The 72,089-nt window shown below is 45.8% G+C and overlaps 1 protein-coding gene across 1 annotated transcript; it reads left to right on the forward strand.

The window, feature by feature from the left end:
• Positions 1 to 20,650: 20,650 nt before the first annotated feature.
• LOC143788843 (protein kinase C delta type-like) lies at positions 20,651 to 26,593 on the forward strand. The gene is made up of 7 exons (XM_077278754.1): positions 20,651 to 21,331; positions 21,626 to 21,903; positions 22,946 to 23,037; positions 23,727 to 23,865; positions 24,524 to 24,715; positions 25,256 to 25,384; positions 26,001 to 26,593. Exons 1-7 carry the CDS (start codon positions 20,707 to 20,709, stop codon positions 26,178 to 26,180), a joined length of 1,635 nt encoding a protein of 544 aa, XP_077134869.1. The 5' UTR covers positions 20,651 to 20,706; the 3' UTR covers positions 26,181 to 26,593.
• Positions 26,594 to 72,089: the final 45,496 nt, after the last annotated feature.

The following is a 72,089-nucleotide window of genomic DNA, read 5'->3' on the forward strand; positions in this document are numbered from 1 at the left end:
ATGTCGCCACTCATCAAATGCCCACTTCATAGCCAACAACTCCCGATTACCAACATCATAATTTCGCTCGGCAGGCGAAAACTTTCTTGAAAAGAAAGCACACGGCTTCATCACAGAGCCCTCAGAGCTTCTCTGCGACAAAACAACCCCTGCTCCAATCTCGGAAGCATCAACCTCGACCTGGAAGGGGAGAGAGACATCTGGCTGACATAAGACTGGAGCTGAAGAAAACCGGTGCTTAAGCTCCTGAAAGGCCTCCACGGCCGCAGGAGACCAATTAGTCACATCAGAGCCCTTCTTGGTCAAATCCGTCAAAGGTTTAACCACACTAGAAAAATTAGCGATGAAACGACGGTAAAAATTAGCAAAACCCAAGAACTTCTGAAGACTCTTAACAGACGTGGGCTGAGTCCAGTCATGAATAGCCTGGACCTTGACTGGGTCCATCTCCACAGTAGAAGGAGAAAAAATAAAACCCAAAAAGGAGACCTTCTGTACTCCGAAGAGGCATTTTGAGCCCTTCACAAATAAAGCATTAGCACGCAGGACCTGAAACACCATCCTGACCTGCTTCACATGGGACTCCCAATCATCAGAAAAAACCAAAATGTCATCCAGATAAACAATCATAAATTTATCCAGATATTCTCGGAAAATGTCATGCATGAAGGACTGAAACACAGAAGGAGCATTAGAGAGTCCAAAAGTCATCACCAAGTACTCAAAATGGCCTTCGGGCGTATTAAATGCTGTTTTCCATTCATCTCCCTGCTTAATGCGCACAAGATTATACGCACCACGGAGATCTATCTTGGTGAACCAACTGGCACCCTTAATCCGAGCAAACAAATCAGACAATAGTGGCAAAGGATACTGAAATTTGACTGTGATTTTATTCAGAAGGCGATAATCTATACACGGTCTCAAAGAACCATCCTTCTTGGTCACAAAAAAGAATCCTGCACCAAGAGGGGAAGAGGATGGGCGAATATGTCCCTTCTCCAAAGACTCCTTTATATAACTCCGCATCGCGGCATGCTCTGGTATAGACAAATTAAAAAGTCGTCCCTTAGGGAATTTACTACCAGGAATTAAATTTATAGCACAGTCACAATCCCTATGAGGGGGCAGGACACTGGACCTGGGCTCATCAAATACATCCTGGTAGTCAGACAAAAACTCAGGGACCACAGAAGGAGTGGAAGAAGCAATAGACACCAATGGAGTATTGCCATGAATTCCCTGACAACCCCAACTAGACACAGACATAGCTTTCCAATCTAAAACTGGATTATGAGCCTGCAGCCATGGCAGACCCAAAACGACAACATCATGTAAATTATGCAGAACAAGAAAGCGAATCACCTCCTGATGAACGGGAGTCATGCACATGGTCATTTGCGTCCAATACTGAGGTTTATTCTCAGCCAATGGCGTAGCATCAATTCCCCTCAGAGGAATAGGAAATTCCAAAGGCTCCAGGACAAAAACCACAGCGCCTGGCAAATGACAAATCCATCAGATTCAGGGCAGCACCCGAATCCACAAAGGCCATAACCGAGTAGGACGACAAAGAACAAATCAAAGTAACAGACAAAATAAATTTAGGCTGTATAGTACCAATGGTGACAGGTTTAGCAACCTTTTTTAAGCGTTTAGAGCATGCTGAGATAACATGAGCAGAATCACCATGGTAAAAGCACAACCCATTTTGACGTCTATGACTTTGTAGCTCAATTCTGGTCAGAGTTCGATCACATTGCATAGACTCAGGTCCCTGTTCAGAAAATACCGCCAAAGGATGAGCAGATTTGCGCTCCCGCAAACGCCGATCAACCTAAATGGCTAAAGCCATAGAATCACTCAGACTTGTAGGGGTGGGGAACCCCACCATAACATCCTTAATGGCTTCAGAAAGACCTTCTCTGAAATTTGCAGCCAGGGCACACTCATTCCATTGAGTAAGCACTGACCATTTCAGAAATTTTTGACAATACACCTCTGCTTCATCCTGCCCTTGAGAGAGGTCCAGCAACGCTTTTTCTGCCTGATTCTCAAGATTAGGCTCCTCATAAAGCAATCCAAGAGCCAGAAAAAACGCATCCACATTAAGCAATGCAGGATCTCCTGGTGCCAGAGAGAAAGCCCAATCCTGCGGGTCGCCACGCAACAAGGAGATAACAATTTTTACTTGCTGAGCGGAATCACCAGAGGAACGAGGTCTCAGAGATAGAAATAACTTACAATTATTCTTAAAATTCTGAAACCTAGATCTATCTCCAGAAAACAACTCAGGAATGGGTATCTTTGGTTCTGACATAGGGCTATGAATAACAAAATCCTGAATACTTTGCACCCGTGCAGCAAGATGATCCACACTAGAAGTCAGAGTCTGAACATCCATGTGTGCAGCTGAGCTCAAAACCACTCAGAGTTCAAGGGGATGAAGGAAGCTAGACAGACTGCAGCACAAAAAAAAAAAAAAAAAAATGTACTCAGGTCTTCTTTTAATCCCACTTCTGCGATGCATAAAACACTTTTTGGCCTGCTATACTGTTATGATCCTTAGTGGTTGAGGATCACAAATTACTCCAGCAAGGTGTCTAAACATAGGACAAGCTCTAGGGAGGTGGAAAACTGGACTGACCGCAAAAGTGAACCTATCCAACCACACTAGAGGCAGCCGGTGAACGTGTCTAAAATCCTAGACGTCTCGAGCAAGCTTGAGGAACTAACTACCCCTAGAGAGAAAGAAAGACCTCTCTTGCCTCCAGAGAAATAATCCCCAAAGATATAGAAGCCCCCAACAGATAATAACGGTGAGGTAAGAGGAAGGCACATACACAGGGGTGAAAGCAGATTCAGCAAAAGAGGCCCACTAATTCTAGATAGCAGAAAATAGAAAAGGGGTCTATGCGGTCAGTAAAAAACCCTTACAAAATATCCACACTGAGATTTCAAGAACCCCCACACCAACTAACGATGTGAGGGGAGAAACTCAGTCCCCTAGAGCAACCAGCAAGTAAGAAATCACATTTTAACAAGCTGGACAAAAACATGATGAACGCTGATAATCAGAAACTGAACAAACAAAAACTTAGCTTGTCTTGGAGAGACTGGGAGCAAGGTAGTCACCAGGAATCTGAAGAGCACTGAATACATTGATAGCAGGCAAGGAACTGAGTATCCAGGTGAGCTAAATAGGAAACCAACCAAGGATAATGAACCAGCTGATGAAGCCAACTTGCAGAAAGACAACACTACACAGTACCGCTTGTGACCACTAGAGGGAGCCCAAAAATAGAGTTCACAACAGTGGTGACCACGGCCCTGTGGGGGGAGTCAGCCCATTTAGGGAGGTAAAAAAATGGCCTATGGTGGACATTCAGCAGCTGCAAATGGAGGAATTGGAGCAGTCAGTAAGAGGAGGCCAAAAGAAAGACATTTTTCAGGCAAGCTACGTGTCAGCAGGGGAAAGTGGGGCAAAATAATTAGAAATCCATGACTGGTTCATTTTAATGAAGGTTAGATCATCAACATTTTGGGCAGCCAGACGAGTCCTTTTTTCGGTCAGTATTGAACCAGCAGCACTGAAGACTCTTTCTGATAGCACACTAGCAGCTGGGCAAGCGAGCTCCTGTGTTGTGGATTCTGTTTTTGGGCTCCCTCTGGTGGTTACAACTGGTACTGGGTGACTTTGGTGGGTTGCGGTCTCTGGTTTCCACCTGTCCATCAGTGGCTGGGTGTTTCCTATTTAACCTGGCTTTCCTGTCATTCCCTTGCCGGCTATCAATGTATCAGTGTGTCTCTGTTACCTTTGCTACCTGCTCCTAGGCCTTCAAGACAAGCTAAGTCTGGATTTCCCTGTTTCATGTTTGCTTTCATGTTTTTAGTCCAGCTTGCAGATATGTAATTCTCTGCTGCTGGTTGCTCTAGTGGGCTGAAATTACCACTCATGTACCATGAGTTGGCACATGAGTTCAAGTAATTTCAGGATGGTATTTTGAAGGGTTTTTCAGCTGACCGCGCAGTTCACCTTTTGTATCCTCTGCTATCTAGCTTAAGCGGGCCTCATTTTGCTGAATCTGTTTTCATAACTACGTTTGTGCCTTCCTCTCATTTCACCATCATTATATGTGGGAGGCTGCTATCTCTGTGGGAATATTTCTCTGGAGGCAAGTGAGGTCTGTTATTCTTCTGATAGGGGAAGCTAGATCTCCGGCTGGCGCGAGACGTCTGGGGGCCCCCCAGGAACGTCCCCCGGCTACTGTTAGTTGAGTGTTGAGGTTCAGGATCGCGGTCAGCTCAGGTTCCATCACCCTAGAGCTCGTCCTGTTTTTGCCCGTGTTATGTTGACAAATTCCCTGCCATTGGGAATCATGACAGTATAGCCGGCCCACAAAGTGTTAATTGTTTGGGCTGAAGCAGGAGAAAAAGAAGTGTTGAAGGGAAATTTTTTTTTTTTTTTTTTTTTCCCTCAGAGTTTTGCTGCCTAGCCCTTAATTGATGTCTAGCTGCTTCTTACCTCCTCTTAACCCTTGAATGGCTCTGACCTTAGCTGTTAACATGGATGTCCAGAGTTTGGCTTCCAGCCTGAATAATCTTGCTGTAAAAGTTCAAAATATACAGGATTTTGTTGTTCACACTCCTATGTCTGAACCTAGAATTCCTATTCCAGAGTTTTTTTCTGGAGATAGATCTACCTTCCTGAATTTCAGGAACAATTGCAAATTGTTTCTTTCTTTGAAATCTCGCTCCTCTGGAGACCCTGCTCAGCAGGTCAAGATTGTAATATCTTTCCTGCGGGGCGACCCTCAGAATTGGGCATTTGCATTGGCACCAGGGGATCCTGCATTGCTCAGTGTGGATGCGTTTTTTCTGGCACTGGGATTGCTCTATGAGGAACCTAACCTGGAGATTCAGGCTGAAAAGGCTTTATTGGCCCTCTCTCAGGGGCATGATGAAGCGGAAGTATATTGTCAAAAATTTCGGAAATGGTCGGTGCTTACTCAGTGGAATGAGTGCGCCCTGGCTGCAAACTTCAGAGATGGTCTTTCTGAGGCCATTAAGGATATTATGGTGGGGTTCCCTGCGCCTACAGGTCTGAATGAGTCTATGACTATGGCCATTCAGATTGATCGGCGTTTACGGGAGCGCAAACCTGTGCACCAGTTGGCGGTGTCTTCTGAACAGGCACCTGAGACTATGCAATGTGATAGAATTCAGTCCAGAAGTGAACGGCAAAATTATAGGCGGAAAAATGGATTGTGTTTTTATTGTGGTGATTCAGCTCATGTTATATCAGCATGCTCTAAACGCACAAAAAAGGTTGATAAATCTTTTGCCGTTAGTACTCTGCAGTCTAAGTTCATTTTGTCTGTAACTCTGATTTGTTCACTGTCATCCATTTCCGTCGATGCCTATGTGGATTCGGGCGCTGCCCTGAGTCTTATGGATTGGTCTTTTGCCAAACGCTGCGGTTTTAGTCTGGAGCCTCTGGAAGTTCCTATTCCTTTGAAGGGAATTGACTCTACACCATTGGCTATGAATAAACCGCAGTACTGGACACAAGTGACCATGCGCATGACTCCCGTTCATCAGGAGGTGATTCGCTTCCTTGTACTGTATAATTTACATGATGTACTAGTGCTTGGTCTGCCATGGTTACAAACTCATAATCCAGTCCTGGATTGGAAAACAATGTCTGTGTTAAGCTGGGGATGTCAGGGGGTTCATGATGATGCACCTCTGATTTCAATTGCTTCATCTACTCCTTCTGAGGTCCCTGCGTTTTTGTCTGACTATCGGGATGTTTTTGAGGAGCCTAAGCTCAATTCGCTCCCTCCTCATAGGGATTGTGACTGTGCTATAGAATTAATTCCTGGCAGTAAGTTCCCTAAGGGTCGTTTATTTAATCTGTCAGTGCCAGAGCATACTGCTATGCAGAATTATATTAAGGAGTCCTTGGAAAAGGGACATATTCGTCCATCTTCGTCCCCTCTGGGAGCAGGTTTTTTTTTCGTGGCTAAAAAAGATGGTTCCCTGAGGCCTTGTATAGATTATCGCCTTCTGAATAAGATTACAGTCAAATATCAGTATCCATTGCCATTATTGACTGAGTTGTTTGCTCGCATTAAGGGGGCTAGGTGGTTCACTAAGATAGATCTTCGCGGTGCGTATAATCTTGTGCGGATAAAGCAGGGTGATGAGTGGAAAACCGCATTTAATACGCCTGAGGGCCATTTTGAGTATTTGGCAATGCCTTTTGGACTTTCTAATGCTCCTTCAGTCTTTCAGTCCTTTATGCACAATATTTTCCGTGAATATCTGGATAAGTTTATGATTGTGTATTTGGATGATATTTTGGTGTTTTCTGATGACTGGGAGTCTCATGTTCTACAGGTCAGGAAGGTGTTTCAAGTCCTGCGGGCCAATTCTCTGTTTGTGAAGGGCTCAAAATGTCTCTTCGGAGTCCAGAAGATTTCTTTTTTGGGGTACATTTTTTCTCCTTCTACTATTGAGATGGATCCCGTCAAGGTTCAGGCGATTTGTGACTGGACACAACCTACATCTGTTAAGAGTCTTCAGAAGTTCTTGGGTTTTGCTAATTTTTATCGTCGGTTCATTTCTAATTTTTCCAGTGTTGTTAAACCTTTGACTGATTTGACTAAAAAGGGTGCTGATGTTGCTAATTGGTCTCCTGCGGCTGTGGAGGCCTTTCAGGAACTTAAGCGCCGGTTTTCTTCTGCTCCTGTGTTATGTAAACCAGATGTTTCACTTCCTTTTCAAGTTGAGGTTGATGCTTCCGAGATTGGAGCGGGGGCGGTTTTGTCACAGAGAAGTTCCGATGGCTCGGTGATGAAGCCATGTGCGTTCTTTTCTAGAAAATTCTCGCCCGCCGAGCGCAATTATGATGTGGGTAATTGGGAGCTTTTGGCCATGAAGTGGGCATTTGAGGAGTGGCGTCATTGGCTTGAGGGTGCTAGACATCGTGTGGTGGTCTTGACTGATCACAAAAATCTGATTTACCTTGAGTCTGCCAGGCGTTTGAATCCTAGACAGGCTCGTTGGTCGTTGTTTTTTTCTCGTTTCAATTTTGTGGTTTCATACTTGCCAGGTTCAAAGAATGTGAAGGCAGATGCTCTTTCCAGGAGTTTTGTGCCTGACTCTCCTGGAGACTCTGGGCCTACTGGCATCCTTAGGGATGGGGTAATATTGTCCGCCGTCTCCCCAGACTTGCGACGTGCATTGCAGGAGTTTCAGGCGGATAAACCTGATCGGTGTCCACCAGAAAGACTGTTTGTTCCGGATGATTGGACCAGTAGAGTCATCTCCGAGGTCCATTCTTCTGTGTTGGCTGGTCATCCTGGAATATTTGGTACTAGAGACTTGGTGGCCAGGTCTTTTTGGTGGCCTTCCTTGTCAAGGGATGTGCGCACCTTTGTGCAGTCTTGTGAAGTGTGTGCTCGGGCTAAGCCTTGCTGTTCTCGGGCCAGTGGGTTGTTGTTATCCTTGCCTATTCAGAAGAGGCCTTGGACGCACATTTCCATGGATTTTATTTCAGATCTCCCTGTCTCACAGAAAATGTCCGTTATCTGGGTTGTGTGTGACCGCTTTTCTAAGATGGTTCATTTGGTACCCTTGCCTAAGTTGCCTTCCTCCTCTGAGTTGGTCCCTTTGTTTTTTCAGAACGTGGTTCGTTTGCATGGGATTCCGGAGAATATCGTTTCGGTCAGGGGATCCCAGTTTGTGTCTAGATTTTGGCGGACGTTTTGTGCTAAGATGGGCATTAATTTGTCTTTCTCGTCTGCATTCCATCCTCAGACGAATGGCCAGACGGAGCGAACTAATCAGACCTTGGAAACTTATTTAAGGTGTTTTGTTTCTGCTGATCAAGATGACTGGGTTGCCTTTTTGCCACTGGCCGAATTTGCCCTTAATAATCGGGCTAGTTCTGCTACTTTGGTTTCTCCTTTCTTTTGTAATTCGGGGTTTCATCCTCGTTTTTCCTCTGGTCAGGTGGAGCCTTCGGATTGTCCTGGAGTGGACGTGGTGGTGGATAGGTTACATCAGATTTGGAATCAGGTGGTGGACAATTTGAAGTTGTCTCAGGAGAAGGCTCAGCAGTTTGCTAATCGTCGTCGCCGCGTGGGTCCCCGACTTCGTATTGGGGACTTGGTGTGGTTGTCTTCTCGTTTTGTCCCTATGAAGGTCTCTTCTCCCAAGTTTAAGCCTCGGTTCATCGGTCCTTATAAGATCTTGGAGATTCTTAACCCTGTATCTTTTCGTTTGGATCTCCCAACATCGTTTGCTATTCATAATGTGTTCCATCGGTCGTTATTGCGGAGGTATGAGGTGCCCGTTGTTCCTTCGGTTGAGCCTCCTGCTCCGGTGCTGGTGGAGGGAGAATTGGAGTATGTTGTTGAGAAGATCTTGGATTCTCGTGTTTCCAGACGTAAACTCCAGTATTTGGTTAAGTGGAAGGGTTATGGTCAGGAGGATAATTCCTGGGTGGTCGCCTCTGATGTTCATGCGACTGATTTGGTCCGCGCCTTCCATAGAGCTCATCCTGATCGCCCTGGGGGTTCTCGTGAGGGTTCGGTGACCCCTCCTCAAGGGGGGGTACTGTTGTGGATTCTGTTTTTGGGCTCCCTCTGGTGGTTACAACTGGTACTGGGTGACTTTGGTGGGTTGCGGTCTCTGGTTTCCACCTGTCCATCAGTGGCTGGGTGTTTCCTATTTAACCTGGCTTTCCTGTCATTCCCTTGCCGGCTATCAATGTATCAGTGTGTCTCTGTTACCTTTGCTACCTGCTCCTAGGCCTTCAAGACAAGCTAAGTCTGGATTTCCCTGTTTCATGTTTGCTTTCATGTTTTTAGTCCAGCTTGCAGATATGTAATTCTCTGCTGCTGGTTGCTCTAGTGGGCTGAAATTACCACTCATGTACCATGAGTTGGCACATGAGTTCAAGTAATTTCAGGATGGTATTTTGAAGGGTTTTTCAGCTGACCGCGCAGTTCACCTTTTGTATCCTCTGCTATCTAGCTTAAGCGGGCCTCATTTTGCTGAATCTGTTTTCATAACTACGTTTGTGCCTTCCTCTCATTTCACCGTCATTATATGTGGGAGGCTGCTATCTCTGTGGGAATATTTCTCTGGAGGCAAGTGAGGTCTGTTATTCTTCTGATAGGGGAAGCTAGATCTCCGGCTGGCGCGAGATGTCTAGGTGCCCCCCAGGAACGTCCCCCGGCTACTGTTAGTTGAGTGTTGAGGTTCAGGATCGCGGTCAGCTCAGGTTCCGTCACCCTAGAGCTCGTCCTGTTTTTGCCCGTGTTATGTTGACAAATTCCCTGCCATTGGGAATCATGACACTCCTGTAATGCATATTCTGCCAATTCAGGCCAGGTGTCTATTTTAGATGCCCAGTAATCAAAGGGGAATGACGTGTGAGGGAGAACATCGATAAGGGAGGAAAAATAGTTTGTAACCATACTGGACAAATGTTGTCTCCTGTCACTTTGAATTGATGCAGCAGTGCCTGTCGTGTCTGCGGTCATTGCGAAATCATTCCACAACCTGGTCATAAAACCCCTCTGTCCAGCACCACTTCTGATTTGTGCACCTCTAACACCTCTGCCATGTTGCCCCCTGCAGCTCGTGTGAGAACCATCACCGCCGCTGTGTGCTGGGAATGCCTGAACCAAACGGTCTACAAGAGTTGCTTGTTTGGTAGCCAATATTTGCTCAAGGTTCTCATGTGGCATGACATTTTGTAATTTCCCTTTGTAGCATGGATCCAGGAGGCAGGCCAACCAGTAATCGTCATCGGTCATCATTTTTATAATGCGGGGTCCCTTTTTAGGATACGCAAGGCATAATCAGCCATGTGGGCCAATATTCCAGGTGTCAATTCACTGCTTGTGCTGGGTTGAGGAGCACATTCTTGCAAATCAACATCACTTGACTCCCGCAAAAACCCTGTACCTGACCTTGCAACGCCACCCGTTTCTATTGCCCCCTGAGAACCATCCTCCTCCCATAAATATTCATCCCCATCATCCTCCTCCTCCTCCTCTTCGTCCGCCACCTCGTCCAGGAGAGTTCCCTGAGCAGACAATGGCTGACTGTCATCAAGGCTTCCCTCATCATCGGCTGGAGACGCCTGCTCCTTAATGTGCGTCAAACTTTGCATCAGCAGACGCATTAGTGGGATGCTCATGCTTATGATGGCATCGTCTGCACTTACCAGCCGTGTGCATTCCTCAAAACACTGAAGGACTTGACAGAGGTCTTATACCTTCGACAACTGCACACCTGAGAACTCCATGTCTGCCATCCAACTGCCTGCCCGTGTATGTGTATCCTCCCACAAATACGTTACAGCACACCTCTGTTCGCACAGCCTCTGAAGCATGTGCAGTGTGGAGTTCCACCTTGTTGCAACGTCGATTATTAGGCGGTGCTGGGGAAGCTTCAGCGATCGCTGATGGTTCTGCATACTGCTGGAGTGTACGGGTGACCGGCGGATGTGCGAGCAAAGTCTTCGCACCTTCAAGAACAGGGCTGGTAACCCCGGATAATTTTTCAGGAAGCACTGCACCACCAGGTTCAAGGTGTCAGCCAGGCAAGGTATGTGTTTCAGTTCTGAAAGGGCTATGGCAGCCATAAAATTCCTTCCGTTATCACTAACTACCTTGCCTGCCTCAAGATGTACACTGCCCAGCCATGACTGAGTTTCTTGCTGCAAGTACTCTGCCAGTACTTCCGCGGTGTGTCTGTTGTCGCCCAAACACTTCATTCCCAACACAGCCTGCTGACGCTTACCACTAGCTGTTCCACAATGGGACACCTCGTATGCAACACTGGCAGCTACAGATAGAGTGGTAAGGCGAGTGCGCTCTGTGGATGAGCTTTCGCTTCTGGAGGAGGAGGAGGAGGGGTGTCGAACGCCTACTGCCAACTGTTTCCAAGACCGTGGGCTAGGCAGAACTGTCCCACTATGGCTGTCCCCTGTGGACCTTGCATCCACCACGTTAACCCAGTGCTACGTGATGGACACATAACGTCCCTGGCCATGCCTACTGGTCCATGCATCTGTTGTGAGGTGCACCTTTCTACTGACTGATTGCCTGAGTGCATGGACAATGAGGTCTTTGACATGCTGGTGGAGGGCTGGGATGGCTTTTCTCGCAAAGAAGTGTCGACTGGGTAGGTCATAGCGTGGTACTGCATAGGCCATCAGGGCTTTGAAAGCTTTGCTTTCAACCAACCGGTAGGGCATCATCTCTAACGAGATTAGTCTAGCAATGTGGGCATTCAAACCCTGTGTATGCGGATGAGAGGATGAGTACTTCCTTTTCCTAACGAGAGTCTCTTGTAGGGTGAGCTGGACTGGAGAGCTGCATATGGTGAAACTAGCGGGGGTGGTGGTGGACATGGCAGATTGAGAGAGGGTTGGTGATGGTATTCTTGATGTTGGCCTACATACAGTGTTTCCTACCAAGAACCTGGTGATTCCCTGACTGCTTTGGCCTTGCGACTATACCTCCACATTTGCTGCAGGTGGTGTCCTAAACGGTGGGCTTACAGTGAGGGAAGCAATGTAGCGTTGCTGACTACCTTCATTCTGAGCGGGTGCACCAACATTACGGGACGTTTGGTAGTTAGTCCAGGCTTGCAAGTGCATGCTGGTTAAATGTCTACTCATGCACGTTGTATTTAAATTTGTACATTCTTCCCTCTGCTGAAGGTCTTTGAGCATTTCTTACAGATAACTTTGCACTGATCATTCGAATCTTGGTTAAAAAATTGCCACACTGCACTCTTCCTACTATCGAATAACTTTTCAGGCATTGCACGCTGTGCTACTTTCACTGGATGGCCACGCTGTCCTAAAACTGTTTTTGTTTTTGATACACGGTTTTGGCCTGATACGGGCCTGCCAGATGAAAGCTGTTGCGATGTTGATGCCTGCTGCGGATCATCCTCCTCTGCTTCAGAGCTACTGCCAGCGGCACCCTGTTCCCCCAATGGCTGCCAATCTGGGTCAACAACTGGGTCATCTATCACCTCCTCTTCAATATCCTGTGCACCTTCCTCTGTGTCATCGTGTAAGGTGCTATAGCGTTCGGGACGGGGCACCATAGTCTCATCAGGGTCAGATTGTGGCTCAGTACACTGCGAGGGCAATGTAGTGATCTGAGTCAATGGAACAGCATAATAATCTAGCTGTGGCTGTGCATCTGTGCACTCCATGTCCAATTCTTCTTGTAATGGGCTGTTAACTATTTCCCTTTCTAACCCTGACACGGTATTTGTAAAGAGCTCCATGGAGTAAACTGTAGTGTCGCCTGCCGCATCCTTCACTTTTGCTTTGGGTGAAGGACACAAGGAAGCGACTTGTTCCTGACCGGGACCATCCACTGACGACTCGCTGCTTTTATATTTCGAACTTTCTGAAGAGGAGGCGAAAGAGCTAGAGGCTGAGTCAGCAATGAAAGCCAAAACTTGTTCCTGCTGCTCCGGCTTTAAAATCGGTTTTCCTACTCCCAGATAAGGGAGCCTTCGAGGCCTTGTGTAGCCAGACGATGACGCTGTCTGAACAACTCGAGCCTTAGGTGCTATTTTGCTTTTCCCACTACTACCAGATGCTCCACCACCACCATCATTACCAGTTGGCAGTAACCACCCACGGCCTCTTCCACCAGACTTCCTCATTTTTGGGAAAATGTAACCAAACTAACAACCGTTATATGGTACTGTAAAACAAGGTAGAAGGTGTATATAAACTTGTTGGCAATTTAAATCTCCCTTTTTTGTGCGGGAAACTGCTGCAAAAATCAGGCCCACTGTACTACATTACACAATGTAAGTGCCAGAAAGTGGCTGGCAGATATACGACAAACAGAACTGACGCTGATCCACTTGGGGGAAATTTAAATCTCCCTTTATTATGTGGGAGACTGCTGCAAGAACCAGGCCCACTGTATTACATTACACAATGAAAGTGGCAGAACTTGGCTGGCAGATATACAACAAACAGAACTGACGCAGATCCACTAAGGGGTAATTTAAATCTCCTTTTATTATGTGGGAGACTGCTGCAAAAACCAGGCCCACTGTATTACACTACACAATGTAAGTGGCAGAACATGGCTGGAAGATATAAATATAAAAAAGGGGCTGTACTACAATAACAATCTGTCAGGACTCTGAACATTTTTTACCTTTTGTGCATTACTGCCCTTTTCCAAGATGGCGTCTTTGGTCTCATGTGCACTGTGTCTTCCTGCTATAAAACTCCACCCCAGCCTTCAGTCTGTGGTAGAGTATTCTGCCTTGCATCCAGCTCCTGACCTCTGATTACTCACTGGCTATACACCTGCTCCTGTGAACCTGTGTGGTGATCCTGCTACTCTGCTCTGAGTTCCTGCTGCATACACCAGTTCCAGTAATCCTACTTCATCTGCTGCTCGTGTTTACTTCATCTGCATTTTCTGGACATGTAAGCTGCTTCTGCTCTGCAATAACCTGAGACTATTAACCAGGCCTCCCTGGTTGAGCTAAGATATGATTTGAACTGCCTTATAAGCATATCTATCTGTGTTTGGACTAAGACAAGGATTTATTTGTGTCAAGTTTCCTCAAGAATAATTGTGCTTCATAGACTTTCTGCTTGATTGCATTTCCCTCTGAAGTCTTCTATAGACTGCTAAGCTGCGTTTATTATTTGCATCAAGTGTTGTGGACTTGAGTTTCTCTCTGCACCTGTTTGAATCACCGTGTGATAATATAGACTTTACCACTTATAAAACTGTGTCCTGTAGTTGTCTTGTTCCACACAAAGAGTCTCCTGAGTTTCCCCTATAATTATTACAGGATACTCTAGCCATAAAAAAAAGGAGACTGTTGGAACAATGACTGCAGAAAGCAGATTAGAGCTGGTGTTTTCCATAATTAGATCACTGCAGAAAGATGTGGAAGGTCTGCAAAAGAAGTTTGGAAGCTTTGAACACAATCAACAAGTGTTTGGACAAACTTTGCAGGACTTAAGCAACCGCATGGCAGCCCAGGAAAACAAACTTGCTGGCATAGAGTCCCAGTATGGACGGGCTTTTCAGGACATAAGCACGCAACTAGCTGCACAAGTGACTTTACCCTCTGGGCAACCGCCACCAGCTAGCCCACCTAAGTTGCCCCCATTCAGATTTAATGGTGATCGCGACAAATTTCGTGGCTTTGTGAATCAATACTGAATCCAAAAAAGTTCCCAATTGCCGTAAAAAGCAAAAAAATGCAGAAATAGGCATCAGGACCTGAAATTACGTCACGGCTTGCTGTGATTGGTCGCGTCGCGGTCACATGGGCGGCACGCAACCAATCACAAGCCGTGACGTAATTTTAAAAATGCGCGCGTCTCCTGCCTCCCGTGACGTCACGGCTTGTGATTGGTCGCGTCGCCCATGTGACCGCGACGCGACCAATCACAAGCCGGAACGTAATTTTAAATTCCTGAATGCCTAGAATTAGGCATTGAGGACCTGAAAATTACGTCACGGCTTGCTGTGATTGGTCGCGTCGCGGCCACATGGGCGGCACGCGACCAATCACAAGCCGTGACGTCACGGAAGGAAGTAAAAAGGCGCATTTTAAGCAAAGAACGCTGCCGGTTCCCTCGGTGAGGTCCAGGCTGCGTCGGAGAGGTGAGTATAGCAATATTTTTTATTTTAATTCTTAATTTTACACATTAATGTTGTTTCGATACCGATACCACAAAAGTATCGGATCTCGGTATCGGAATTCCGATACCCGCAAGTATCGGCCGATACCCGATACTTGCGGTATCGGAATGCTCAACACTAATTGTCACTCATTAAAGTGGAGTAAAAGTGTGACACGATTGTTGCTATCAGCGATCTAGGAGTTAACATGAACATGCTGTTAACAGGAACATGTTGTTCTCCTTCCATTCAGCACTTTTTCCATCCATTTCAACATGTTTACTGCCCCCCAGAACTCCTTGTAGGTTGTACTGAAAAAATGCTACGATTTCCAACTGACTTCCATTATACTTGTTACTTGAAACTGCAGCGCCCCAGGGTCCTGGTCGTTGCAGTAATGTCATTCTCCTCTAGGGGAGGGTGATGTTACGTTTGGAGGCAAAGAAGGACAACTGCATACAGGTATCACAAACATGCAACACATTTCACACTCCAGGCCACCAGGGGGAGCTCTGCTCCAATTTATTAGGTCACTCCCCACACTTAGGTAAAACTGGTGACCTGTAGGGAAAGTTAGTTAGTTGCTGGCTGAGCTTCGCTCAGGTAGTTGGTCCCTGACAGGGGTGGGATCCTGTCAGAGATCGAGGAAGAAGGACACGGAGCTGTGCATGCCCTGAGAGCTGCAGCTTCCAGACACTGAAGGAGAACTGTATTGCACAGAGGGTGAAAGAAGTCATAGCAAAGGAGTGGATACCAGAAGGAGACCAGCCCTACACAGGCTGCTTCCTTCTGAGGATCCCGGTAGCCGGAACACCGAGGGAGCAACGACCCTTTATGCCTTGCTCCAGAGACCGGCAGGACAGCTAATTTCACGCTATCTGCCCGCCCTATACCCAGGAGGCAAGGTGGCACCCCTGAGAGGCTGGGGCATGAAAGAGTCCCTGTAAAAGCCTCAAGCCACCGGTCATACAGGTTTGTCCTATCCTATCCGAGGGACAGAGAGAGAGAGACATAACATCTATAACATCTGTGAGGACCTTATGAAAAGCTTAGCAGTAAGGGACTACAACACTGCAGCGCTAGAGGAAGGCTACTGATTTCCACCTGGACAAGGGAACTCTGGACTTGCCTCCAAACCGGCTGGACTCTGCCTGCCCTGTGATCTGGTGCCCTGGACTGTGGATGCTGAAGTCTTCAGTAAAGGTAAAGAGACTGCAACCTTGTGTCCTCGTTCTTCTCTGCGCCTCTCACCATCCACCATCTACACACCGGGAAGCCCTGGGGACATACTTCACCTGTGGGAAGGTATACCATCTAGCTGCCATAACATCACCCCAGCGGACCCCTCAAAGCAGCATCGGTCACCCTGACCGAATACCACAGGTGGCATCACGAACATATCCCTTTAAAAACCTTTCCATTTTAAACGGACGTCCCAGGGCTACGGACCGGGTCAGCCACCATGACATCCCCCTGTGAATCGAAGGACCCGATACCGAGTACCCCGCCGCCCTGACAGGGCGATACAAAACGAGCACCCGAGCAATAGGAATTGCTTAATTCGAGTAACGAGCATCAGAGCAGTTTAATGCTTGCTCATCTCTAGTTTTTACTCTGCAGATTATCACTATGAGGCAGGTAAATATTGCTTTGGCTTGTTTGATTTTTTTTCTGATTTAATCTTTTGAGCAGTGTACAGTACAATGGAATATACCTTATATTTCTGAATCTGTATCTCTGTGTTTTTAGATGAAAATATAAAATAAATAATAATATTCATTGAATTAATCATTCTATTTATAATGCAAAAATATAATTTAGGGTAGAATTAAAGTTCTTTTTATAAAACTGAAGTGTTACAAATTAACTATTAGGAAAGCAAATCACACCTCTGCCTATGTGTACATTCACCCCACAGTATTTTCTGCCTGGATGCTGTGCAAGGAAAAAACTGACCTTACAAGAACCAATGTAATTCAATAGGGCTGTGCATTAACATCAGTCTATTTGGTATTTCGGATTAAATTTGCCTCTTTGATGGCATACATTTGGCACACGGATGACAATACGGATGAAAAATCATCCGTTTTGCTGGATACCAGTCCTTTTCAAATCATTCCTCGGTCCCCACCTCCCGAATCTTATGGCTTTTAGTTATTACTAGGCAAAGTAACATTACATCCATAGAGAGATAAAGTCATGAACTACGTTATCCTATGTCTACTGCAGGGTATAATATACATAGTTATTAAGGCTGAATGAAGACTTTAAGTCCATCTAGTTCAACCCATAGCCTAACCTAACATGCCCTAACATGTTCATCCAGAGGAAGGCAAAAAAAAAACATGTGGCAAAGAGTAAGCTCCACATTGGGGAAAAAAATTCCTTCCCGACTCCACATACGGCAATCAGACTAGTTCCCTGGATCAACGCCCTATCAAGGAATCTAGTGTATATACCCTGTTACATTATACTTTTCAAGAAAGGCATCCAGTCCCCTCTAAAAATTAAGTAATGAATCACTCATTACAACATCATACAGCAGAGAGTTCCATAGTGCTGCTCTGCTCTTACAGTAAAGAATCCGCGTCTGTTATTATGCTTAAACCTTCTTTCCTCCAGACGTAGAGGATGCCCCCTTGTCCGTCTCAGGTCTATGATTAAAAAGATCATCAGAAAGGTCTTTGTACTGTCCCCTCATATATTTATACACTAAAATAAGATCACCCCTTAGTCTTCGTTTTTCCAAACTAAACAGCCCCAAGTGTAATAACCTATCTTGGTATTGCAGACCCCCCAGTCCGCTAATAACCTTGGTCGCTCTTCTCTGCACCCGCTCTAGTTCAGCTATGTCTTTCTTATACACCGGAGACCAGAACTGTGCACAGTATTCTAAGTGTGGTCGCACTAGTGACTTGTATAGAGGTAAAATTATGTTCTCCTCATGAGCATCCATGCCTCTTTTAATGCATCCCATTATTTTATTTGCCTTTGTAGCAGCTGCCTGACACTGGCCACTGAATATGAGTTTGTCATCCACCCATACACCCAGGTCTTTTTCATTGACGGTTTTGCCCAGAGTTTTAGAATTAAGCACATAGTTATACATCTTATTACTTCTACCCAAGTGCATGACCTTACATTTATCCCCATTAAAGTTCATTTGCCATTTATCAGCCCAAGCTTCTAGTTTACAATAATCATCCTGCAATATAAAATTGTCCTCCCCTGTATTGATTACCCTGCAGAGTTTAGTGTCATCTGCAAATATTGAAATTCTACTCTGAATGCCCCCTACAAGGTCATTAATAAATATGTTAAAAAGAAGAGGGCCCAATACTGACCCCTGTGGTACCCCACTGCTAACCGCGACCCAGTCCGAGTGTGCTCCATTAATAACCACCCTTTGTTTCCTAACCCTGAGCCAGCTCTCAACCCACTTTCACATATTTTCCCCTATCCCCATTATTCTCATTTTATGTATCAACCTTTTGTGTGGCACTGCATCAAAAGCTTTTGAAAAGTCCATATACACTACATCTACTGGGTTCCCTTGGTCCAGTCCGGAACTTACCTCTTCATAGAAGCTGATCAAATTAGTCTGACATGAACGGTCCCTAGTAAACCCGTGCTGATACTGGGTCATGAGGTTATTCCTCTTCAGATACTCCAGTATAGCATCTCTTAGAATGCCCTCCAGGATTTTACCCACAGTAGAGGTTAAGCTTACTGGCCTATAATTACCGAGTTCAGTTTTTGTCCCCTTTTTGAATATTGGCACCACATTTGCTACACGCCAGTCCTGTGGTACAGACCCTGTTATTATGGACTCTTTAAAGATTAAAATTAATGGTCTATCAATGACTGTACTTAATTCCTGCAGTACTCGGGGGTGTATCCCATCCGGGCCCGGAGATTTGTCAATTTTAGTGATTTTTAGACGCCGCCGTACTTCCTGCTGGGTTAGGCAGGTGACACTTAATGGGGAATTTTTGTTATCACTGATCATATTGTCTGCCATGGGATTTTCTTTTGTAAATACTGATTAAAAAAAGGCATTAGCATATTGGCTTTTTCCTCATCCTCATCCACCATTTCACCCAGACTATTTTTAAGGGGGCCAACATTATCATTTTTTAGTTTCTTACTATTTATGTAGTTATAAAATATTTTGGGATTATTTTTACTCTCTCTGGCAATGAGTCTCTCTGTCTCAAATTTTGCTGCCTTGATTAGCTTTTTACAGAATTTATTTAATTTTTTGTATTTATTTAATGCCTCATCACTACCTACTTCCTTTAATTCTCTAAATGCTTTCTTTTTGTCACTTATTGCGCCCCTTACAGCTCTATTTAGCCATATTGGTTTCCTCCTATTTCTAGTATGTTTATTCACATACGGTATATACTGGGCACAGGTCCTATCCAGGATGCTAATAAACATCTCCCATTTTCTTTGTGTATTTTTATGTCTCTGGATATCGTCCCAGTTAATTGCACCAAGATCCTCTCTCATCCATTGGAAATTTGCCCTCCTGAAGTTTAGTGTCATTGTAACCCCTCTACTACACATCTTATTAAAGGATACATGAAAACTTATTATTTTGTGATCACTATTACCCAAGTGACCCCCAACCCTTATATTTGATATGCGGTCTGGCCTGTTGGTTAATATTAGGTCTAGCAGTGCCCCCCTTCTTGTTGGGTCCTGAACCAGGTGTGAAAGGTAATTGTCTCTCATAGTTGTCAAAAACCGATTACCTTTGCTGGAACTGCAGGTTTCTGTTCCCCAATCTATTTTAGGGTAGTTGAAGTCCCCCATAATAATGACTAATATCACTGTGGACAAAATGCCACCGGGTATAAAAGACAAGACACTGGACAATGTGGAGATTTTATATACTTGTGTGCACAGTATGTAGATGAAATGTCACTGTGGCCTCTACACAACACAGGGCTGTGGGATGGAGGTGTGGGGGGCACAATGTGAAATATAAGCATTTTTTGTTATTTTCATTGACGTGCATCACTGCAGATTTGCACCTATCAGCCATAACATGGAAAGCACCTACTTAATATTTTGAGTATTTTGGAGACCTGAGTGATGTTTGATGTGTAGCACGGCACATTCTCCTACTGAAAGGGACCTCTGCCAGTAAGGAACATGGATGCCATAAAGGGGTATACTTTATTTTTAGATGAGTCCTGGGACATAATACCAAATTGGTAAATCCACGTTAGTTTGATGAATAGGAGGGTGAAGGGGAAGACAGAGAAATATTCACCTCGTGGGTAATTTGGGTCTGAATCCACCAGGATTGACTTGTCTTCACCTGTGTTATAGTGTCATATACTGGAGCACAGAAATATTTCTCTTGTACTTGGGAAGCCACGTTTCCTCTTCTATCTGCAATCTTTATGTGCACCCTAATGTTACAATTTATTATTTCTCCTGCTATATTTAGGGGATTTGGTGCCCTCCTTACTATATTCTGTAACACTGCTGTGTTCCTCCATCTCCGATTGTTATTTTAATATGTCTTTGTGCATATGTTGTTTTTAATGAGATCATGTCCAGCAAATTTTCATATTTAGTGCATAAGATACATTTATTTATTAAACTTTATATTTGTTGTTGCATAAGTTCTTGTATTATTCCTAGGTGCTCACAGTTTTTTGAACAGTTAGATGCAAAACATTTAAGGCCCATCAGTAAAATCTTAAGAAATAAAAATATGTTACATTGCAAAACAAAACTTTTCATATACTGGGTCATGTTATTATGTCAAACATAGTCCTGCAGCAGTTGATGACATCATCGCTTACACTCAGACTGATGATGTCACAATGGCGATGATGTCACAATACTAGGTGACTGTTAGGTTAAGGATTCCGTTGTCACTTTTCTTACTTTACCTTCAACTGTTGGAGAGTGAAGACAACTTTTGCGCACTTAGCAAATTCGTTATTTTCGATATTAACTTATCATGGGACGAAAAAGGAAGTGTGGTGAAAAGAATAAGAAGAGTGCTAAAAAGAGATGCACGGAAGAGAGTTTTTCTCAGCGAGGAGAAACTTCTCAGGACATTGTACAGGACGTACCTGTTGAGAAAACAGATGATCCCTGTACAACATCTTCTGGATATCCACCAGAGAGGAAGACCCTTAAAAAGGGGACAAAAAGAGGGAACTCATCTCCTGAGAAGGAAGATGAAACCCCAAATAAGAGAGGAAAAATTGTGGAAACTTCTCAGGACATTGTACAGGACGTACCTGTTGAGAAAACAGATGATCCCTGTACAACATCTTCTGGATATCCACCAGAGATTAAGACCCTTAAAAAGGGGACAAAAAGAGGGAACTCATCTCCTGAGAAGGAAGATGGAACCCCAAATAAGAGAGGAAGAATGGTGGAATCTGAGAGTGGAAAGGATGTTACCTCTGATAAAAGGTTTAGCGGATCAGCTAAAATCAGGAGCTCTCACCTACATCATGAGAGAGTTGAAAATCAAAGCTGTAGAGAACACCTTAAGAGAAAGAGGACATCTGACACTGAGACCACCACAAAGAGAAGACGTGAGACTGACAAATCCATCGATCAAGCTCCAGAAGGTAAAATCTATAGTCATTTAGTCACAGGCCACATCCATGTTTTATATACAGTGTTCATTTATTTTACAAAATGTAACCTAATGACATAATCGTATCCTGTACATCTTACCATTTACATCAGAGCTCTCCACCTTCTATACTTGGGGCTCTCCAGCCAGAACATGGTGGTAACCAGGTTCATCATGGTTCAAAGTTTATGATAGCTTTTTAAAAAAATGCCAATTTATTGTAGCATTATATGTGAGTGTGACTGTAAGATTAATTGTTTGTTCTTATATCTATTTTATTTTCTAGGTGTAATCGGTGCTCAGACCACCAGCCCTTCAGAGCAAGTGACTGCCTGTCTTTCCCTGGAGAGTTTCATCTTTACCAGGATGCTTGGAGAAGGCGGTTTTGGCAGGGTGATGCTGGTGACACATCAACCCAGCGGACATCAGCTGGCGGTCAAGATGGTCAAGAAGAGGAAATTGTTGGAGTACGCTAAACACAACCTCCGCTTAGAGAGAGAGGTCCTGGAAATCACTGAAGACAGCAGATTCTTCACACATGCATATGGGACCTTCCAGACAGCGGTAAGAGACTCCTCGCCTTCTAGAAAGTCTCTCCTTTCTCCCCATCATGTCCAGTTGCTTCCATTAGATTGTAAATTCAATCTTTGCCTGTGCAAATGAATAGCCCTGCTGCATGCTCTGTGTGCCTGTATTCCCTGGGCACCATTACTGGTGGCTATCATTAGAGGATTTTGACTTAAGGTACCTTCACACGAAACGACATTATAACGATATCGCTAGCAATCCGTGACGTTGCAGCGTCCTCGCTAGCGATATCGTTTCGTTTGACACGCAGCAGCGATCAGGATCCTGCTGTGATGTCGCTGGTCGCTGAATAAAGTCCAGAACTTTATTTGGTCGTCCGATCGCCGTGTATCGTTGTGTTTGAAAGCAAAAGCAACGATACCAGCGATATTTTACACTGGTAACCAGGGTAAACATCGGGTAACTAAGCGCAGGGCCGCGCTTAGTTACCCGATGTTTACCCTGGTTACTAGCGTAAAATGTAAAAAAAACAAACAGCACATACTCACATTGCGTCCCCTGCAGTCTGCTTCCTCCTCTGACTCAGCGCCGCAAAGTGAAAGTGAAAGCAGCACAGCGGTGACGTCACCGCTCTGCTCTCGCTGTACGGCGCTCAGTCAGTCAGGAAGTGGACGCAGGGGGACGTGAATGTAAGTATGTACTGTTTGTTTTTTTTAGATTTTACGCTGGTAACCAGGGTAAACATCGGGTTACTAAGCGCGGCCCTGCGCTTAGTTACCCGATGTTTACCCTGGTTACCAGGGGACCTCGGCATAGTTGATCGCTGGAGAGCGGTCTGTGTGACAGCTCTCCAGCGACCAAACAGCGACGCTGCAGCGATCGACATCGTTGTCGCTATCGCTGCAGCGTCGCTTCGTGTGAAGGTACCTTTAGTTTTCACCCTGGACACCTCTCCAGTGTGTGCAGACAAGGAGACATGTCTTCTGAACATACAGTAGAGGTCCCAGAACCATAGTAAATGTTATTAGGATGGATAAAATCTGCATTATTTACAATCATCTTCCCTCCTCTCGCACAGGACTATGCATTTTATGCCATGGAATATCTGAGTGGTGGCGATTTGACTGCATTTATCGATTCCAGAGGCCCCCTGGATGTCTGCACGACCAGGTAAGAGAACAGCCGCTCTGTGATTTCTGTGGCCGCTGTCTCCCCTCATAGTTATTAGTGGTTCAGTAGAACAATTAATGCTGATAGGATTTTTTTTCTTCCTTATTAGGTTCCTTGCAGCAGAAATCTTGAGTGGAATAGAGTTTCTCCACAGTCGGGGGATTATTCACCGGTAATAAGCCATTTCTTTTTTTTATACGTAGGGAAAGATTTACTATGGGAAATAGTTAAATGTGCCAGAATTGTGGTGTTATTTGTGCCAAACATCTGGTGAACATGACGTGTACCACATTCATGAAGTGTTTTGGACACTTTTTGGGGCTCACTCGAAGAGGGGTCAAGGCTTTTCTGGAAATGGGAATAGTTTGATAGGAATCCATGTGGCTTACAATGTCACAACGAGCAACTAAACTGTAACCAGATTTTTGTTAAAATTATTGGCTGTAAGTAATGAAAACAATAGTGGTGTAACATCAGACAAAAGTCTCTGAAGATGCTCCTAATTTGTCAAACAGCCACTGTGATGAATGTGGCGTGTTTTCAGACTGCCTGGTATATGTCTACACAAGATAGGATTAGTGAATCTGCCCCCAGTGTTTAGTGAGTGGTCCTGTGAAGCCCCCACAGTAACCCCAGCACTACAGCTCATCTATGTCTGATTCACAGAACTATTTTTCTTTCTTTTTAAGGGATTTAAAACCAGACAACATTCTTCTGGACGGTGATGGACACGCTAAGATTGCTGATTTTGGCCTTGCTGCTATGAATGTATTTGGCTCTCAGAAGATCAGTAAATTTTGCGGCACTCCTGGCTATTTGGCTCCTGAGGTGACTATGTGACTACTAATATCTCATACTTTATTATCCACCTGCAATTCTCACTTAATGTGGAGCTTGTGGAATCACAGATCTATCACCACAGCGGCCCACATTTACTAACGCTAACTAATAGATGGACTGTGTAAGAGCCCCCATACATATTAGACTAAAGTCAGCCGAACTGGCCAATATCAGAAGGATCAGCCTAGAGAAGAACGGTGGCTCAGTGGTTAGTACTGCAGCACTGGTGTCCTGGGTTCAAATCCCACTAAGGACAACATCTGCAATGAGTTTTTTATGCTCTCCCCGTGTTTGTGTGGGCTTCCTCTGAGTTCTCTAATTTCTTCTCACACTCCAAAGACATACTGATAGGGAATTTAGATTGTGAGCTCCAATGGGGACAGTGATAATAATGTATGTAAAGCGCTGTGGAATAAGATAGCGCTGTATAAGAAAAGCATAAAAAATAAACAGTCTAATGTGTACTGGGGCTTCTCAACTTCAGAGGTAGCTATCAACGAAATGATCTTTTGGCCGACATGTAATACTCTATGTATGGGGGCTTAGGTGTGGAAAAACACTACCAGTAAACATGGACCACGGTAGTTTTCTCTCTCCCAGGATGGACAATAAACTAACTTACTCTTCTAATCTTATGTTTCCACAGATTTATCGTCTACAGCCCTTTAATTACACGGTCGACCTGTTCGCTTTTGGGGTCATAGTCTTCCAAATGGCCACAGGATATTACCCGTTTTACTCTGGTCAGTGTTTACGAAGGCTTGCCTATTCAGTGAAATGTGACAAACCTTGCTATCCATACACCATGGATTCTCACCTCAGGAACGTCATAGAGAGAGTGAGTAAATAGACACTTATACCTGGAGACATAGGAAGGATAGACCAGTCATGAGTTTTGATAATATACCGCACATTTCATCACCACTGTTGGGTATTTCAGCTATATCCAATAGAAGGACTTGGGACAATGCTGGAGCCCCAGGACAGCCTCTCCTATATGTACAGCGTTCTCATCTACAGGCCAATTTATACAATAAAGAGGCTGCGGCGCTCACCAAAACCTCTCCACACAGCTAATCATCAGGATTATTGGGTATCATCGGTCCCTGACTGATCGACTACTGATGGCCTATCCTGTACTATCCTGTCCTGTACTATCCTATCCTGTACTATCCTATCCTATCCTGTCCTTTAATATCCTATCATGTACTATCCTATCTTGCACTATTCTGTCCTATTGTATTTGTTTCTAGCAATGGTTGTTTTAATAAATCCATCTTTCTATAAGAAAATGAGAAAATAATTCTGTAACTGCTGTTTTTCTGAGATTATTTATATTATTACTTGTGATATAATAATGTTTCTTATTTATTTGCAGCTCTTGTGTAAATCACCAGAGAAGAGGCAGGATGTTTGCAGCAATTTAAAAGGACATCCATTCTTCTCGACCATAAACTGGGAGGAATTAGAGGCGGGAAGGTCACGTCCACCATTTACAATGACACCTGTAAGTGCACAGCGTTATTTTATTATAATGTCACCTCCTCGTCTGTGTAATGTGATAATATGTGTAAGAAATACTCAAATAATGAGCAACAATCCTACATAGTGTAGGCCAGAATGTGTTTATCCTCCCCTGCTGGTAAATGGGAGGAATTACAGTAAGGGGCAGGATGGACAGGCTTTTAAACATATTTCTCAAAAGTGTAATTATTGTCCCCAGTTCTTCAGAAGGCCACTTAACTCGGATCTATTAAGCTGCGTTCACACTGTGGATTTTTTTTGTTGCAAAAACGCCATAATGCTCTCGACATTTTAGGGGGGAAACCAAAACAAAAGTATTCATTTTTGTTGATACTGGGACAAAAGAACCCAATGTGGTTGCAACGTGTGAACACAGCTTTATGGTGCAGTTGTAGCAGATGTGGATACCGCAGATTGCCAGGCAGCACCAGTAGTTGACTTGTTCTCAAGCTGCAGGTAACGATGCATCATGGCGATTAGCGGTAATCTGCACTCGGCTACCACGGCTCATCCACAATCTGTACAGGTGCCCTCAGGAGGGGACGGATATAATTAAATACCTAATGAAGTAACCAGACTGATTTGTCTTTCTTCTATAGATCCCAATTTTGGAAACCAGCAGACAAATGGAATTGGACCAAGTGATGTCTGGCATTGAAGCTCAGGAACCACCTATAACCCCGGAGGACCAGCAGCTGTTCTGTGGTTTCTCCTATATCAGCAACAGGTGGAAGAGCATTGAAAGCCGCAGAAATAATGGCAATGGAAATATAACGTAGTCCCCTCCCCCCCAATACCTGACTACTGGGTCAGGGAGGCGCGGACCTGGGTGTGGTCTGAAGAAACAGGCGGGGTCTGTTGGAATCCCACCCCGAGTTCTTCCATCTACTCTGTTACATATCAGAGACCATAGTGTCCTGCATTCTCTATTGCTGCCCCATAACTCACCTGGCTGGCATGCTGCTTGGAGATGTAGGACCATCAGACTACAGGACGGCGCGGTGGCGCAGTGATTAGCACTGTTGGCGAGCAGCGCGGTGCTCCTGGGTGGAAATCTGGGACACCATCTGCACAGAGTTTGTTTGTTCTCCCCGTGTCTGTGTGGGTTTTCCCCGGGTACTCCGGTTTCCTCCCACAACTCAAAACATACTGATAGGAGAAAAAAAATAAAATTATTAATTATTGAACATCATCATCCTGTATCTCGTGTATTTCTGTATTTATCACCAGTATGTGACATATAGAAAGGTGGTAACACTGCACAGTGTCAGGACATTCATATACTATTACTTATCCTCTACATTACACACTGTTACGGAACCCCCCAGCACCCAGAATATGTTGTGTAGTTTTATGTATGTATAATAGGTTCCATGTGAGATGCATGTCCCTAATGCATCAGCCCTCAGGCTGCGCCCCTGGGCAGAGGGGACAAGATATCCCCCTTCTGACCTCCCCCACCTTTGTAATTCCCACAGTAAATATCGGCAGGCTCTGGCCACCTGCGGCTATTGTAATGTATGTCTGGCCTGCCGCTTTTCAATTGTCCTGCCCTTTGTATCTGTGTGATATATTCTGTGTCCTGTGAGTAAAGTGTTGTCACACTGGAAATACTTGGAGAAGCTGTGATCTTTTATATGCGCCCATGTAACCAAGCAATTCCAGCCAGCGTCCTTCATTCAGACTCCAGCCAAAGCAGAGTGGACCTCCTGAAACACGGGGTGGTAGTGAAAGAGTTACTCCAGCACGGTAGACCCCGTTACACACACCTGTAAGAATTCACTGATGTCCACAGTGACATAAAACATGAATTTCTGAATAAGTAGGTTTTGAGCCTCTAGTAGTCTGCACAGTTACGATGTAACATGTAAACTCACCGGCTCCTTCCTACAGCCCTCCCTATACGTTGTTATTGCTTCCTCCTGAGAATGAGGTTGTGTTGTTACTAGAACTCCGGGTTTTCAGTTACTACGTGCGCTATGAGGAATTTATTTAGCTGTATATGTACAGCGGATGTTGGTTGTGAGTGCATGGAGCGGGCTCAGGAGCGGAGAGCGCATCCTACAAGGCGGCAGTGGGTTGGATACACAGCTGACTCGCATCTATAACTGACTGAGGTGGCATTGTTACTAGAACGATGGGTTTATGCATCTTCCTGCAGCCTCTAACGCTGACATTATCACTCAGTTCCATCTCCCCATGAGGCCTAATGTCCGTCAGTCGCTAATCTATTGTATATCTGTCATATCACAAGCAGAATAAAGTTACATCAGTCGCCCAATAACTTGGCAGGGCAGTAACGTCCCTGACTACACGGGTGGAATACTATAGCCGCAGGACTCTGCTGGTGATACACAGCACAGAATAGCGCAGTATGGCGTCACATGGCAGAGAATTATCATGACATGTACTGTACATAGCAATGAGAATATTCTGGGAACTGGGTGATATTTCTGTGGCTCCAGGTTCAGCAGTAACCCATAATATCTATCACAGGATGTGACCGTCCAGTCTACTCTATCACAAAGTTACACAAATTCTCCACATTTCTAGTGATCTCAATGGTTAATGTAAGTTTTCCGCTTCTCATCAAGCATTCTTCCCCACATCTCGGTGTCTACAATAGGAATGTTCATGTCCTGCCCCCGAGAATACAAGAACCTGCACAGGACGCCTACTTTTGAGTGGGTATGTAATCCACACCAGTTTTTGGACCAGGACAAGGCCAAGTTGTCTGTGATTTGACACATTGAAGGCAAAGTGATAAATATTAAATTAAAAAAACATAAATTCACAGCTTTATCCCCTTTCTGACCTTGGATGTACGGGGTATGTCATGGCGATTTCACACATTCGCTGCCAGGTGTTCAGCTAACATGAAAACTGACCCCCAGCTCTCACTGCCAGGAGCGGCGCCCCCACTGCCCTCGGCAGTTTAACCCCCTAAATGCTGTGAATGATATCAATCTCAACATATAAGGGGCAGGGAAAGGTAGGGAGGCTCTCTCTCCGCTCTGATCGGCGCCCCTGTGAGGGCCTGATCATTGCCATGGCGACCCGGGTCACCAGGCTAGCAAGCTTGTTACATTATGCTCAGCGCATGGTCTAACAAGCTTGTGTGTCAGTGCAGACCTGACAGCTGTAAATCAATACTCAGAGATATAGATGAAATTCACAAAGTAAGTGCTCAGAGTAGAGCACCGGATAAATGTGATCCCAAACGTTATGTAAAATGTTCCCATTAAAAGCTTGGACTCAATCTACAAAAAAAGGAAGTCCCCACTCAGGTCTGTCATCTGTTAACAGAAATATAGGGGGCTTCCACGTTACTGGTCACACAAAGACTCTGGAAAAGTGAAAAGGCTCCTCACCCTACAAATGAAATCCAGCAAACTCTGCGCTCTCAAATCCAAATGCCCCTCTCCCTTCTAGGTTTTGAGCACCTTGAGGGGTGCAGTTTTTAGAATGGTGTCACTTTTGGGTATTTTCTATCATATAGACCCCTCAAAGTGACTTCAAATGTGATGTGGTCCCTAAAAAAAAAATGGTGTTGTGAAAATGAGAAATCGCTGGTCAACTTTTAACCCTTATAACTCTCTAACAAAAAAAAATTTGGTTCCAAAATTGTGCTGATGTATAGTAGACATGTGGGAAATGTTACTTATTAAGTATTTTGTGCGACATACTGTATCTGTGTGATTTAAGGGCATGAAAATTAAAAGTTGCAAAATTTCCATTTTTTTCACAAATAAACGCAAGTCATATCAAAGAACTTTTACCACCATCATGAAGTACAATATGTCACAAGAAAACAATGTCAGAATCACCGCGATCCGTTGAAGCGTTCCCGAGTTATAACCTCATAAAGGGACAGTGGTCAGAAATGTAAAAATTGGCCCGGTCATTAACGTGCAAACCACCCTTTGGGGTAAAGGGGTTAAAGATTAAACAGTGCTGTAGCTCAGCTCACCAATTAGTAGAGTGAAGTTGTCAGAAGCCATGCACGGATCCAGTCAGAGCAGCAGCACGTGTACAAAGATGAAGGGAGAAACGATCCAGCGGAAATAGAGGCTTTCTTTTAAAAGTAAAACTTAGCATTTATTCAAGCCTAAAAACTCAAAAAATACAGGTTATGTACTATAAAATACTGTTAATAGGTCCTACTAGTTTTGACTATCTATCCCATCAATGCCTTTGCAACCTGATTGAGGGACTCTGATGGGATTTTATAGCAAATTGCTGCTTCCAAGCTCCACATCCTAAAAAAGGGATTGTCCACTACTAAGACAACCACTTCTCAATCTGAATGTTTGCCCCCGTTAAAATAAAATCACCTAAACTCACCTCACACTCAGCGGAGGACGATTGTAAGGAGTGGCACAGACAGACTTAGCAGGCCTAAAATAAAAAAGTAGGCTAAATGCAGTTCAAAATTGGTAACAGCAGTAAACTGGCGGCATAGCTTTCTTCAGTGGAGGACAACTGTAAGGAGTGGCTGACACAGTTAGTAGGCCAAAATAATAAAGTGAGGTAAATGTTTGCCAAAACAAAATTTCAAAAATAAACAGGTGGCATAGCTACGTACAGGGGTGGGCTCCTCTGCTGAGTAGCAGACAGTGGTAGTTGGCGCAAAGTATTAAATGGTCTAAATGGAGGCCAGGGCCCCTGTATATTTTAACTATCATCTATCATTTCAACCAATTTGTATTGGCAGTGCCATTGAAGGATTTATCAGCACAGACTACACTGTGGTGGAGCAGGGAGAGGTAAGCATTGCAAGTGGTAGAGCACAGTTCGACCAGGGGGGGAACACTCTCTCGTGGGCGGCAGTACTGGCACAGGGCCCCTCATATTACGACGGTGTGTCTGACGTTGGTTGTGCACCATCACCGTCAGAGACACTTCATTGTACTATGAGCGACCCTGTGCCAGTGCCGTCGCCCAAGAGTGGGCACACCCACCTGTCCAGGCAAACGGCACTCGCACGGGTGCTTGCGCTAGGTGGTGTGTTATGATCCTTAGTGGTTGAGGATCACAAATTACTCCAGCAAGGTGACTAAACATAGGACAAGCTCTAGGGAGGTGGAAAACTGGACTGACCGCAAAACTGAACCTATCCAACCACACTAGAGGCAGCCGGTGAACGTGTCTAAAATCCTAGACGTCTCGAGCCAGCCTGAGGAACTAACTACCCCTAGAGAGAAAGAAAGACCTCTCTTGCCTCCAGAGAAATAATCCCCAAAGATATAGAAGCCCCCAACAGATAATAACGGTGAGGTAAGAGGAAGGCACATACACAGGGGTGAAAGCAGATTCAGCAAAAGAGGCCCACTAATTCTAGATAGCAGAAAATAGAAAAGGGGTCTATGCGGTCAGTAAAAACCCTTACAAAATATCCACACTGAGATTTCAAGAACCCCCACACCAACTAACGGTGTGAGGGGAGAAACTCAGTACTCTAGAGCAACCAGCAAGTAAGAAATCACATTTTAACAAGCTGGACAAAAAACATGATGAACGCTGATAATCAGAAACTGAACAAACAAAAACTTAGCTTATCTTGGAGAGACTGGGAGCAAGGTAGTCACCAGGAATCTGAAGAGCACTGAATACATTGATAGCAGGCAAGGAACTGAGTATCCAGGTGAGCTAAATAGGAAACCAACCAAGGATAATGAACCAGCTGATGAAGCCAACTTGCAGAAAGACAACACTACACAGTACCGCTTGTGACCACTAGAGGGAGCCCAAAAATAGAGTTCACAACAGTACCCCCCCCCTTGAGGAGGGGTCACCGAACCCTCATCAAGACCCCCAGGGCGATCAGGACGAGCTGCGTGGAAGGCACGAACCAAATCGGCCACATGAACATCAGAGGCGACAACCCAGGAATTATCCTCCTGACCATAGCCCTTCCACTTAACCAGATACTGAAGTCTCCATCTAGAGATACGAGAATCCAAAATCTTCTCCACCACGTACTCCAATTCGCCCTCGACCAGCACCGGAGCAGGATGCTCAAGAGAAGGAACCACAGGTACCACATACCTCCGCAACAAAGACCTATGGAACATATTATGGATGGCAAACGATGCCGGGAGATCCAAACGAAAAGACACCGGGTTAAGGATTTCCAAGATCTTATAAGGACCGATGAAGCGAGGCTTAAACTTAGGAGATGAAACCTTCATAGGAACATACTGAGAAGACAGCCACACCAAATCCCCAACACGAAGTCGGGGACCCACACCGCGGTGGCAGTTGGCAAAGCGCTGAGCCCTCTCCTGTGACAATTTCAGATTGTCCACCACATGGCTCCAAATCTGCTGCAACCTATCCACCACAGAATCCACCCCAGGACAGTCAGAAGACTCAACCTGACCCGAGGAAAAACGAGGATGGAAACCAGAATTGCAGAAAAAAGGCGAAACCAAGGTAGCAGAACTAGCCCGATTATTAAGGGCAAACTCGGCCAATGGCAAAAAAGTTACCCAATCATCCTGATCAGCAGAAACAAAACATCTCAAATAAGTCTCCAACGTCTGATTAGTTCGCTCGGTTTGGCCATTAGTCTGAGGATGGAAGGCCGACGAAAAAGACAAATCAATGCCCATCTTAGCACAAAAAGTTCGCCAAAACCTGGACACAAACTGGGATCCTCTATCAGACACAATATTTTCAGGAATGCCGTGCAAGCGAACCACATTCTGAAAAAATAGAGGAACCAAATCGGAGGAGGAAGGCAGCTTAGGCAAGGGCACCAAATGGACCATCTTGGAAAAACGATCACACACCACCCAGATGACAGACATTTTCTGAGATACTGGCAGATCTGAAATAAAATTCATGGAAATGTGCGTCCAAGGCCTTTTCGGGACAGGCAAAGGCAAAAGCAAATCGCTGGCACGAGAACAGCAAGGCTTAGCCCGAGCACAAATCCCACAAGACTGCACAAAGGAACGCACATCCCGCGACAAGGAAGGCCACCAGAAGGACCTAGCCACCAAATCTCTGGTACCAAAAATCCCAGGATGACCCGCCAACACCGAAGAATGAACCTCGAAAATAACTCTGCTGGTCCATCTATCCGGAACAAACAGTCTCTCTGGTGGACAACGGTCAGGTCTATCCGCCTGAAATTTCTGCAGCACTCGTCGCAAATCTGGAGAAATGGCAGACAAAATCACTCCCTCTCTGAGAATACCAGCTGGCTCAGAAACTCCCGGAGAGTCAGGCACAAAACTCCTAGAAAGTGCATCAGCTTTCCCGTTCTTCGAACCAGGCAGGTATGAGACCACGAAGTTGAAACGGGAGAAAAACAACGAACAACGAGCCTGTCTAGGATTCAGGCGCTTGGCAGACTCGAGGTAAATCAGATTTTTGTGATCAGTCAGGACCACCACACGATGTTTAGCTCCTTCGAGCCAATGTCGCCACTCCTCAAATGCCCACTTCATAGCCAACAACTCCCGATTACCAACATCATAATTTCGCTCGGCAGGCGAAAACTTTCTTGAAAAGAAAGCACACGGCTTCATCACAGAGCCCTCAGAGCTTCTCTGCGACAAAACAACCCCTGCTCCAATCTCGGAAGCATCAACCTCGACCTGGAAGGGGAGAGAGACATCTGGCTGACATAAGACTGGAGCTGAAGAAAACCGGTGCTTAAGCTCCCGAAAGGCCTCCACGGCCGCAGGAGACCAATTAGTCACATCAGAGCCCTTCTTGGTCAAATCCGTCAAAGGTTTAACCACACTAGAAAAATTAGCGATGAAACGACGGTAAAAATTAGCAAAACCCAAGAACTTCTGAAGACTCTTAACAGACGTGGGCTGAGTCCAGTCATGAATAGCCTGGACCTTGACTGGGTCCATCTCCACAGTAGAAGGAGAAAAAATAAAACCCAAAAAGGAGACCTTCTGTACTCCGAAGAGGCATTTTGAGCCCTTCACAAATAAAGCATTAGCACGCAGGACCTGAAACACCATCCTGACCTGCTTCACATGGGACTCCCAATCATCAGAAAAAACCAAAATGTCATCCAGATAAACAATCATAAATTTATCCAGATATTCTCGGAAAATGTCATGCATGAAGGACTGAAACACAGAAGGAGCATTAGAGAGTCCAAAAGGCATCACCAAGTACTCAAAATGGCCTTCGGGCGTATTAAATGCTGTTTTCCATTCATCTCCCTGCTTAATGCGCACAAGATTATACGCACCACGGAGATCTATCTTGGTGAACCAACTGGCACCCTTAATCCGAGCAAACAAATCAGACAATAGTGGCAAAGGATACTGAAATTTGACTGTGATTTTATTCAGAAGGCGATAATCTATACACGGTCTCAAAGAACCGTCCTTCTTGGCCACAAAAAAGAATCCTGCACCAAGAGGGGAAGAGGATGGGCGAATATGTCCCTTCTCCAAAGACTCCTTTATATAACTCCGCATCGCGGCATGCTCTGGTATAGACAAATTAAAAAGTCGTCCCTTAGGGAATTTACTACCAGGAATTAAATTTATAGCACAGTCACAATCCCTATGAGGGGGCAGGACCAGGGGCGGACCTACCGCCGGTTCAACCGGTGCAGCCGCACCGGGGCCCGGAGGTGGAGGGGGGCCCTTGCAGGCAGGGACATACAGGGGCCCGGCTTTGTGCTGCTGCAGTAGATCGGTGCACGGGTGCAGGCCCCGCACTGTATTAGCAGTGTACAAGTGCCGGCCGGCATCTTCCTATTGCAGACACAGCAGGAGCCTGTGTGTCTGCTGATCTGACGTCACCTGCGCGCCGGAGAGGAGAGATGAAGTTAGTAGAAAGCCATGGGGTCCCGGGCAGGAGGTATGTGACGGGCTTCATCTCACTCCTGCTTTCTTATCTGCTTTCTGTAGAGGATCTCTCTGTACTGTGAGATTTATTGCACCACCTTAAGTTTACATACAGATAAGGTCTCGGCTCCAGCGTCACCCGATCTGCATGTAAGCTGAAGCTGCAGCAATAAGGCTAGGTTCACATTGCGTTAGGGCAATCCGTTAAGCGCATAGCGCTAGCGAATTGCGCTAACGCAATGCTTCTCTAGGGTCCGCGTTCGGCGTCCCCGCTAGCGCAGATCCCCGATCTGCACTAGCGAGGAACGGACCTCGGGCGCGCCGCGGACGCTGCAAGCAGCGTCCGAGGTCCGTCACTCAAATGACGCGACATCGCTAGCGCCCGCCCAATGTGGGCGTGCGCTAGCGATGCGCTCACCATTACAGGCTATGGCGGCGTTAACGGACTACGTTAACACCGCGTTATGCCGCGGTGTAACGTAGTCCGTTAAACGCGGTCACATAACGCAATGTGACCCTAGCCTTAGTCACAGTGATCCTCACCCTGCACTGTGTGACCCTGAGCCCGGCTCCAGGACATCCCACATTATATATCAAATATATATTTGTACTATGTGCACATATATAGTGTTATGTGCACTGAGCACTGACCAGGCTGCAGGAACTCACATTATAATATAGTATATTATAATGGTCAGTGCTCAGTGTATATAACACTATATATGTGCACATAGTACAGTGCACAGTATATACAGTATGGAGCCTCATGTGCAGTCATTATACAGTATGGAGCATCATGTGCGGTCATTATACAGTATGGAGCATCATGTGCGGTCATTATACAGTATGGAGCCTCATGTGCAGTCATTATACAGTATGGAGCATCATGTGCGGTCATTATACAGTATGGAGCATCATGTGCGGTCATTATACAGTATGGAGCATCATGTGCGGTCATTATACAGTATGGAGCATCATGTGCGGTCAATATACAGTATGGAGCATCATGTGCAGTCATTATACAGTATGGAGCATTATGTGCGGTCATTATACAGTATGGAGCATCATGTGCGGTCATTATACAGTATAGAGCATCATGTGCGGTCATTATACAGTATGGAGCATCATGTGCGGTCATTATACAGTATGGAGCATCATGTGTGGCCATTATACAGTATGGAACATCATGTGCGGTCATTATACAGTATGGAGCATTATCTGCGGTCATTATACAGTATTGACCATCATGTGTGGCCATTATACAGTATGGAGCACTGTGTGGCCATATTTTTTTATTTATAATTATTCTTTATGAAAGTGTGATCAGCAGTGCTAAATGGGTGTGGTTGGGACGTGGATATGGGTGTGACTAGTTATGAATGGGTGTGGCCAGAGGCGTGGCCTAAAATTTGCCGCGGCGCACGTTGCGCGCCACAAGCTTGGTCCCTCTTTCCCATCTTCAAAAGTTGGGAGGTATGATGCTGGGCAGGGAGGGGGGCCCAGACACATTTCTTGCACAGGGGCCCAAAGCTGTCAGTGTCCGCCACTGGGCAGGACACTGGACCTGGGCTCATCAAATACATCCTGGTAGTCAGACAAAAACTCAGGGACCACAGAAGGAGTGGAAGAAGCAATAGACACCAATGGAGTATCGCCATGAATTCCCTGACAACCCCAACTAGACACAGACATAGCTTTCCAATCTAAAACTGGATTATGAGCCTGCAGCCATGGCAGACCCAAAACGACAACATCATGTAAATTATGCAGAACAAGAAAGCGAATCACCTCCTGATGAACGGGAGTCATGCACATGGTCATTTGCGTCCAATACTGAGGTTTATTCTCAGCCAATGGCGTAGCATCAATTCCCCTCAGAGGAATAGGAAATTCCAAAGGCTCCAGGACAAAACCACAGCGCCTGGCAAATGACAAATCCATCAGATTCAGGGCAGCACCCGAATCCACAAAGGCCATAACCGAGTAGGACGACAAAGAACAAATCAAAGTAACAGACAAAATAAATTTAGGCTGTATAGTACCAATGGTGACAGGTTTAGCAACCTTTTTTAAGCGTTTAGAGCATGCTGAGATAACATGAGCAGAATCACCACGGTAAAAGCACAACCCATTTTGACGTCTATGACTTTGTCGCTCAATTCTGGTCAGAGTTCGATCACATTGCATAGACTCAGGTCCCTGTTCAGAAAATACTGCCAAAGGATGAGCAGATTTGCGCTCCCGCAAACGCCGATCAACCTGAATGGCTAAAGCCATAGAATCACTCAGACTTGTAGGGGTGGGGAACCCCACCATAACATCCTTAATGGCTTCAGAAAGACCTTCTCTGAAATTTGCAGCCAGGGCACACTCATTCCATTGAGTAAGCACTGACCATTTCCGAAATTTTTGACAATACACCTCTGCTTCATCCTGCCCTTGAGAGAGGGCCAGCAACGCTTTTTCTGCCTGATTCTCAAGATTAGGCTCCTCATAAAGCAATCCAAGAGCCAGAAAAAACGCATCCACATTAAGCAATGCAGGATCTCCTGGCGCCAGAGAGAAAGCCCAATCCTGCGGGTCACCACGCAACAAGGAGATAACAATTTTTACTTGCTGAGCGGAATCACCAGAGGAACGAGGTCTCAGAGATAGAAATAACTTACAATTATTCTTAAAATTCTGAAACCTAGATCTATCTCCAGAAAACAACTCAGGAATGGGTATCTTTGGTTCTGACATAGGGCTATGAATAACAAAATCCTGAATACTTTGCACCCGTGCAGCAAGATGATCCACACTAGAAGTCAGAGTCTGAACATCCATGTCTGCAGCTGAGCTCAAAACCACTCAGAGTTCAAGGGGATGAAGGAAGCTAGACAGACTGCAGCACAAAAAAAAAAAAAAAAAAAAAATGTACTCAGGTCTTCTTTTAATCCCACTTCTGCGATGCATAAAACACTTTTGGCCTGCTATACTGTTATGATCCTTAGTGGTTGAGGATCACAAATTACTCCAGCAAGGTGTCTAAACATAGGACAAGCTCTAGGGAGGTGGAAAACTGGACTGACCGCAAAAGTGAACCTATCCAACCACACTAGAGGCAGCCGGTGAACGTGTCTAAAATCCTAGACGTCTCGAGCCAGCTTGAGGAACTAACTACCCCTAGAGAGAAAGAAAGACCTCTCTTGCCTCCAGAGAAATAATCCCCAAAGATATAGAAGCCCCCAACAGATAATAACGGTGAGGTAAGAGGAAGGCACATACACAGGGGTGAAAGCAGATTCAGCAAAAGAGGCCCACTAATTCTAGATAGCAGAAAATAGAAAAGGGGTCTATGCGGTCAGTAAAAAACCCTTACAAAATATCCACACTGAGATTTCAAGAACCCCCACACCAACTAACGGTGTGAGGGGAGAAACTCAGTCCCCTAGAGCAACCAGCAAGTAAGAAATCACATTTTAACAAGCTGGACAAAAACATGATGAACGCTGATAATCAGAAACTGAACAAACAAAAACTTAGCTTGTCTTGGAGAGACTGGGAGCAAGGTAGTCACCAGGAATCTGAAGAGCACTGAATACATTGATAGCAGGCAAGGAACTGAGTATCCAGGTGAGCTAAATAGGAAACCAACCAAGGATAATGAACCAGCTGATGAAGCCAACTTGCAGAAAGACAACACTACACAGTACCGCTTGTGACCACTAGAGGGAGCCCAAAAATAGAGTTCACAACAGTGGTGACCACGGCCCTGTGGGGGGAGTCAGCCCATTTAGGGAGGTAAAAAATGGCCTATGGTGGACATTCAGCAGCTGCAAATGGAGGAATTGGAGCAGTCAGTAAGAGGAGGCCAAAAGAAAGACATTTTTCAGGCAAGCTACGTGTCAGCAGGGGAAAGTGGGGCAAAATAATTAGAAATCCATGACTGGTTCATTTTAATGAAGGTTAGATCATCAACATTTTGGGCAGCCAGACGAGTCCTTTTTTCGGTCAGTATTGAACCAGCAGCACTGAAGACTCTTTCTGATAGCACACTAGCAGCTGGGCAAGCGAGCTCCTGTAATGCATATTCTGCCAATTCTGGCCAGGTGTCTATTTTAGATGCCCAGTAATCAAAGGGGAATGACGTGTGAGGGAGAACATCGATAAGGGAGGAAAAATAGTTTGTAACCATACTGGACAAATGTTGTCTCCTGTCACTTTGAATTGATGCAGCAGTGCCTGTCGTGTCTGCGGTCATTGCGAAATCATTCCACAACCTGGTCATAAAACCCCTCTGTCCAGCGCCACTTCTGATTTGTGCACCTCTAACACCTCTGCCATGTTGCCCCCTGCAGCTCGTGTGAGAACCATCACCGCCGCTGTGTGCTGGGAATGCCTGAACCAAACGGTCTACAAGAGTTGCTTGTTTGGTAGCCAATATTTGCTCAAGGTTCTCATGTGGCATGACATTTTGTAATTTCCCTTTGTAGCATGGATCCAGGAGGCAGGCCAACCAGTAATCGTCATCGGTCATCATTTTCATAATGCGGGGGTCCCTTTTTAGGATACGCAAGGCATAATCAGCCATGTGGGCCAATATTCCAGGTGTCAATTCACTGCTTGTGCTGGGTTGAGGAGCACATTCTTGCAAATCAACATCACTTGACTCCCGCAAAAACCCTGTACCTGACCTTGCAATGCCACCCGTTTCTATTGCCCCCTGAGAACCATCCTCCTCCCATAAATATTCATCCCCATCATCCTCCTCCTCCTCCTCTTCGTCCGCCACCTCGTCCAGGAGAGTTCCCTGAGCAGACAATGGCTGACTGTCATCAAGGCTTCCCTCATCATCGGCTGCAGACGCCTGCTCCTTAATGTGCGTCAAACTTTGCATCAGCAGACGCATTAGTGGGATGCTCATGCTTATGATGGCATCGTCTGCACTTACCAGCCGTGTGCATTCCTCAAAACACTGAAGGACTTGACAGAGGTCTTGTACCTTCGACAACTGCACACCTGAGAACTCCATGTCTGCCATCCAACTGCCTGCCCGTGTATGTGTATCCTCCCACAAATACGTTACAGCACACCTCTGTTCACACAGCCTCTGAAGCATGTGCAGTGTGGAGTTCCACCTTGTTGCAACGTCGATTATTAGGCGGTGCTGGCGAAGCTTCAGCGATCGCTGATGGTTCTGCATACTGCTGGAGTGTACGGGTGACCGGCGGATGTGCGAGCAAAGTCTTCGCACCTTCAAGAACAGGGCTGGTAACCCCGGATAATTTTTCAGGAAGCACTGCACCACCAGGTTCAAGGTGTCAGCCAGGCAAGGTATGTGTTTCAGTTCTGAAAGGGCTATGGCAGCCATAAAATTCCTTCCGTTATCACTAACTACCTTGCCTGCCTCAAGATGTACACTGCCCAGCCATGACTGAGTTTCTTGCTGCAAGTACTCTGCCAGTACTTCCGCGGTGTGTCTGTTGTCGCCCAAACACTTCATTCTCAACACAGCCTGCTGACGCTTACCACTAGCTGTTCCACAATGGGACACCTCGTATGCAACACTGGCAGCTACAGATAGAGTGGTAAGGCGAGTGCGCTCTGTGGATGAGCTTTCGCTTCTGGAGGAGGAGGAGGAGGGGTGTCGAACGCCTACTGCCAACTGTTTCCAAGACCGTGGGCTAGGCAGAACTGTCCCACTATGGCTGTCCCCTGTGGACCCTGCATCCACCACATTAACCCAGTGCTACGTGATGGACACATAACGTCCCTGGCCATGCCTACTGGTCCATGCATCTGTTGTGAGGTGCACCTTTCTACTGACTGATTGCCTGAGTGCATGGACAATGAGGTCTTTGACATGCTGGTGGAGGGCTGGGATGGCTTTTCTCGCAAAGAAGTGTCGACTGGGTAGGTCATAGCGTGGTACTGCATAGGCCATCAGGGCTTTGAAAGCTTTGCTTTCAACCATCCGGTAGGGCATCATCTCTAATGAGATTAGTCTAGCAATGTGGGCATTCAAACCCTGTGTATGCGGATGAGAGGATGAGTACTTCCTTTTCCTAACGAGAGTCTCTTGTACGGTGAGCTGGACTGGAGAGCTGCATATGATGAAACTAGCGGGGGTGGTGGTGGACATGGCAGATTGAGAGAGGGTTGGTGATGGTATTCTTGATGTTGGCCTACATACAGTGTTTCCTACCAAGAACCTGGTGATTCCCTGACTGCTTTGGCCTTGCGACTATACCTCCACATATGCTGCAGGTGGTGTCCTAAACGGTGGGCTTACAGTGAGGGAAGCAATGTAGCGTTGCTGACTACCTTCATTCTGAGCAGGTGCACCAACATTACGGGACGTTTGGTAGTTAGTCCAGGCTTGCAAGTGCATGCTGGTTAAATGTCTACTCATGCACGTTGTATTTAAATTTGTACATTCTTCCCTCTGCTGAAGGTCTTTGAGCATTTCTTACAGATAACTTTGCACTGATCATTCGAATCTTGGTTAAAAAATTGCCACACTGCTCTCTTCCTACTATCGAATAACTTTTCAGGCATTGCACGCTGTGCTACTTTCACCGGATGGCCACGCTGTCCTAAAACTGTTTTTGTTTTTGATACACGGTTTTGGCCTGATTCGGGCCTGCCAGATGAAAGCTGTTGCGATGTTGATGTCTGCTGCGGATCATCCTCCTCTGCTTCAGAGCTACTGCCAGCGGCACCCTGTTCCCCCAATGGCTGCCAATCTGGGTCAACAACTGGGTCATCTATCACCTCCTCTTCAATATCCTGTGCACCTTCCTCTGTGTCATCGTGTAAGGTGCTATAGCGTTCGGGACGGGGCACCATAGTCTCATCAGGGTCAGATTCTGGCTCAGTACACTGCGAGGGCAATGTAGTGATCTGAGTCAATGGAACAGCATAATAATCTAGCTGTGGCTGTGCATCTGTGCACTCCATGTCCAATTCTTCTTGTAATGGGCTGTTAACTATTTCCCTTTCTAACCCTGACACGGTATTTGTAAAGAGCTCCATGGAGTAAACTGTAGTGTCGCCTGCCGCATCCTTCACTTTTGCTTTGGGTGAAGGACACAAGGAAGCGACTTGTTCCTGACCGGGACCATCCACTGACGACTCGCTGCTTTTATATTTCGAACTTTCTGAAGAGGAGGCGAAAGAGCTAGAGGCTGAGTCAGCAATGAAAGCCAAAACTTGTTCCTGCTGCTCCGGCTTTAAAATCGGTTTTCCTACTCCCAGATAAGGGAGCCTTCGAGGCCTTGTGTAGCCAGACGATGACGCTGTCTGAACAACTCGAGCCTTAGGTGCTATTTTGCTTTTCCCACTACCACCAGATGCTCCACCACCACCATCATTACCAGTTGGCAATGACAGCCCACGGCCTCTTCCACCAGACTTCCTCATTTTTGGGAAAATGTAACCAAACTAACAACCGTTATATGGTACTGTAAAACAAGGTAGAAGGTGTATATAAACTTGTTGGCAATTTAAATCTCCCTTTTTTGTGCGGGAAACTGCTGCAAAAATCAGGCCCACTGTACTACATTACACAATGTAAGTGCCAGAAAGTGGCTGGCAGATATACGACAAACAGAACTGACGCTGATCCACTTAGGGGCAATTTAAATCTCCCTTTATTATGTGGGAGACTGCTGCAAGAACCAGGCCCACTGTATTACATTACACAATGAAAGTGGCAGAACTTGGCTGGCAGATATACAACAAACAGAACTGACGCAGATCCACTTAGGGGTAATTTAAATCTCCTTTTATTATGTGGGAGACTGCTGCAAAAACCAGGCCCACTGTATTACACTACACAATGTAAGTGGCAGAACATGGCTGGAAGATATAAATATAAAAAAAGGGGCTGTACTACAATAACAATCTGTCAGGACTCTGAACATTTTTTACCTTTTGTGCATTACTGCCCTTTTCCAAGATGGCGTCTTTGGTCTCATGTGCACTGTGTCTTCCTGCTATAAAACTCCACCCCAGCCTTCAGTCTGTGGTAGAGTATTCTGCCTTGCATCCAGCTCCTGACCTCTGATTACTCACTGGCTATACACCTGCTCCTGTGTACCTGTGTGGTGATCCTGCTACTCTGCTCTGAGTTCCTGCTGCATACACCAGTTCCAGTAATCCTACTTCATCTGCTGCTCGTGTTTACTTCATCTGCATTTGCTGGACATGTAAGCTGCTTCTGCTCTGCAATAACCTGAGACTATTAACCAGGCCTCCCTGGTTGAGCTAAGATATGATTTGAACTGCCTTATAAGCATATCTATCTGTGTTTGGACTAAGACAAGGATTTATTTGTGTCAAGTTTCCTCAAGAATAATTGTGCTTCATAGACTTTCTGCTTGATTGCATTTCCCTCTGAAGTCTTCTATAGACTGCTAAGCTGCGTTTATTATTTGCATCAAGTGTTGTGGACTTGAGTTTCTCTCTGCACCTGTTTGAATCACCGTGTGATAATATAGACTTTACCACTTATAAAACTGTGTCCTGTAGTTGTCTTGTTCCACACAAAGAGTCTCCTGAGTTTCCCCTATAATTATTACAGGATACTCTAGCCATAAAAAAAAGGAGACTGTTGGAACAATGACTGCAGAAAGCAGATTAGAGCTGGTGTTTTCCATAATTAGATCACTGCAGAAAGATGTGGAAGGTCTGCAAAAGAAGTTTGGAAGCTTTGAACACAATCAACAAGTGTTTGGACAAACTTTGCAGGACTTAAGCAACCGCATGGCAGCCCAGGAAAACAAACTTGCTGGCATAGAGTCCCAGTATGGACGGGCTTTTCAGGACATAAGCACGCAACTAGCTGCACAAGTGACTTTACCCTCTGGGCAACCGCCACCAGCTAGCCCACCTAAGTTGCCCCCATTCAGATTTAATGGTGATCGCGACAAATTTCGTGGCTTTGTGAATCAATACTGAATCCAAAAAAGTTCCCAATTGCCGTAAAAAGCAAAAAAACTTCATACACAATGCGCTATAATAACCAATACCGTAATATTTATTAATAATTAAGACGATTAAAATGACAATAAATATTTCACCAGAAAAAAACCTCCAATGCAGTGGAGCGGATTATACACTTGACATCAACATTAACACATATGCAAGATAATGGACTGACTCCCAAGACAAAAGACCTACTTATTTCAATAAGTTCCACCTAGCCGGGTGATGTTAGCATACAAAACCGGCTCTATGTCTAACAGGTGATTAAAGTACTAGGGCTCCCCCAATCTATCATTGCCATAAGGCATACATATAGTTAAGACCGTAACCACCTTATAAGTATACATATAATTATATTGTAGGTCAAAAGAGCAGGCCATGAGTAACTAAACTTACATAGTGTAAAATGTCCGTGTCTCCGTTCCTTTACCCCAACGCGCGTTTCGTAACACTTCCTCAGGGGGCGTGTCAGGGTAGAGGGACGCTGGACATTTATACACTACCTCCTCCAATCAATACGCTGGCCCATGATGCTAGCGTCTATGTAGTCATAGGAACCAAGTGAGCGCTGAAGTTGTCTGCCGCGCACCGGAAGTGACCTCACCATCTCCGGACTGTGAACCGCAAACACTCAGGCGCTCACTTATGAGCGCTATGTGTGCCAGCTAAGTAAAAAATGCCGGAGATTAGTGAAGTCTGTGCGCAGACACGACAATCAGCAGCGCGCATTCCAAGACCAGACAGACTATCGCAACAACCATGATATTTAAGGTGCAAAGCATAATTATTGCATTACTGACCCATTTAAATAATAAATAATTAATTACTAAGCCCAGAAGACAAGAAAATTTTAATACAAAAAATCCCCCATGAAATATAATCCATATTGCAATATATACTAGTGAATTTACAATTTTGTTACATCCACGATAATAATAGTAGTGCTGCCAATTATTCATAATTTAACAAACATACAATTACATTAATGTAATTAATCAATAATATAATAAAGTGACTAAGTGAACATTAAAGTGCCATATTACATAAAAATATATATGTGCTACAAATCAATATCCGATCACAATTTTACCCATAACAAAACAATATATGAAAAAACTAATGTACATAAATGTGAATAAATAAACAATTTTATGTCTTCCATTGCTGTATTCTTCATTCAGTATGATTGTTCAAACACTTTCACGCAACCTAGGTCAGCTTAGACAGAGAGAGGATTACAGACAAAGTCCGGATATTACGACAAAAATAATCTGTTAATAATGAAAAGATACAAGTTAAAAACATGAAATACTAACACCAATAATATATCCCTAAACCCCTAAAAAAATGTCTTTGTGAATCAATGTATGCTATATTTTGATGCGCATGCTGACCGTTTTCCTACTGATAGATCCAAAGTATTGTGTGTAATATTGCTACTGACCTCACGAGCGCTCGCCTGGGCGAATCCGATGATTGAGTCTCGTGACCCACGGTTAAATAACATGGATGATTTCTTGGCCGCTATGGCATTAATGTTTGATGACCCTAATCGCCGTGCAACTGCTGAATCTGCTTTGTTGTCTTTACGCCAGGCTAAACGTTCTGTATTGAGTATGCCACTGAATTCAGTAGATTAGTGGTAGATACCAATTGGGACAGTTATGCACAATTGCCTATTGTTAAAAGGGGTCTGTCTAGTATTGTAAAAGATGAACTAGCCCGCTCTGAGTCACCACAAGAGCTAGAGACATTTATACAGCATTGTGTTCGCATAGACATTCGCCTTACTGAGCGTAGGCAGGAGAAATTTGCTGCATATAACCGTGTTTCTAACTTTTCCCTTCCTTCCAAAGAGCCTGCAGGTAAAACCTCTCGGGAGGTGGAGGAGGTGCCCATGCAAATTGATTCCATTCAGAGGCATGAGATCAATGAGTGCCGGGAGCATCGCCTTCGTGAAAGTCTATGTTTCTACTGTGGCCAGTCTGACCACTTCTTGATCAATTGTGCTAAGTGTCCTAGACGGCCTAACAAGGTGCTAGCAGCAATAGGGGAGTATGACAACTCTGATGATGAATCTGACTTCTCTGAATGTAGCCTGCCTTTAAACGCTGTATTCCATTCACTTTCTATGACTTCACCCCCCAAGGAGCTGAAGGAAAAGAACTCTCACTGTTCTCTCCCTATTAAGATCCTGTGTTCAGGACAGTGGATTTCCAGTGCAGCTATGATTGACTCTGGTGCAGGTGGCAATTTCATGGATATCGCATTTGCCAAAGAACATGGTATTGAAATTCAGCAAAGAGCCTCTCCAATTACCATGGAAACAGTGGATGGGTCACCTTTAATCTCTGGGCCTGTGGATCCGGAGACCGTACCCCTTGAAATTTTGTTGGAGCCTAATCAACAGGAGCAACTTTCTTTTTTGCTAATTTCTTCTCCTCATTTTCCTTTGATTTTAGGCATTCCTTGGTTGCATTCTCAGAACCCAATTATCAACTGGGAGACCAAGGAGATTATCTTCCCAACAAGGAGCAAATCAGCGCTAACAGAAGCTGTCCCTGAGTCCACAGCTGCGGAACCACATGTACAGGTATTTTCTTTACCTCCAGCATATAAAGAGTTCTCTGACATCTGTGACAAGAAGAATGCAGATCAGCTTCCTCCACACAGGCATTATGACTGTCCCGTTGAGTTGCTTCCTGGGGCAGCTATTCCTTTTGGTAACGTATACCCTTTGGCGGCACCTGAGCTTCAAGCCTTAAAGGAGTATATTGATGAAAATCTGGCCAAAGGTTTCATACGTCCTTCTTCCTCACCAGCAGGGGCACCTATCTTTTTTGAAAAGAAGACGGATGGGACCCTGAGACCCTGTGTTGACTATCGGGAACTCAATAAGGTAACCGTACAAAACCGTTACCCTTTGCCTCTGATTCCCGAATTACTGGAAAGAGTCCGCCATGCTAAGGTGTTCTCTAAACTGGATCTTCGTGGGGCTTATAATTTGGTGCGTATTCGTCCAGGGGATGAGTGGAAGACAGCATTCAGATGCCGGTATGGACACTTTGAATCTCTTGTGATGCCCTTCGAGGATTGTAACGCCCCTGCAACGTTTCAACACCTTGCTAATGACATTTTCAGAGATTTGTTGGACCAGTTTGTAGTGATCTATTTGGACGATATACTAATCTTTTCTGACTCTCTACAGGAACATGAAGAACATGTCAAAACTGTTTTAAGATTGTTGTGAATTCTGCTCTTGGGCTCCCTCCGGTGGTTATAAGTGGTAGCGCTGCTGTCTTTGGATCGCGGCATTCATCAGGTGTGTCCACTTATTGCAATTCTGACTGGGCTATTTAGTCTTGCTTGACCCTTTAGTCAGTGCCAGTTGTCCATTGTTCCTGGAGGATTCACTTCCCAGCCTGGTCTCTCCTGCTTTGCTGTTCATTTCAACAAAGATAAGTTCTGGCTTTGTTTTTTGCAGTCCACATGCTGTGGGCCTTATAGTTCAGTTTATTTCTATGTTTTGTCTTGTCCAGCTTCGTCTGTTTAAGGATTTGTTCAGCCAAGCTGGTATCTCTGGAGATGCAGATATACCCTCCATATCTTTAGTTAGATGTGGAGATTTTGTATTTTCTGTGGTGGATATTTTCTAGTGTTTTAATGCTGACCGCATAGTACTCTGTCCTATCCTTTCCTTATTTAGCTAGAGCGGCCTCCTTTGCTAAATCCTGATTTCAGTCTGCGTATGTTATTTCCTCTCCTCTCACAGTCAATATTTGTGGGGGGCTGTCTATCCTTTGGGGATTTTCTCTGAGGCAAGATAGTTTTCCCTTTTTTATCTCTAGGGGTATTTAGTCCTCCGGCTGTGTCGAGGTGTCTAGGGAGTGTTAGGTACATCCCACGGCTACTTCTAGTTGCGGTGTTAAGTTCAGGGTCTGCGGTCAGTACAGGTACCACCTTCTCCAGAGTACGTCTCATGCTGCTCCTAGGCCACCAGATCATAACATAAGATGTCTGAAAGAGAACCATCTGTATATTAAGCCAGAGAAATGCGAGCTCCATCATTCTGAGATACAGTTCTTAGGTTATATCATCTCTCCCCAGGGGCTGAACATGGAATCTGGTAAGATTCAGGCTATCCTTGACTGGCCGGTACCCAAGAATCTTAAGGAGGTCCAACATTTTATTGGTTTTGCAAATTTCTACAGACGCTTCATTCAAAATTTTTCTGATATTGTCTGTCCCATTACTGCCTTGACAAACAAGGAAAAGCCCTTTAAGTGGTCATCACAGGCTCGAGAAGCTTTTGATCGGCTTAAGATCTGTTTCACATCAGCACCGCTGTTAATACACCCAGATCCAACACATCCTTTCATTGTGGAGGTGGACGCTTCTGATAATGCTTTGGGGGCTATTCTCTCCCAAAGAACTGGAGAGAAGGGTCTGCTACATCCTTGTGCTTTCTTTTCCCATAGACTAACCTCAGCAGAGAAGAATTACGACGTGGGAGACAAAGAATTGCTGGCTATTATTGCGGCTTTCAAAGAATGGAGGCATCATCTGCAAGGAGCTGCACAACAGATCATAGTGCTAACTGACAATCGCAATTTAGAGTTCCTTAGATCCGCTAGATGTCTTTCTCCTCGTCAGGCTCGTTGGAACTTATTTTTAAATCAATGTAACTTTATCTCGTACCGTCCAGGTTCTCGTAATGGGAAGGCTGATGCTTTATCCCGAATCCATGCTGTGGATTCCGTACCTGGAGCCCCGTCCAAGACCATTCTATCTGATGCCAATTTCATCGGAGTTATGCACGATCAGGACTTGTGGAAGGAGTGCAGGGAGGCCTATGAAGGTGATGTATTTCTGGCCAACCCACCTGTGGATATTAATCTTGTCTTTAAGGGTGGCATGTGGTTCAGAGATCAACGTATCTGCGTCCCTGAGGTCGTCCGTCTGCAGATCCTCAAGTTGGTACATGACTCCAAGTTGGCTGGTCACAGGGGGGTACAGAAGACACAAGAGTTCCTGAGCCGATTCTTCTGGTGGCCAACTTGCCTAAAGGATAACAAGGACTATGTTCTCTTTTGCAAGGTATATGCCCGTTACGAGACTCCTCATGTGACACCTACGGGTCTTCTACAACCATTACCTGTTCCGTCCCGCCCTTGGGGGTCTATATCAATGGACTTTATTGTGGAGCAGCCTACATCGGGGGGCATGAATACAGTCATGGTGGTAGTTGATCGCCTGACTAAAGCTGCTCATTTCATTCCGTGCACCGGCCTCCCCTCAGCTAAAGATACAGTGAACCTGGTAATGCAGAATGTCAGCCTGTGGTGATTGATGGGCAAGAACAATTTGTGGTGGAGGAAATTATTGATTCCAGGATTCGCAGGAATCGGCTCCAATATCTGATAAGATGGCAGGGATATTCCCCTTAGGAAGACTCTTGGGAACCTGTGGAAACCAGGTCCAGGATCGTCCTGAGGCCGCTTCTAACGAGGGAGTAATGTCAGGACTCTGAACATTTTTTACCTTTTGTGCATTACTGCCCTTTTCCAAGATGGCGTCTTTGGTCTCATGTGCACTATGTCTTCCTGCTATAAAACTCCACCCCAGCCTTCAGTCTGTGCTAGAGTATTCTGCCTTGCATCCAGCTCCTGACCTCTGATTACTCCCTGGCTATACACCTGCTCCTGTGAACCTGTGTGGTGATCCTGCTACTCTGCTCTGAGTTCCTGCTGCATACACCAGTTCCAGTAATCCTACTTCATCTCCTGCTCATGTTTACTTCATCTGCATTTGCTGGACATGTAAGCTGCTTCTGCTCTGCAATAACCTGAGACTATTAACCAGGCCTCCCTGGTTGAGCTAAGATATGATTTGAACTGCCTTATAAGCATATCTATCTGTGTTTGGACTAAGACAAGGATTTATTCGTGTCAAGTTTCCTCAAGAATAATTGTGCTTCATAGACTTTCTGCTTGACTGCATTTCCCTCTGAAGTTTTCTATACACTGCTAAGCTGCGTTTATTTGCACCAAGTGTTGTGGACTTGAGTTTCTCTCTGCACCTGTTTGAATCACCGTGTGATAATATAGACTTTACCACTTATAAAACTGTGTCCTGTAGTTGTCTTGTTCCACGCAGAGTCTCCTGAGTTATCCCCTGAAAGCGTCATACGAAACGCGACTTTGGCGCGAAGATCGCCGACAGCATGGCCGATCCCACACTGGGATCAAGTCGGGTTTCATGAAACCTGACTTTGCCAAAAGTTGGCGATTTTTCAATTTGTCCGATCCGTTTCGCTCAACCGTAGTGGTGAGCACTTTTATCCCCCAAGTGGTTCACAGAAGCGTGAAAATAAAAAATCATATTTTTTCCACAAACATGATGGTTTAGTCCCCAATTTTTTATTTTCACAAGGGTAACAGAAGAAATTGCACCACAAAAGTTGTTATCCAATTTGTCCTGAGTACGCCAATACCTCATATGTGGGGGGAACCATTGTTTGGGCGCATGGCAGGGCTCAGAAGGGAAGGAGCGTCATTTGACTTTTTCAAGCTAAAATTAGCTGGAATTGAGATCGGACGTCATGTTGCGTTTGCTGTGCCCCTGATGTGCCTAAACAGAAGAAACCCCCCACAAGGGACCCCATTTTGGAAACTAAACCCCATAAGGAACTTATCTAGATGTGTGGTGAGCACTTTTATCCCCAAAGTGCTGCACAGAAGTTTATAACGCCCGGGTGTGAAAATAAAAAATCATATTTTTTCCACAAACATGATGGTTTAGTCCCCAATTTTTTATTTTTACAAGGGTAACAGAAGAAATTGGACCACAAAAGTTGTAGTCCAATTTGTTTTGAGTATGTAAAAAACCCATATTTGGGGCGAACCACTGTTTGGGTGCATGGCAGGGCTCAGAAGGGATGGAGCGCCATTTGACATTTTCAAGCTAAAATTAGCTGGAATTGAGATCGGACGCCATGTCGCGTTTTGTGAGCCCCTGAGGTGCCTAAACAGTGGAAACCCCCCACAAGTGACCCCATTTTGGAAACTAGACCCCATAAGGAACTTATCTAGATGTGTGGTGAGCACTTTTATTCCCCAAGTGCTTCACAGAAGTTTATAACGCCCGGGCGTGAAAATAAAAAAATCCTATTTTTTGCCCACAAAAATGATCTTTTAGTCCCCAATTTTTTAATTTCCCAAGGGTAACAGGAGAAATTGGACAGCAAAAGTTGTTGTCCAATTTGTCCTGAGTACGCTGGTACCCCATATGTGGGGAAAAAACTGTTTGGGCACACGTTGGGGCTCGAAAGGGAAGTACTGATGTTTTGGAATGCAGACTTTGATGGAATCGTTTGCGGGCGTCATGTTCCATTTGCAGAGCCCATGATGTGCCTAAACAGGAAAAAAACCCACAAGTGACAACATTTTGGAAAGTAGACCCCCAAAGAACTTATGTAGATGTTCCTCCTTTGAAATAAATCTGTTTCCTGTAAATTAGTAGTGCATGGAGATGTGGTACAATTTAAAGAAATCCTTCATACACAGGCCAGGTTTTTCGAGGCAGGTGTCGCATTGATAGATGGTGTCCTTGCGTATTCCTCTTTTGTAGCACACTTGGCACCTTTTTGCAGCTTACCTTTTCTTCCAGTTGGCGGACCACCCCCGGAAAATGCTGACCTGGTACAATACGTGCATCTTCAGTTCCAGAAGTACTGGGGCCCGCTCCTTCCCTCGTGCCAAACATCAGGGCCTTAACAACTACCTCCTGGAAATGAAGGTACGACGTATCGGTGTTGTGTGCATATTGTGACAGCTGGAAAGCGTTGAGCATTGCCATTTGTACAATGTGCACTGACAGCTTTTTGTACCACACCCTGACCTTTCTCAAAAGCACTGTACGGTTGGAAGAGTTGATCAGAGAGATCAACGCCCCCCCATGTTTTTGTTGTACCCCAGTACACAGGTCGGTTTGCTGACCTCTGTAGAGGTACCCCTTACAGTGCTGAGGGCGCTGCCATCACTGTGTATGGTGGTAAATAGAAGGACATCCCTTTTGTCCTTGTACTTGCCCACCAGCAGGTGGTCGCTACATTGGACTTTGCTCTCACCTTTTCTGAGAGTCTGCCCAAGTAGCGTCTTCGAGAGGCCTCTCTGATTTTTACGGACAGTACCGCAGGCTGTGGTACCTCGTGCAGAGAGAGATTTGTAGAGTGGGATGCTGGTGTAAAAGTTATCGGTATAGAGATGATAACCTTTATCCAGCAGTAGGTGCACCAAATCCCACACAATTTTCCCACTCACTCCCAGTATAGAAGGACACTCAGGCGGTTGAATCCTGGTGTCCTTCCCTTCGTAGACTCTAAAGTTGTGGGTGTACCCTGAGGTACTCTCACACAACTTATAGAGTTTGATTCCGTACCTGGCCCTTTCGCTGAGAAGGTATTGACGGAATCTGAGCTGCCCCTTATAATGAATTAAGGACTCATCCACACAGATGTCCCTTTGAGGCACGTACACTTCAGCAAACTTTTTGTTGTAGTGTTCGATGACCGGCCGAACTTTGAACAGATGGTCAAAGTTGGGGTCATCTCGTGCGGGACACCGTGCATTATCGTTGTAATGCAGGAACTTATGGATGGCCTCAAAACGCATCCGGGTCATGACCATTCGGAACACTGGAGTGTTATATAAAATATCAACACTCCAATATTGCCGAAGTTCAAGCTTCTTCAGGATCCTGATGTGGAGGACCAGGCCCCAAAACTGTATCATTTCAACTGCGTCTACAGGAGACCAGTTAGAATATGATGAACCCAAGTTTTGGTCCAAAAATTGCCGAGCATACAAGTTAGTTTGCTCCACCATGAGGTTAACGAAAGCCTCAGAGAAAAAGACTTTGAAAAAGTGAGGCTGGTGGTGTCAAACTTAATTCCTGATTCTGCCACAAAATCAGGAATCAGTGGCTCGTAATTTTCGGGTGGCGAGGTCCATACGGGGTCCGAAGAGGGGCGCGCTGGTTCGTCATCGGCAATGGTGGGCACTTCATCATCTTCATCAATAATGGGCGCTGCCTCATCTTCTGTCCTGCAGCATCTGCGTTGCAGGTTCCGCAGGGTCGGAGGAGGAAGATGAGGAGTGGGAAGAGGATGAGGAAGAATCGGAAAAATAAAGAAAAGTGGGATCCTCTCCCTCGCTATCAGTGTCGGAGGCAAGGAAAGAATATGCCTCCTCCGCTGAATAGCGCTGTTGGGTCGAACGGGACAAGCGGGACATTTTTTTTGTAAGTATGGTGCTTGGGTGTACTTTATTGGTAACTATGTGTAAGTGTGGGGGGGATAGTGCTTGGAGCAAACTACTCTGAAAAGAAAAAGCTAAAGGAAAAAAAGCAAATAGGGAAAAAAAAATACCTGTGAAAGAAAAGTCTAAAACAGCAGTCCCTAGCTCTGATAAGTGAACCGCGTCACTTATCAAAGTTCGGCGGCTGCTGGGTGTGCGAACGGGGATGTGAAAAAAAACTGACAGGCACGAGAGCTCTGATAAGTGAACCACGTCACTTATCAAAGTTCGGCCGCTGCTGGGTGTGCGAACGGGGATGTGAAAAAAAAACCGGCAGGCACGAGAGCTCTGATAAGTGAACCGCGTCATTCATCAAAGTTCAGCGGCTGCTGGGTGTGCGAGCGGAAATGTGAAGAAAAAGAAAAGGAATGCACGGGTTAGACGCTGTGGCTGGGTGAGCACACGGGGATGGGAAAAAAAAGAAAAGGAAGGCACGGGTTAGACGTGGTGGCTGGGTGAGCGCACGGGGATGGAAAAAAAAAAAGAAAAGGAAGGCACGGGTTAGACGCGGCGGCTGGGTGAGCGCACAGGGATGGGAAAAAAAAAAGAAAAGGAAGGCACGGGTTAGACGCGGCGGCTGCGTGCGCGCACAGAAATATGAAAAAAAAAACGGCAGGCACGAGAGCTTTGATAAGTGAACTGCGTCACTTATCAAAGTTCGGCGGGTGCTGGGTGTGCGCACAGGTGTGGTGAAAAAAAAAAAGGAAAACAGCAGGCACAAGCTCTGGTAAGTGAACTGCATCACTTATCAAAGTTTGGCGGCTGCGGGACGGGTGTACGGAATTGGGCAAAGGGGGCTGATGAAAAAAAGCGAGCACGAGTGTTGATCGGAGAACTGCGTCACCAATCAACGCTCGGCGGCTGATAAACGTGCGCACGGAGGCGGCGCAAAGAGGGATGGAGGGGGTTAAAAAAGAGGGGGGAGGGGGAAGGGGGGAAGGGGGGATTGGGGGGTGAAGAGAGATTGGGTAGGCGCTGATAACACTTACGTTTGTAGTCTCTCTTCTTTCTTCGGTTTTCTTTCTTCTTTCTTTTCTAATGCAGGGATTGTGGTGTTACAGGCTTCTGTAGCACCACAAGGCCCAGCAAGAGTAAATCTGGCTGAGTGACCACTCTGCAGGAGTCCTCAGCTAGAGTGGGGACCCCTGCAGAGCAGTCAGACAGGTCACCTGCAGGTGACAGACAGGTCACAGAGCGGTCACACCGCTGCTGTAAGCTGTCATTGGTGGGATTGAATGATAACATCGTTCCCACCAATCCCTGCAGGCCCTGCTGACCATGGCAACTGCCTAGGATCCCTCCGATCATAGGCAGGTCACAGCCAGGTCACCAGCAGGGCACGCAGCGGTCACAACGTGACCGCCGCTGTGCCCTGTGATTGACGCAATCGTCGATAGCATCGATCGCGCCAATCAGGTCCTGCAGGCCCTGTTGGGCCTGCACTAGGCTCGGCTCTGGCCTATGATTGGTTTGATTGCAGCACCGATCCAGGCCCATACAGAAGGATACAGCAGCGGACCGGAGGATACAGCAGGGGACGGGAGGGTACAGTAGGGCACAGCAGGGCAGAGGGCGGTAATACCCTGTTATGATCCGGTGACCTTGGAGCCGCATGAGACTTTCTCTGGAGTAGGTGGAACCTGTACTGACCGCAAACCCTAAACTGACACCGCAACTAGAAGTAGCCGTGGGGTGTACCTAACACTTCCTAGACACCTCGACACAGCCGAAGGACTAAATACTCCTATAGATGGAAATGGGAATTCTATCTTGCCTCAGAGCAGACCCCCAAAGGATAGGCAGCCCCCACAAATATTGACTGTGAGTATAAGAGGAAAGACACACGCAGGCAGAAAACAGGATTTAGCAAAAGAGGCACTTCTAGCTAAATAGAAAAGGATAGGACAGAGTACTAAGCGGTCAGTATTAAAATCCTAAAAATATCCACAGCAGATAATACAAAAATCCCACATCTAACTAAAGACATGGAATGTATGTCTGCATCTCCTGAGAATCCAACATGACTGAAAAAATCCAAACAGTCTAAGCTGGACAAAAAAACACAATGAATTGCACTGAATTGTAAAGCACACAGCATGTGTGCTGCAGAGACAAAAACCAGACACTTATCTTAGCTGAATTGGCTGCAGGGCAGGAGGAACAGGACAGAGATGCAAAACTTCCAAGAACAATGGACAACTGGCAAGGGCTAATGGATCCTGCACACCTAAATACCCCATTCAGAGCTGCAATCAGCAGAAACACCTGCCCAGGATTGCAACCCAGAGACGACTGCACTACCACCAACAACCACCGGAGGGAACCCAAGAGCAGAATTCACAACAGTACCCCCCCCCTTGAAGAGGGGTCACCGAACCCTCACCAGAGCCCCCAGGCCGATCAGGACGAGCCAGATGAAAGGCACGGACCAAATCAGCAGCATGGACATCAGAGGCAAAAACCCAAGAATTATCCTCCTGGCCATAACCCTTCCATTTGACAAGGTACTGAAGCCTACGCCTCGAAAAGCGAGAATCCAAAATCTTCTCAACCACATACTCCAACTCCCCATGAACCAACACAGGGGCCGGAGGATCAACAGAGGGAACAACGGGCACCACATATTTCCGCAATAAAGATCTATAGAAGACATTATGGATAGCAAAAGAGGCCGGAAGATCCAATCGAAAAGACACCGGATTAATAATGTCAGAAATCCTATAAGGACCAATAAACCGAGGCTTAAACTTAGGGGAAGAAACCTTCATAGGAACATGGCGGGAAGACAACCAGACCAGATCCCCAACCCGAAGCCGGGAACCAACACACCGACGACGGTTAGCAAAACGCTGAGCCTCCTCCTGAGACAACACCAAATTGTCCACCACATGAGCCCAAATCTGCTGCAACCTGTCAACCACAGAATCCACACCAGGACAGTCAGAAGGCTCAACCTGCCCCGAAGAAAAACGAGGATGAAAGTGCAGCGCCCCAGAGTCCTGGTCGTTGCAGTACTGTGGCTCCGCCACTAAGGGGAGCCATGGTGCGTTCGATGGCACTGAAGGAGTTCCTCCAATCAGGTATCACAGACACCAATATGTTTCACAGCTGGGCCTCCGGGGGGAGCTAAGGGTGCCATTCATTAGGCCACTCCCCACCATAGTGGGTAAACTGGGGGTCAGGCAGGAAGTTAGTAAAGAAAGCTGACTGGATTGAACGAAGCAACACCTAGTGAGAGAGGGTGTTGTGGAGGAAGAGACAGTAGGGTCTCTGCCAGGGGTGGGATCCTGGCAGAGGCTTGGCATTGAAAGAACGTAACGGGACCGTGCCTGCTCAGAATAGCGGCGGTGCCCTAAGAAAGGATTAGAAGCGAGATAGATTGTGCTGAGTGAGAAACGAGATCAAGCAGAAGGAGAATACCAGCAGGGGTTTTGTTGAAAGAGGCAGCACCTTGCTGAGGCGCATTACCGGTGGCCGGAACGCCGAGGGAGTGGAATAATATACAGCTTTAAGCCATACTCCAAACAGCGGCAGGACAGTCAGTTTAAGGCGGGCTGTCTACCACATATCACCTATGAAGTCTTGGGGGGCAATTGCGGGAGAGGGGCGTCTCTAGGGTCCCGGAAGAACTCCAGGCCTACCTGACAAACGGGTGCCGTTCTTACTGTAACATCAGGAAGGGACGGAAGATTAGAAGAACATCATTTAATCGAGTTGTGAGGGAACTTAAGAAACAGACACAACAGTTGTGGGGTACTTTCCGTAAGCACAGCAGGGAAGGACTACAACACAGAGCGCTAAGAAGGAAGGCACTGATTTCCACCTGTGAGGAGAACTCTGGAAGTGCCATTGGACCGGCCGGACTTGCGCAGCCTGGTGAACCGGATTCTGGACTGAGGACCGAGAGATCTCCAGTAAAGAGGTAAAGAGACTGCAACCTGGTGTCCTCGTTATTTACCGCGACCTGCACCCCACAACTGCACCGCTACACCACTGTTAACAGTACTTATTTGCAACGGACGTCCCCCACTGACAGACAGGGCCACGGACCGGGTCTAGCCACCGTGACAACCCCAGGACTGAGATCCCAGAGGCCCGGCTCCGGGTACCCCTCGGCCCTGCGGCGGTGTGGGGGCGCTCCAAAAACAAAAATTACAAAAGAAGGGCGAAACCAAAGTAGCCGAACTAGCCCGATTATTAAGGGCAAACTCGGCCAATGGCAAAAAAGCCACCCAATCATCCTGATCAGAAGACACAAAGCATCTCAAATAAGTTTCCAAAGTCTGATTAGTTCGCTTGGTCTGGCCATTTGTCTGAGGATGAAATGCGGAAGAAAAAGACAAATCAATGCCCAGCCTAGCACAAAAGACCCGCCAAAACCTAGAAACAAACTGGGAACCTCTGTCGGACACAATATTCTCCGGAATACCATGCAAATGAACCACATGCTGAAAAAACAACGGAACCAAATCAGAAGAAGAAGGCAATTTAGGCAAGGGCACCAAATGAACCATCTTAGAGAACCGGTCACAAACAACCCAGATAACCGACATCCTCTGGGAAACCGGAAGATCTGAAATAAAATCCATAGAAATATGCGTCCAGGGCCTCTCAGGGACCGGCAAAGGCAAAAGCAACCCACTAGCACGGGAACAACAAGGCTTGGCCCGCGCACAAGTCCCACAGGACTGAACAAAAGAACGCACATCACGCGACAAAGAAGGCCACCAAAAGGACCTACCAACCAAATCTCCGGTACCAAAAATACCAGGATGGCCAGCCAACACCGAACAATGAACCTCAGAAATCACTCTACTAGTCCATCTATCAGGAACAAACAGTTTCCCCACTGGACAGTGGTCAGGTTTGTCAGCCTGAAATTCCTGAAGAACCCGTCATAAATCAGGGGAAATGGCAGAAAGGACCACCCCTTCTTTCAGAATGCCGACCGGTTCAAGAACCTCAGGAGAATCAGGCAAAAAACTCCTAGAGAGGGCATCAGCCTTAATATTCTTAGAACCCGGAAGATACGAGACCACGAAATCAAAACGGGAGAAAAACAGGGACCATCGAGCCTGTCTAGGATTCAGCCGTTTGGCAGACTCGAGGTAAATCAGATTTTTATGATCGGTCAAGACCACAATACGGTGCTTAGCTCCCTCAAGCCAATGTCGCCATTCCTCAAACGCCCACTTCATAGCCAACAACTCCCGATTGCCGACATCATAATTGCGTTCAGCAGGCGAAAACTTACGGGAAAAGAAGGCACACGGTTTCATCAAGGAACCAACAGAATTCCTCTGAGACAAAACGGCCCCTGCCCCAATCTCAGAAGCGTCAACCTCAACCTGAAACGGAAGAGAAACATCCGGTTGACGCAACACCAGGGCAGAAGTAAATCGGCGTTTAAGCTCCTGAAAGGCAGAGACAGCCGCAGAGGACCAATTCGTCACATCAGCGCCTTTCTTCGTCAAATCGGTCAAGGGTTTAACCACACTGGAGAAGTTAGCAATGAAACGGCGATAAAAATTAGCAAAGCCCAAAAATTTCTGAAGGCTCTTCACGGATGTGGGCTGAATCCAGTCATGAATGGCCTGAACCTTAACCGGATCCATCTCTATAGATGAAGGAGAAAAAATTAAGCCCAAAAAAGAAACCTTCTGCACTCCAAAGAGACACTTAGACCCCTTCACAAACAAAGCATTATCACGAAGGATCCGAAATACCATCCTGACCTGTTCCACATGAGACTCCCAATCATCGGAAAAAATCAAAATGTCATCCAAATATACAATCATGAATTTATCAAGAAAAGTCCGGAAGATATCGTGCATGAAGGACTGAAAAACAGATGGAGCATTAGAGAGCCCGAATGGCATCACAAGGTATTCAAAATGGCCTTCGGGCGTATTAAACGCAGTTTTCCATTCATCACCCTGCTTAATACGAACAAGATTATATGCCCCCCGAAGGTCAATCTTCGTAAACCAACTAGCCCCCTTAATCCTAGCAAACAAATCAGAAAGCAAAGGTAAAGGGCATTGAAACTTGACCGTGATCTTATTCAAGAGGCCATAATCAATACAGGGTCTCAAGGAGCCATCCTTCTTAGCAACAAAAAAAATCCCGCTCCCAACGGTGAAGAAGATGGCCGAATATGCCCTTTCTCCAAAGACTCCTTAACATAACTCCGCATGGCGGTATGTTCAGGCACAGACAGGTTGAAAAGTCGGCCCTTAGGAAACTTACAGCCTGGAATCAAGTCAATAGCACAATCACAGTCCCTATGCGGTGGAAGGGAACTGGACTTGGGCTCATCGAATACATCCTGAAAATCAGACAAAAACTCTGGAATTTCAGAAGAAAAAGAAGAGGAAATTGACATCAAAGGAACGTCATTATGAACCCCCTGACAACCCCAACTAGTCACAGACATAGACTTCCAATCCAACACAGGATTATGTACCTGCAACCATGGAAAACCCAGCACAATAGCATCATGCAAATTATGCAACACCAGAAAACGACAATCTTCCTGATGGGCTGGCACCATGCACATGGTCACCTGTGTCCAAAACTGGGGTTTATTTTTAGCCAAAGGTGTAGCATCAATGCCCCTTAAAGGAATAGGGTTCTGCAAAGACTGCAAGGGGAAACCACAACGCCTGGCAAACTCAAAGTCCATTAAGTTCAAGGCGGCGTCTGAATCCACAAACGTCATGACAGAAAATGATGACAATGAGCAGATCAAGGACACAGATAACAGAAATTTAGGTTGTACAGTACTGATGGTAACTGAACTAGCGATCCTCTTTGTACGCTTAGGGCAGACTGAAATTACATGAGAAGCATCGCCACAATAAAAACACAACCTATTCTGACGTCTGAATCCTTGTTGTTCCGTTCTAGACAGAATCCTATCACACTGCATTGGCTCAGGCATCCGCTCTGAGGACAACGCCACAGCGCGCACAACTCTGCGCTCCCGCAAGCGCCGATCAATCTGAATGGCCAGTGACATAGAATCACTCAGACCGACAGGCGTAGGAAACCCCACTATAACATCTTTGACGGATTCAGAAAGACCCTTTCTGAAAATTGCCGCCAAAGCATCATCATTCCATTTAGTCAACACAGACCATTTTCTAAATTTCTGACAATACAATTCTGCCACTTCTTGACCCTGAGACAGGACCAACAAGGTCTTCTCCGCTTGATCCACAGAATTTGGTTCATCATATAATAATCCTAAAGCCTGAAAAAAGGCGTCTACATTAAGCAAGGCCGGATTCCCAGATTCCAGGGAAAATGCCCAATCCTGAGGATCGCCACGCAGCAGGGAGATGACAATTTTAACCTGCTGAATGGGATCACCAGAGGATCGAGGTCTCAGAGCAAAAAACAGTTTACAGTTGTTTTTAAAACTCAAAAATTTGGACCTGTCCCCAGAAAACAAATCAGGAGTAGGAATCCTAGGCTCTAAAACCGGAGTCTGAACAATATAATCAGAAATACCCTGTACCCTAGCAGCAAGCTGGTCTACACGAGAAGCTAATCCCTGAACATCCATGCTAGCACAAGACTCCTCAGCCACCCAGAGAAAAAGAGGGAAGGAAAGACAAAACAGACTACAGAAAAAAAAAATGGCTCAACACCTTTCTTCCCTTCTTCTGAGATGCATTTAACTCATTGTTGGCCAGTTGTACTGTTATGATCCGGTGACCTTGGAGCCGCATGAGACTTTCTCTGGAGTAGGTGGAACCTGTACTGACCGCAAACCCTAAACTGACACCGCAACTAGAAGTAGCCGTGGGGTGTACCTAACACTTCCTAGACACCTCGACACAGCCGGAGGACTAAATACCCCTATAGATGGAAATGGGAATTCTATCTTGCCTCAGAGCAGACCCCCAAAGGATAGGCAGCCCCCCACAAATATTGACTGTGAGTATAAGAGGAAAGACACACGCAGGCAGAAAACAGGATTTAGCAAAAGAGACACTTCTAGCTAAATAGAAAAGGATAGGACAGAGTACTAAGCGGTCAGTATTAAAATTCTAAAAATATCCACAGCAGATAATACAAAAATCCCACATCTAACTAAAGACATGGAATGTATATCTGCATCTCCTGAGAATCCAACATGACTGAAAAAATCCAAACAGTCTAAGCTGGACAAAAAAACACAATGAATTGCACTGAATTGTAAAGCACACAGCATGTGTGCTGCAGAGACAAAAACCAGACACTTATCTTAGCTGAATTGGCTGCAGGGCAGGAGGAACAGGACAGAGATGCAAAACCTCCAAGAACAATGGACAACTGGCAAGGGCTAATGGATCCTGCACACCTAAATACCCCATTCAGAGCTGCAATCAGCAGAAACACCTGCCCAGGATTGCAACCCAGAGACGACTGCACTACCACCAACAACCACCGGAGGGAACCCAAGAGCAGAATTCACAACAGTACCACCCCCCCTTGAAGAGGGGTCACCGAACCCTCACCAGAGCCCCCAGGCCGATCAGGACGAGCCAGATGAAAGGCACGGACCAAATCAGCAGCATGGACATCAGAGGCAAAAACCCAAGAATTATCCTCCTGGCCATAACCCTTCCATTTGACAAGGTACTGAAGCCTACGCCTCGAAAAGCGAGAATCCAAAATCTTCTCAACCACATACTCCAACTCCCCATCAACCAACACAGGGGCCGGAGGATCAACAGAGGGAACAACGGGCACCACATATTTCCGCAATAAAGATCTATGGAAGACATTATGGATAGCAAAAGAGGCCGGAAGATCCAATCGAAAAGACACTGGATTAATAATGTCAGAAATCCTATAAGGACCAATAAACCGAGGCTTAAACTTAGGGGAAGAAACCTTCATAGGAACATGGCGGTAAGACAACCAGACCAGATCCCCAACCCAAAGCCGGGAACCAACACACCGGCGACGGTTAGCAAAATGCTGAGCCTCCTCCTGAGACAACACCAAATTGTCCACCACATGAGCCCAAATCTGCTGCAACCTGTCAACCACAGAATCCACACCAGGACAGTCAGAAGGCTCAACCTGCCCCGAAGAAAAACGAGGATGAAAACCAAAATTACAAAAGAAGGGTGAAACCAAAGTAGCCGAACTAGCCCGATTATTAAGGGCAAACGCGGCCAATGGCAAAAAAGCCACCCAATCATCCTGATCAGCAGACACAAAACATCTCAAATAAGTTTCCAAAGTCTGATTAGTTCGCTCGGTCTGGCCATTTGTCTGAGGATGAAATGCGGAAGAAAAAGACAAATCAATGCCCAGCCCAGCACAAAAGGCCCGCCAAAACCTAGAAACAAACTGGGAACCTCTGTCGGACACAATATTCTCCGGAATACCATGCAAACGAACCACATGCTGAAAAAACAACGGAACCAAATCAGAAGAAGAAGGCAATTTAGGCAAGGGCACCAAATGAACCATCTTAGAGAACCGGTCACAAACAACCCAGATAACCGACATCCTCTGGGAAACCGGAAGATCTGAAATAAAATCCATAGAAATATGCGTCCAGGGCCTCTCAGGGACCGGCAAAGGCAAAAGCAACCCACTAGCACGGGAACAACAAGGCTTGGCCCGCGCACAAGTCCCATAGGACTGAACAAAACAACGCACATCACGCGACAAAGAAGGCCACCAAAAGGACCTACCAACCAAATCTCCGGTACCAAAAATACCAGGATGGCCAGCCAACACCGAACAATGAACCTCAGAAATCACTCTACTAGTCCATCTATCAGGAACAAACAGTTTCCCCACTGGACAGCGGTCAGGTTTGTCAGCCTGAAATTCCTTAGGAACCCGTCGTAAATCAGGGGAAATGGCAGAAAGGACCACCCCTTCTTTCAGAATGCCGACCGGTTCAAGAACCTCAGGAGAATCAGGCAAAAAACTCCTAGAGAGGGCATCAGCCTTAATATTCTTAGAACCCGGAAGATACGAGACCACGAAATCAAAATGGGAGAAAAACAGGGACCATCGAGCCTGTCTAGGATTCAGCCGTTTGGCAGACTCGAGGTAAATCAGATTTTTATGATCGGTCAAGACCACAATACGGTGCTTAGCTCCCTCAAGCCAATGTCGCCATTCCTCAAACGCCCACTTCATAGCCAACAACTCCCGATTGCCGACATCATAATTGCGTTCAGCAGGCGAAAACTTACGGGAAAAGAAGGCACACGGTTTCATCAAGGAACCAACAGAATTCCTCTGAGACAAAACGGCCCCTGCCCCAAACTCAGAAGTGTCAACCTCAACCTGAAACGGAAGAGAAACATCCGGTTGACGCAACACCGGGGCAGAAGTAAATCGGCGTTTAAGCTCCTGAAAGGCAGAGACAGCCGCAGAGGACCAATTCGTCACATCAGCTCCTTTCTTCGTCAAATCGGTCAAGGGTTTAACCACACTGGAGAAGTTAGCAATGAAACGGCGATAAAAATTAGCAAAGCCCAAAAATTTCTGAAGGCTCTTCACGGATGTGGGCTGAATCCAGTCATGAATGGCCTGAACCTTAACCGGATCCATCTCTATAGATGAAGGAGAAAAAATTAAGCCCAAAAAAGAAACCTTCTGCACTCCAAAGAGACACTTAGACCCCTTCACAAACAAAGCATTATCACAAAGGATCCGAAATACCATCCTGACCTGTTCCACATGAGACTCCCAATCATCGGAAAAAATCAAAATGGCATCCAAATATACAATCATGAATTTATCAAGAAAAGTCCGGAAGATATCGTGCATGAAGGACTGAAAAACAGATGGAGCATTAGAGAGCCCGAATGGCATCACAAGGTATTCAAAATGGCCTTCGGGCGTATTAAACGCAGTTTTCCATTCATCACCCTGCTTAATACGAACAAGATTATATGCCCCCCGAAGGTCAATCTTCGTAAACCAACTAGCCCCCTTAATCCTAGCAAACAAATCAGAAAGCAAAGGTAAAGGGCATTGAAACTTGACCGTGATCTAATTCAAGAGGCCATAATCAATACAGGGTCTCAAGGAGCCATCCTTCTTAGCAACAAAAAAAATCCCGCTCCCAACGGTGAAGAAGATGGCCGAATATGCCCTTTCTCCAAAGACTCCTTAACATAACTCCGCAAGGCGGTATGTTCAGGCACAGACAGGTTGAAAAGTCGGCCCTTAGGAAACTTACAGCCTGGAATCAAGTCAATAGCACAATCACAGTCCCTATGCGGTGGAAGGGAACTGGACTTGGGCTCATCGAATACATCCTGAAAATCAGACAAAAACTCTGGAATTTCAGAAGAGGAAGAAGAGGAAATTGACATCAAAGGAACATCATTATGAACCCCCTGACAACCCCAACTAGTCACAGACATAGACTTCCAATCCAACACAGGATTATGTACCTGCAACCATGGAAAACCCAGCACAATAGCATCATGCAAATTATGCAACACCAGAAAATGACAATCTTCCTGATGGGCTGGCGCCATGCACATGGTCACCTGTGTCCAAAACTGGGATTTATTTTTAGCCAAAGGTGTAGCATCAATGCCCCTTAAAGGAATAGGGTTCTGCAAAGACTGCAAGGGGAAACCACAACGCCTGGCAAACTCAAAGTCCATTAAGTTCAAGGCGGCGTCTGAATCCACAAACGCCATGACAGAAAATGATGACAATGAGCAGATCAAGGACACAGATAACAGAAATTTAGGTTGTACAGTACTGATGGTAACTGAACTAGCGATCCTCTTTGTACGCTTAGGGCAGACTGAAATGACATGAGAAGCATCGCCACAATAAAAACACAACCTATTCTGACGTCTGAATCCTTTTTGTTCCGTTCTAGACAGAATCCTATCACACTGCATTGGCTCAGGCATCCGCTCTGAGGACAACGCCACAGCGCGCACAACTCTGCGCTCCCGCAAGCGCCGATCAATCTGAATGGCCAGTGACATAGAATCACTCAGACCGACAGGCGTAGGAAACCCCACCATAACATCTTTGACGGATTCAGAAAGACCCTTTCTGAAAATTGCTGCCAATGCATCATCATTCCATTTAGTCATCACAGACCATTTTCTAAATTTCTGACAATACAATTCTGCCGCTTCTTGACCCTGAGACAGGACCAACAAGGGCTTCTCTGCTTGATCCACAGAATTTGGTTCATCATATAATAATCCTAAAGCCTGAAAAAAGGCGTCTACATTAAGCAAGGCCGGATTCCCAGATTCCAGGGAAAATGCCCAATCCTGAGGATCGCCACGCAGCAGGGAGATGACAATTTTAACCTGCTGAATGGGATCACCAGAGGATCGAGGTCTCAGAGCAAAAAACAGTTTACAGTTGTTTTTAAAACTAAAAAATTTGGACCTGTCCCCAGAAAACAAATCAGGAGTAGGAATCCTAGGCTCTAAAACCGGAGTCTGAACAATATAATCAGAAATACCCTGTACCCTAGCAGCAAGCTGGTCTACACGAGAAGCTAATCCCTGAACATCCATGCTAGCACAAGACTCCTCAGCCACCCAGAGAAAAAGAGGGAAGGAAAGACAAAACAGACTACAGAAAAAAAAATGGCTCAACACCTTTCTTCCCTTCTTCTGAGATGCATTTAACTCATTGTTGGCCAGTTGTACTGTTATGATCGGGTGACCTTCGAGCCGCATGAGACTTTCTCTGGAGTAGGTGGATGTTATGGACCTGGTGGTTAGGTGCACCAGGAATGACCTGATAGTTAAACACGGAATCGGGACGAGCTCTGGGGAAATGGGAACTCTGCTGACCGCAAACCCTACTCCTATCAACACAACTAGAAATAGTCGTGGAGCGTGCCTGACTCTGCCTAGATGCCTCTTCACAGCCTAAGAGCTAACTACCCCTAAATAAAGGAAACAAAGCCTCACTTGCCTCAGAGAAATTTCCCCAAATGTAAAAGCAGCCCCCCACAAGTATTGACTGTGAGTTAAGAGGAAATCACAAACACAGGATGAAATAGGTTTTAGCAAAGGGAGGCCAGTCTAACTAAACAGATTGAGGATAGAAAAGGGATCTTTGCGGTCAACACAACAAACTGCAAAAACCACGCAGAGTGTGCAAAAAATACCCCCGCACCGACTCACGGTGCGATGGTGCCACTCTGCACCCCCAGAGCTTCCAGCTAGCCAGGCAGTTTCATGATAGCAAGCTGGACTAAAACTTAGCAAGAAAAACCATAAGTAACAAATGAACACGCAGGAACTTAGCTTCTGCTGGAGTAGACAGGTCCTCAGAAAGATCCAGGAGAGATCTGAACCAGTACTAGAACATTGACAGCTGGCATGGAGTAACGATCTGAGTGGAGTTAAATAGAGAATCCTAGCCTAGCCCTAAACGAGGGCAGCTGGGGAAGGAATCTCAGAACCAGCAGCTCCACTCACAGCCACCAGAGGGAGTCCAAGGACAGAACTCACCGAAGTACCATTCATGACCACAGGAGGGAGTTCGAGAACGGAATTCACAACAGTACCCCCCCCCCTTGAGGAGGGGTCACCGAACCCTCAGCAGAGCCCCCAGGCCGATCAGGACGAGCCAAATGAAAGGCACAAACTAAATCAGCAGCATGGACATCAGAGGCAACAACCCAGGAATTATCCTCCTGACCATAACCCTTCCATTTGACCAAGTACTGAAGTTTTCGTCTCGAAATACGAGAATCCAAAATCTTCTCCACCACATACTCCAACTCCCCCTCGACCAACACCGGAGCAGGAGGATCAACGGAGGGAACCATAGGCGCCACATATCTCTGCAGCAACGACCTATGGAACACATTATGGATGGCAAAAGAAGCAGGAAGGGCCAAACGAAATGATACAGGATTAAGAATTTCAGAAATCTTATAAGGACCAATGAAACGAGGCTTAAACTTAGGAGAAGAAACCTTCATAGGAACATAACGAGATGATAACCAAACCAAATCCCCAACACTAAGTCGGGGACCAGCACGGCGACGGCGGTTAGCGAAACATTGAGCTTTCTCTTGGGACAAGGTCAAATTGTCCACCACATGAGTCCAAATTTGTTGCAACCTGTCCACCACAGAATCCACACCAGGACAGCCCGAAGGCTCAACCTGCCCTGAAGAAAAACGAGGATGAAAACCAGAATTACAAAAAAAAAGGCGAAACCAAAGTAGCCGAACTGGCCCAATTATTAAGGGCGAACTCAACCAATGGCAAGAAGGTCACCCAATCATCCTGATCCGCAGAAACAAAGCATCTCAGATAAGTTTCCGAAGTCTGATTGGTTCGTTCGGTTTGGCCATTTGTCTGAGGATGGAAAGCCGAAGAAAAAGACAAATCAATGCCCATCTTAGCACAAAAGGACCGCCAAAACCTTGAAACAAACTGGGAACCTCTGTCAGACACGATGTTCTCCGGAATGCCATGCAAATGAACCACATGTTGGAAAAATAATGGAACCAAATCAGAGGAAAAAGGCAATTTAGGCAAGGGTACCAAATGGACCATTTTAGAGAAGCGATCACAAACCACCCAGGTGACCGACATCCTTTGAGAAACAGGAAGATCTGAAATAAAATCCATGGAAACATGCGTCCAAGGCCTTTTCGGGACCGGCAAGGGCAAAAGTAACCCACTGGCACGAGAACAGCAGGGCTTAGCCCGAGCACAAGTCCCACAAGACTGCACAAAAGAACGCACATCCCGCGACAAGGAAGGCCACCAAAAGGACCTAGCCACCAAATCTCTGGTACCAAAAATCCCAGGATGACCAGCCAACACCGAACAATGAACCTGAGATAACTCTATTAGTCCATCTATCAGGGACAAACAGTTTCTCCGCTGGACAACGGTCAGGTCTATCAGCCTGGAACTCCTGCAGCACCCGCCGCAAATCAGGGGAGATGGCAGACAAAACTACCCCCTCTCTGAGAATACCAGCCGGCTCAGGAACCCCAGGAGAATCAGGCACAAAACTCCTTGAATGGGCATCAGCCTTCACATTCTTAGAACCCGGAAGGTACGAAACCACAAAATTGAAACGGGAGAAAAACAGCGACCAACGAGCCTGTCTAGGATTCAACCGCTTGGCAGACTCGAGATAAGTCAGATTCTTGTGATCTGTCAAGACCACCACGCGATGCTTGGCTCCTTCAAGCCAATGTCGCCACTCCTCGAATGCCCACTTCATAGCCAACAACTCCCGGTTGCCAACATCATAATTACGCTCAGCAGGCGAAAACTTTCTCGAAAAGAAAGCGCATGGCTTCATTACAGAGCAATCAGAACTTCTCTGAGACAAAACAGCCCCTGCTCCAATTTCAGAAGCATCAACCTCGACCTGAAAAGGGAGCGAAACATCTGGCTGACACAACACAGGAGCCGAAGAGAAACTATGTTTCAACTCCTGAAAAGCCTCAACGGCCGCAGAGGACCAATTCCCCACATCAGCACCCTTCTTGGTCAAATCAGTCAACGGTTTAACAACACTAGAAAAATTAGCGATGAAGCGACGGTAAAAATTGGCAAAGCCCAGAAATTTCTGAAGGCTCTTCACAGATGTAGGCCGTCATAAATAGCTTGGACTTTAACAGGATCCATCTCGATAGTAGAAGGGGAAAAAATGAAGCCCAAAAAGGAAACCTTCTGAACTCCAAAGAGACACTTAGATCCCTTCACAAACAAGGAATTAGCACGAAGGACCTGGAACACCATTCTGACCTGCTTCGCATGGGACTCTGTTGTGAATTTGGTTTCTGGGCTCCCCCGGTGGTCACTGGTGGTACTGAACTTGTGTGCTTCATCTCCTCTGTTCACCTGTTTCCATCAGGATGTGGGAGTTTTCTATTTAACCTTGCTCCTCAGTCATTTCTATGCCGGCCAACAATGTTACCAGAAGCCTTTCTGTTGCATGTTCCTGCTCCTAGACTACTATCAGCTAAGTTGGACTTTTAGTCCTAAGTTTGTTTTGCATTTTTGTTCCAGTTCTCTGTGATTGAATATTTCTGAGGCTGGAAGCTCTTGTGAGCTGAAATTGCCACTCTGGTGTCATGAGTTGATATTAGAGTTTTAAAGTAATTTCAGGATGGTGTTTTGAAAGGGTTTTCAGCTGACTGTTCCCTTTTCTGTCTTCCTACTATCTAGTAAGCGGACCTCAATTTGCTAAACCTATTTTCATACTTCGTATGTCAATTTCCTCTGAATTCACCGACAATATATGTGGGGGCTACTGTCTGCCTTTTGGGGAAAATTTCTCTAGAGGTAAGTCAGGTCTGTATTTTCCTCTGCTAGGGTCAGTCAGTCCTCCGGCTGGCGCTGGGCGTCTAGGGATAAAACGTAGGCACGCTACCCGGCCACTGTTAGTTGTGCGGTAGGTTTAGCTCACAGTCAGCTCGAGTTCCCATCTTCCAAGAGCTAGTCCTTTTGTATGCTTTACTACGTTCTCTTGCCATTGAGAACCATGACAGTTTGGCCGGCCAAGGGTTAAAATAATTGGCAGAAGAAAGGAGAGAAAAGAAGTCTGCAGAGAATTTTTTTTTTTTTTCTGAGTTTGCTCATTAGTTGATTCACTTGCATCTCTGCTTACTGCAGCCTTCGTCTCTCTCTCCTTCTAATCCTTGAATGGTTCTGATTTCACCTGATAAAAATGGATCAGCAGAGTTTAGCTACAGGTTTGAATAATCTCGCTATGAAGGTTCAAAGTTTACAGGATTTTGTAATTCATGCTCCTATATCTGAACCTAGAATTCCTTTACCTGAATTTCTCTCCGGGGATAGATCTCGCTTCCAGAATTTCAAACATAATTGGAAATTATTTTTGTCTCTGAGATCTCGCTCCGCTGGAGATCCTGCACAGCAGGTCAGGATTGTAATTTCCTTGCTCCGGGGCGACCCTCAGGATTGGGCATTTGCTTTGGCACCAGGGGATCCTGCGTTGCTCAATGTGGATGCGTTTTTCCTGGCATTGGGGTTGCTTTATGAGGAACCTCATTTAGAGATTCAGGCTGAAAAAGCCTTGATGGCCCTGTCTCAGGGGCAAGATGAGGCTGAAATATACTGCCAAAAATTTTGTAAGTGGTCTGTGCTTACTCAGTGGAATGAGTGCGCCCTGGCGGCGAATTTCAGAGAGGGTCTCTCTGATGCCATTAAAGATGTTATGGTGGGGTTCCCTGTGCCTACAGGTCTGAATGAGTCCATGACAATGGCCATTCAGATTGATCGGCGTTTGCGGGAGCGCAAACCTGTGCACCATTTGGCGGTGTCTACTGAGAAGGCGCCAGAGATTATGCAATGTGATAGAATTCTGTCCAGAAGCGAACGACAGAATTTTAGGCGAAAAAATGGGTTATGCTTCTATTGTGGTGATTCAACTCATGTTATATCAGCATGCTCTAAACGTACTAAGAAGGTTGATAAGTCTGTTTCAATTGGCACTTTACAGTCTAAGTTTATTCTATCTGTGACCCTGATTTTCTCTTTATCGTCTATTACCGCGGACGCCTATGTCGACTCTGGCGCCGCTTTGAGTCTTATGGATTGGTCCTTTGCCAAACGCTGTGGGTTTAATTTAGAGCCTCTGGAAGTTCCTATACCTCTGAAGGGTATTGACTCCACGCCATTGGCTAGTAATAAACCACAATACTGGACACAAGTAACTATGCGTATTAATCCGGATCACCAGGAGATTATTCGCTTCCTTGTGTTGTATAATCTACATGATGTGTTGGTGCTTGGATTGCCATGGCTGCAATCTCATAACCCAGTCCTCGACTGGAAAGCAATGTCTGTGTTAAGCTGGGGATGTCAGGGGACTCATGGGGACGTACCTTTGGTTTCCATTTCGTCATCTATTCCCTCTGAGATTCCGGAATTTTTATCTGATTATCGTGACGTTTTTGAGGAGCCTAAACTTGGTTCACTACCTCCGCACAGAGATTGCGATTGTACTATAGATCTGATTCCGGGCAGTAAGTTTCCAAAGGGTCGTTTATTTAATCTATCTGTGCCTGAACATGCTGCTATGCGGGAATATATTAAGGAGTCCTTGGAAAAGGGACATATTCGTCCTTCGTCATCTCCCTTAGGAGCCGGTTTTTTCTTTGTATCTAAAAAAGATGGCTCTTTGAGGCCGTGTATTGATTATCGGCTTTTGAATAAAATCACGGTTAAATATCAGTATCCTTTGCCACTGCTTACTGATTTGTTTGCTCGAATAAAGGGGGCCAAGTGGTTCTCTAAGATTGATCTTCGTGGGGCGTATAATTTAGTGCGAATTAAGCAGGGGGATGAGTGGAAGACCGCATTTAATACGCCTGAGGGCCATTTTGAGTATTTAGTAATGCCTTTTGGTCTTTCAAATGCCCCTTCAGTCTTTCAGTCTTTTATGCATGACATTTTCCGTGAATATTTGGATAAATTTATGATTGTGTATCTGGATGATATTTTGATTTTTTCGGATGACTGGGACTCTCATGTCCAACAGGTCAGGAGGGTTTTTCAGGTTTTGCGCTCTAATTCCTTGTGTGTAAAGGGTTCTAAGTGTGTTTTTGGGGTTCAAAAGATTTCGTTTTTGGGGTACATTTTTTCCCCCTCTTCCATTGAGATGGACCCTGTCAAGGTTCAGGCTATTTGTGATTGGACGCAACCCTCTTCTCTTAAGGGCCTTCAGAAGTTTTTGGGCTTTGCTAATTTTTATCGTCGATTTATAACTGGTTTTTCTGATGTTGCTAAGCCGTTGACTGATTTGACTAAGAAGGGTGCTGATGTTGCTGATTGGTCCCCTGCTGCTGTGGAGGCCTTTCGGGAGCTTAAGCGCCGCTTTTCTTCCGCCCCTGTATTGCGTCAGCCTGATGTTACTCTTCCTTTTCAGGTTGAGGTCGACGCTTCAGAAATCGGAGCTGGGGCGGTTTTGTCGCAGAAAAGTTCCGACTGCTCCGTGATGAGACCTTGCGCGTTCTTTTCTCGTAAATTTTCGCCCGCTGAGCGTAATTATGATATTGGTAATCGGGAGCTCTTGGCTATGAAGTGGGCTTTTGAGGAGTGGCGTCATTGGCTTGAGGGGGCTAGACATCAGGTGGTGGTATTGACCGACCACAAGAATTTGATTTATCTTGAGTCTGCCAGGCGCCTGAATCCTAGACAGGCGCGCTGGTCGTTATTTTTCTCTCGGTTTAATTTTGTGGTTTCTTACCTACCGGGTTCTAAAAATGTGAAGGCGGATGCCCTTTCTAGGAGTTTTGAGCCTGATTCCCCTGGTGATTCTGAACCTACAGGTATCCTTAAGGATGGAGTGATATTATCTGCTGTTTCCCCAGACTTGCGACGGGTCTTGCAGGAGTTTCAGGCGGATAGACCTGATCGTTGCCCGCCTGGTAGACTGTTTGTTCCGGATGATTGGACCAGTAGAGTCATCTCGGAGGTCCATTCTTCTGCGTTAGCTGGTCATCCTGGAATCTTTGGTACCAGGGATTTGGTGGCTAGGTCCTTCTGGTGGCCTTCCCTGT

This window comes from Ranitomeya variabilis, chromosome 8 (genome assembly GCF_051348905.1).
Source record: "Ranitomeya variabilis isolate aRanVar5 chromosome 8, aRanVar5.hap1, whole genome shotgun sequence".
NCBI lineage: Eukaryota > Metazoa > Chordata > Amphibia > Anura > Dendrobatidae > Ranitomeya > Ranitomeya variabilis.

Bases quoted from the DNA above. Each gene is read 5' to 3' on its own strand.
- LOC143788843 (XM_077278754.1), top strand. From the start codon at position 20,707: ATGGGACGAAAAAGGAAGTGTGGTGAAAAGAATAAGAAGAGTGCTAAA. The intron at 21,332-21,625 runs GTAAAATCTATA...TTTATTTTCTAG, and splicing joins CATCGATCAAGCTCCAGAAG to GTGTAATCGGTGCTCAGACC. The intron at 21,904-22,945 runs GTAAGAGACTCC...CCTCTCGCACAG, and splicing joins ATGGGACCTTCCAGACAGCG to GACTATGCATTTTATGCCAT.